Source organism: Henckelia pumila, chromosome 3, assembly GCF_033568475.1.
Source record: "Henckelia pumila isolate YLH828 chromosome 3, ASM3356847v2, whole genome shotgun sequence".
Taxonomy (NCBI): Eukaryota; Viridiplantae; Streptophyta; class Magnoliopsida; order Lamiales; family Gesneriaceae; genus Henckelia; species Henckelia pumila.
The window spans coordinates 171,749,067-171,821,155 of NC_133122.1; the positions used below are offsets into that span (position 1 = coordinate 171,749,067).

General features: G+C 38.4%; 1 protein-coding gene across 1 annotated transcript; it reads right to left on the minus strand.

Annotated features, from left to right (window-relative positions):
- Positions 1-30,104: 30,104 nt before the first annotated feature.
- LOC140890788 (mitochondrial dicarboxylate/tricarboxylate transporter DTC-like) lies at positions 30,105-36,564 on the minus strand. The gene is made up of 6 exons (XM_073298838.1): positions 36,345-36,564; positions 35,815-35,898; positions 33,609-33,670; positions 31,967-32,328; positions 31,652-31,866; positions 30,105-30,992 (listed from the first exon to the last, which is right to left on the minus strand). Exons 1-6 carry the CDS (start codon positions 36,459-36,461, stop codon positions 30,936-30,938), a joined length of 897 nt encoding a protein of 298 aa, XP_073154939.1. The 5' UTR covers positions 36,462-36,564; the 3' UTR covers positions 30,105-30,935.
- Positions 36,565-72,089: the final 35,525 nt, after the last annotated feature.

Here is a 72,089-nt window from a genome sequence, read left to right on the forward strand (position 1 = left end):
TAGTATATTGGGCAACTGAGACTCGGTCAATAGGACTTAATCAGCTTATAATGTAAGGTCTGGCTCATGGCAACAAATAAAGGATAAGAATTCAAAATAAGGAGTAATTTATATTTATGCTCTAATTTCAACTCCTTTCATTCACAAATCTTCAAATCTTCAATCCATTCCATTTTTCAACTCTTCTTCTATCCCTTTTTTTCACAACTCTTTCAACAAATTTTTCACAACTTTTCAACCACATTTTTTTTTTCTACTACCTTTTTATTTTCAATTCATCCACCACACCATTCCATTTTTCACAAATAAAACTAGAAGAATATAACATTTTAGCATTCAAATTACTCCCTTAAAGGTAGGAAATTAGTGTATAGGCTATTCAGGTAGTCAATGTAGGACTTTGAAATAATGACGAATGGGGGTTTAATCACACGTTTACACGCATGCCATTTGATTTTCAATAAATCTCAAACAAGGTACTAGAGATAACATAAATTACTAGGTAGCTTGAAAGGCTCAAACGTATTCAAAAAAATTGCCTAAATCATTCCTCATCACAGTTTTGCCCTTATTTTGCCTCGAAAAGTGTCCGAACTAGTTCTAGACAAGTCTCAATCCACAATCAAATCATACAAATATCAACCAGTGCAGAAAAGATAATCATCAGCAGTAAATGATGATTTTCAACAACAATTTCAGATTTTTCGTACCTCAATGTACAAATATACGTATAGGCTCAAATAGGCAACTAAGGATAAATAAATGCAATAAAAATCAGGCCCAAAAATTCAAACAATGCCTCAATCATATCTATGTCTGTATGTCTCAAAATTCAGATTCAAGTATTAATCACGGAGTATATAGGAAATTGTTCATCTAATTGGTTCTATTTTTTCAAAAATATTTGTCAGATAGGTAGACAATCATGGATTTCAGTTATAGCACAAAATTTTTTTTTCACCATTGGCCATGCATCCAATTATTTCTCAACTTCTTTTAAACTCTCAACTCACTCACTTAAACAACAAATAAACTCAAACAAAAAATTTTATCTATGAAGCACACATAATATTCAACTACAATATCAACCAACCAACTAATTCAAACATTGATTCACCCCCCCCCCAACCTTAATGTAATCATTGTACCTAATGATTAAAAATAAATAAAAAGAACAAGGGACTCATACCTTCGAGACCGAGCATCAGTACTCGATGTGATTAAAATTTCCAGTAAAATAACTTGCAACCGCAACCGCAACCATTGGAGAGGAGATGATAAGCGCAACATGAATATCCAATTTAACCTGAAAAGAAAACATAACACATGTAGATTGTACACCCGTCATATGCACGAGTGGGCAAGGCTGGCACTAAGTGAATGCCCGATTGTGCAAGAAGCGGCAGTAGGGGCTCGACGGCTGGTTGGCTCATGAACTGGTGCGGGATAAGAACGCGATAACATCTCATGATGCATTGTTGAGGAGCTGTTTGTGTAAGGATGAGAACAGCTGTGACACAGGTTAGCGCATGATGGAGGAGATTGGGCTGCGCGATTGCTCTAGGTAGCAGCGCAGATGATGAGTGATGTAAGGCCCGAAAATATTAAATTATTAATTATGAGATTTGAGAATTAAATTTCATATTAAGGGCTAATATTGATTTGAGAAGTTATGGAAATGATAGATTTAATTTTCGAGCCGAAAATATTTAATTTGAGAATTTACGGATTTTGAGAATTAAATTCCGAGAATTCTTAAATTAAAAGAATAAATATTTGATTTGAATATTTATGGAATTTGAGATTAAATTCCATATTTTGGAAATTAAAGAAGATGTATTTTGAAGATGAAACCCGATCAGGGGTTGATTGGAGAATATCGAAGATTCGAGGGCTAAAGTGCAAAAGGCCGGGATTATTGAGTTAATCCAAATTTATTTAATTTTAATCCGATTATATTTAATTTGGGAATATTTAGAGTTTCGATTTTAATTCTAATATTCTTAAATTATTTTGGATTGAAATTGAATTAAAACGAAGGCCGAGGACTGAATTGCAATTACTGAAGACTTGAGGGACTAAATTGAAATTATGCAACACATATCCGATTTTTAGTTTATTACTCAGCATATTAACGTGTTTGAAGCATAAGTATTCAGAAATTTAGAACAGAGTCTCGAAACCTTTCCATTTCTTGTGATTTTCGATTTTCAAATCGCCGTAACTTTTGTTTCGCTCGTCCGATTTCAATTCCGAAAGATGTTCTGGAATCCTTGCGACGAGGGCTTCGATTTGATGTAAGTATTTTGTTATCTTGGCATGTTTTGAAGAACGAAATATGGCAGAAATCAGATTATGAAACTATGTTGTGTTTTTGAGTTCGTATGTCGTTCGATATCGCAGTCGGATTGGAAATGAATTAAGAAACGAACTTGTCATGGTTTCATCATGTTTTTGACTTGTTAAAATGTGATTATAGCTGCTGATATGATGAAATGAATGATGAATTCAGCTGATATAAGTGATACGAATGATTGAGTTGATTAGAAATGAATTTGATACCGAGTCGGTTCCCGATTTTTAATCGCTACGCCGCCGGTTGATGTTTTGACATCGTTTTGATAGCGTATAACTGAGTTAAGATAGTTGTTTAGATGTTATGAATGTTATGGAATTTGTATTTCTCGATTTCAGTTGAGTTTCGAAGGCTAACGATTCAAGACTCCGAGTTATATCGAATAAGAAGGAGTTGAAGTTTGAAATGATGTTGATTGAATCTATATTGATGATTTTGATTCAATTCTGAAATGATTGAATAGAATGAGGTTTGATATACATGTTTTGATGATATGTTTCAGAGTTTAATAGGAGACTATTGACTCAAGAACCTCAACTTGAAACCAAAGAAGAAATGATGATAGTTGAAGTTGTTTCCCTTGAAGATCGAATGGTATTTGAATGAGCAGATTTGCTATGAGTTGTGGTACTTCCTATCCAGATGTGGAACATCGTCAACTCGAGAATGAAAGGTATAATGACGACATCGCGAGTCAGAGACTGTGAAACTCAAGAACGACTATTCTTGAGTTATCCCGAACAAACCACATACTTGTTTAAGTATTTGTTCTTGAGGTAGAACTTATGTTGTTGTCGATCCATCACAGGTAGTGGATCTTTATTGCTTTTGATATGATTGTATATTGAATTGATTTTATGCCAAGGTTGCGGTTAACTTTATTTTCTAGCCCGGAATGGCTATGATAGATGGATATCCATGTCAAGATCGGATACGAATCTTGATGGCAACGAAGTGATAAGAATCAATTCTTAAGATAAGCGCGCTATATAAATTGAGTTTTGATTTGAAGTTTGAGTCGATATATACGTTATCTTTACTCTATTCTTGAGTTGATATGTTTAGAGTTGATATGAATTTATTTAACGCATTTATATGTCGATTATACTGAGAATGATTTCTCACCGGAGTTTATCTGGCAGTTGTTTTGTTTTGTATGTGTGCATCACAACAGATGTGGCAGGAGCTGGTCTGAGATGACATTGACAGCTTGGGAGCGAGACTTAGCACGTGAGGATTTGGGTTTATAGCTGAACGAATATGTATTAGAATACATCAAACCTAGTAGAAGACTTGAGACTTGAAGCTCACTTATGATTTTAGTGTAGCTTATGATTTAATGCCTTTTACGTTATTTGTTTGATGTAAGAATCGCATGATTAGATGCTCAAGTTGTTGTAAATGATTATATGTATGTTCTCAGATTGTATAACATGCTTAGAATTGATTTGGATGAGAATTTATACTTGTACTACAGTTTTGACAGCAATAGATCAGCAGCAGAATTTGAGCAAAAGATGGCTCGCTCGATCGGGTAAAAGTTACCGATCGAGCGAGGCCTGTTTTCTTGGGCAGAAATTGTGAAATTTCTTGCTCGCTTGATCGGCTGCTTTTGCCCGATCGAGCGAGACCAATTTTTGTGCAGACCCGAGAAGTTTGTTTTCTTGCTCGCTCGATCGGCTGATTTTGCCCGATCGAGCGAGGCTCTGAGATTTTAAAAAAAAAAATTTCTGATCTTGGTTTATTACTTTTAATTGTTTGGTTAATTATTTAATTAATCATTAGTTGCCCTAAGACGAGATTAGCAACCCGAGGTCCCCACAACATGTGGTATCAGAGCGTAGGTTCTGGACTGAGATAGAAGCTGAGCGGGGTAGAGTGAGTCACATGCATTTATAGTATTGCATGATTATGCAGTATTTGATTTGATGATTTAATAAATTGCATGTGTTCTTGATCTACCTTTGAAATTGAATTGATTAATTTACTGGTTTGTAAATTTTCAAATTCTTATCGATGTTATTATAAGAATTTCCCCGGGTGATGTAAGCACCCAGAATCGAAGAGAATATTGTTCTTTGGGTGATGTAAGCACCCCAGACTGACAGTATAGTATGGCCAGACTGAACAGAATGGTATGGTCAGATTGAACAGAACTGTATTATTGCTCATCTGAATGAAGTATCTCTGATTGAACAGAACAGAATATCAGCGAATGAATAGATGTATTGCAGGTAGAAGTTGTTCTGAAGAACTTGATCAATCGTTCAGATAACTGAAAGAGACAGATGAATGACCAACTTCGAAACCTAGTGTTGGAGAATGCGGCGATCAGATCAATCAGGATTGATACCCGGTGCAGCGGAAGTTTAAAAGTTTTATATGGAACGATTCCATAATGGGTATCAACCTTACGATTAAATTGTGTGTGTAAAAATTAAATAACAATTATAAATTTTTACCTTTAATCTCAAATCGAGATTTTGGACACCAACAGATTGCTCTGCTCTTGTTGTATATCCCTGGAACTGATGGACGAACTGTTCTTCAATCAGGTCTACGAACGGATATTTAATCCCTCTGATAGATTGCACTAGAAAATCTATCAGAAGTTTCTACGAAGAGATTAACGAATTTGATACGTTAAACCAGACTGCAATTCAAAATTCACAGACTGGATTTTACCGAGCAGAGGGGAGAGGGGGTCGGCCACTTCAGAGAAAATTACTAGGGTTTTTCGAAAACTTTGTGACCTATTGTTTTTAATTTCTGTACTGCAATAACTTATTTATAATGTAGGCCACTAACAGCTTAGGGCCCATTAGTCATAAGTTCAAGCCCGACAAGCAAAGCCCGCATGTTCAGAAATTTATATAAAATTCATCGTGACTCCGATTGATAAACCGATTTCACCAATGTGTACAGAAACCATTTCTGCACCTTTTAAAGTCAAGATAAATTTTTCTGAATCCGAATTCAGTGATTTCCAAAAATGTCCATCCCTATGTTATTTTAGGAAATCTTACTCCTCTACTCATAATTAAGAAGTCCAACTTCTTTGTTCATTAAATTTAACTCTTTAAATTTAACTATCTCAACGGGGATTAAAAATCCATTACTCTGTGTGACCCTCAATGGTTCAGGGATACAGCTAGCCGTGGGCTCACAACTCCTTGTGACTCGGAACAACAATTTTCGACTTGCCCATCGAATCATGGTAAGAGCGCCTAGCAACATCGCCCCATGATTCCCTAGGTATCACTGATAGTGCCTGCAAGAACCAATAGATTTTGGTTAGCGTACAGTACGGTCCCTTCATCCATATATCCCGATCGAATCAACAACCATTGGTATATCGAGAGTCGCTCGAGATTCGATAACTATGCAATACATCTTGAAGATCAAATAGTGACATCGCATGTGCTACTAAGAAACCATTTCTTAAATCACATCATGTACTCTGGCCAGAGATTCGTCACACTAATATCTCCTCAGATCGCATAGGATATCCACACTCGCAAGTATGTGGTGAATCCTTGACAACAAAGCATCGACTCCTATATGTGTTGTAACTGTACCCAATCCCGACACCTGATGACCCTAATAGAGTCGATAAATGAGTCAAAGCACAGTACTAGCATATAGAGTCTCAATGATGTTTCAAGTAGTAAGGACTAATGGTGTACAACCAAAACCGCGGACTTTATCCACTCGATAAGTGATAACCACTTGGAAAGTCCGGATAGGGTAGTTCGATCATTCATCGTATGAATATCCATTTGCATGCTTCGAACATCTCTATGTTCCTTACCAATGAAACGTGGTACTCTGCATCGCAAATGCTAGTCTCAAACTCGAGCGATCCTTATCCTTATTATCGGACGGCTCAATCGACTAGGAACAGTTTAGAATATACAGTGACTATAAGATGTGTTTCATGATAGACATCTCCATGTTCTACCACATCTTACATACACTATAGTATATTCAAGGTCTTTATCAAAACAACAATAGTATATCACAATATAACAATATGAAGAAAGATAAAGTCATTGCCATTAATAAAAGTGTAAATTATATTAAACAAAAGATTGTTTATACAAAGAGTCATCAAAGCCCTTAGCCACAAGTTGGCTCACTGGGCACCCACTCTTTCAATCTCCCACTTGCCCTATAGCCAACTAGTCATACTACGTAGACCCATTGCTTCGCGATGTTTGTCAAATAATGGTCCTGGCAAGGGCTTAGTAAGTGGATCAGCGATATTGTCTGCAGAGGCCACTCTTTCGACAGTGATGTCTCCTCTTTCCACAATCTCTCGGATGATGTGGTATTTCCTCAGTACGTGTTTGGATCTTTGATGAGACCTTGGTTCCTTTGCCTGAGCAACGGCACCCGTGTTGTCACAGTACACCGGGACTGGATCAACAACTTCAGGAATGACGCCCAACTCTTGGACGAAATTCCTCATCCAAACGGCCTCTTTAGCAGCAGCTGATGCTGCAATGTATTCTGCTTCAGTGGTGGAATCCGCTGTGGTGTCCTGCTTGGAACTCTTCCAAGAGACAGCACCGCCATTGAGCATGAACACAAATCCAGAGGTTGACTTCGAGTCATCCACGTCGCTTTGGAAGCTAGAGTCGGTATAGCCTTCCAATTTTAGTTCTCTTCCTCCATATACCATGAACATATTCTTAGTCCTTCGTAAGTACTTAAGAATGTCCTTCACGGCTTTCCAATGCATTTGACCGGGATTAGCTTGATATCTGCTCGTGACACTCAGAGCAAATGCTACATCCGGTCTGGTAGATATCATCCCATACATGATACTACCTATGGCTGACGCATATGGTACATGTGTCATTTTCTCTATCTCTTCATCAGTCTTGGGACACATAGACTTGGATAGAGAAACTCCATGACACATGGGTAGATGTCCTCTCTTGGACCCATCCATTGAAAACCATTTCAATATGGTGTCGATGTAGGTTGATTGAGTGAGTCCTATCATTCTCTTAGATCTATCTCTATAGATCTGTATCCCAAGAAAATAGGATGCCTCACCCAAATCCTTCATCGAGAATCTACCTGATAACCATATCTTTGTTGACTGCAACATCCCTACGTCATTCCCAATGAGTAGGATGTCATCAACATAAAGTACTAAGAATGTCACAGCATCCTTAACTACTTTCTTATACACGCATGGTTCCTCCGGGTTCTTGATGAAACCAAAATCCTTTATTGTTTCATCAAATTTCTGGTTCCAACTTCTTGATGTTTGTTTTAGACCATAAATTGATCTCTGAAGCTTGCATACCTTATGCTCGCTTCCCATGGATGTGTACCCCTCAGGCTGCTTCATATAGATTTCTTCCTTAATGTCTCCATTAAGAAAAGCAGTCTTCACATCCATTTTCCATATCTCATAGTCATACCAAGCAGCTATGGCAATAAGGATTCTTATGGACTTGAACATTGCAACTGGTGAAAAGGTTTCATCATAGTCAACTCCTTGTCTTTGAGTATAACCTTTCGCCACCAATCGCGCCTTGTAGGTCAATACCTTACCATCAGGCCCAAGCTTTCTCTTGTAGATCCATTTACACCCTATTGGAACAATTCCATCGGGAGGATCTACTAAAGACCAAACTTGGTTTGTATGCATCGAATCTATTTCCGACTGCATAGCTTCAAGCCATAAATTTGAATCCGCATCAGAAATTGCTTCCTTGAAGTTTCTTGGATCACATCCAACATCGGGTTCATCTTGATCCCCTTCAAGAAGAAGACCATATCGAATAGGAGGTCTAGAAGTCCTCTCGGATCTTCTAGGTACAGGCGTGTCTATCAATGGTTCCTGAGGTGTAGGATCATTATTTTGTATTTCGGGTTCTTCTCGAATTTCTTCGAGTTCCATCATCTCGCCTTTCTTATCCAATAAGAACTCCTTCTCCAAGAAGGTGGCATTCCTTGAAACAAACACCTTTGTTTCAGCAGGATAATAGAAATAATATCCGATTGAATTCTTCGGATACCCTACAAAATAACATAAGTTGGATCGACTATCCAACTTATCTCCCACTGTCCGCTTCACGTAAGCAGGACATCCCCAAATCCTCAAGTACGAATACTTAGGAGCTTTGCCATTCCATAACTCGTATGGTGTTTTGTCCACTGCTTTAGTGTTGACGTTGTTCAACAACAATACCGCCGTTTCAAGCGCATAGCCCCAAAACGAAGGTGGAAGCTCAGTGAAGCTCATCATGGATCGAACCATGTCCAACAAAGTTCGATTACGACGCTCCGATACACCATTCAGTTGTGGTGTCATAGGAATAGTCCACTGAGAGAGAATCTCATTCTCTTTTAGATAGTCCAAAAACTCGGTACTTAAGTATTCTCCACCTCGATCCGATCGAAGTGCTTTAATACTTTTACCTAGCTTGTTTTCTACTTCAGCCTTGAATTCTTTGAACTTTTCAAACGCTTCAGACTTATATTTCATTAAATATAAATACCCATACCTCGAATAATCATCAGTAAAGGTAATGAAGTAGGTGTGGCCATATTGAGTACCAACTCTAAATGGACCACAAACATATGTATGGATCAAATCCAACAGATTTTGACTACGCTCAGGTTTCCCCTTAAAAGGAGATTTAGTCATTTTTCCTTTCAGGCAGGATTCACAAGTAGGTAGAGAGTTAATATCATACATATCAAACATGCCCTCTCCCACTAGCTTGTTCATCCTCCTTGAGGAAATATGACCTACCTAGCATGCCAAAGGTTTGCCGGGTTTTGGCTATCGATTTTCCTTTTGTTTGTTGTTGCCGGTTTATCAACATAATTTATTGGAACGTCTTTTAGTTTTAAGTTGTATAGATCGTTTTCAAGTTGTCCATTTCCAATCAAACATTCATTCTTGTAAATATTGCAAATCCCATTCACAAAATTGCAAGAATAACCATCTCTATCAAGCATAGAAACAGAAATAATGTTTTTAATCAAATCCGGAACAAATAAAACATCTCTCAAAAGTAACTTAAAACCGTTCTGCAAAAGTAAATAAACATCTCCCACAGCTTTAGCTTCAACTCTGGAACCATTTCCGAGCCTCAGCTGGGTCTCACCTATTCTAAGCCTGCGACTTCTTGTCATCACCTGCAAATCATTGCAAATGTGAGATCCACATCCGGTATCCAATACCCAAGAAGTATTATTAAGTGAAACATTTATTTCAATATAGAACATACCCTTCGCAGTTCGCAACTGCTCTAGATATTCCTTGCAGTTACGCTTCCAATGACCGGGCTTCTTGCAGTAATGGCAAACATCCTTGGATTTTTCCATGTTTGAAGCCTTTGTCTTGTACTTCTTCTCGGGTTCGATTTTCTTGGGTGGGGCAGAACGTTTCTTACCCTTTGTACTTGGCCCCTTCTTAGCAGAAGAAGAGGAGCCCACCAAGAAAGCCGGTTTATCCTTCTTTAATGTGGATTCATATGTCACAAGCATATTGACCATCTCTTCAAGGGAGGCCTCTATCTTGTTCATATTGAAATTCACCACAAATCCGTCAAACGAAGAAGGAAGAGATAGAAGTAGTAAGTCCACGTTGAGTTCATGCTCCAACACCAAATCAAGGGTTACCAACTTCTGTATGAGTCAAATCACTCATACCCCATGATCACGGACCGAAGTCCCTTCACGCATGCGACACGTCATTAGCTCCTTTACAGTAGTGAACCTTTCAGCCCTCGATTGAGCCCCAAAAAGTTCCTTGAGTTGTACGTGAATGTCAGCAGCATTCACGGTGTCCTCAAATTGCCTCTGGAGTTCATCTGACATCGAGGCTTGCATATAGCATTTGGCCTTGATATCATGGTCCCACCATGTATCAAGTTTGTCTAACTCTTCCGGACTTATGTCAGCTGGTGCTTCCTTCGGAGGAGATTTTTCTAACACGTAGAGCATCTTCTCCGAAGTCAAGACAATCTTCAACTTACGGAACCATTCCGTATAGTTTGCGCCAGTCAGTTTATTTTGTTCGAGGATCGAGAAAAGTGGATTACGCGAATTCATCTTTATGAAATACTGAAAAGAAACAGACAAATATCAGTGATTGTTTAAGTAATTTACTAAGACATAAAATTGGCGAAATTTATTTTATGAATCTCACTCCCACTATTTTAACGATTTCACTACCCTCTAGTGAAAACGGGAAACTGTTTTCCTTAGTGAGAACATGGAGTCTAATTGACAAACTATGGTCCCGAATAATATCAGCCAACCATCATTTTCAAAAGGTAGAGCCCAATTGCTTCCAAAGCAACCTCCATGTTTTTACCTCATGTCCAATAAGGGCCCAATAATATGACGCCGTTTATTGTGACATGTCAAGATGACCCATCAATATTAAGTTGTGATGGACGGTCGCCATGTGGATCTCCCAATAATATGAGCCGATCCCATGGGAGTTCCACCCAACTTACAACATGTGTCGATCCAATGTACAGCTTTCCGACGAACGGGCCCCCCCAATAATATGAGCCGGACCGTATCCGCGGGTAGCATCTCATACATTGATCGTTGATGGAAGGTAGGAACATTTAAACAAATTTAAATTTCCTTTATTTATCTTGATATCAATTTTAAATCATATTTAAAATGAGGGATTTTAATTATGAAAATTTGTCTCATCATTTTTTAAAATTTTGTATGCTTGTCGGATTCACACAATTTTGTCTAAAACATGCATACAACAATAATATCACATATTATATAGGATGATCGATTCCATTTCTAATTGATCTGTGGTTGCCAATCACGAGTCTTAGTCCAATCCTAGGTAATATGCAGTATGCAATGCAATCATATTACATTGAGCTTCCAATTTACATTTTTTCTGTCTTTATTGTCTGCTGGGCCCACCTCCATCTTCAAATCTTGATCTCCCACTAAATCTAATGTATTTACAATAAATAACAATGACAAGTAGGGGATACATTTTTAAGGGGTGGGAACGGGCCATAAACCAAGCCCACTTTTATTACATATGACAATTCATATTGGGTCATAAACCAGGCCCATTAATAAATCCAACAACAATAAAAACAAATGTAAATTTCTAACATACACCTACAAAATCGGTCATGACAATCGATCATCCTTATCCAATAACATTTAATTCAAAATTAATTTATTGGATAACATGCAATGGCAATTTAAATTTAAAAGGATAAAATCATATTTCATACATAAAATCTTATTTTACATACAAAATCATATTTTATCTTTTTATCAAATAAAATCATATTTTATCCATAAAATCCAATTTTATACATAAAATCATATTTTACTCAATATATCCATAAGATCATATCTTATCATCAATTGTACCAAAAATAATTTATTTCAAAATTCAATTTAACGGATAAAATATTTAAATTTTCCAAAAATTCAAATTTATCCAAAAATCAATTTTAAAATTTTCGGACTCGAACAATTCGATCCGATGCCTCGTGGACCAATCAAAAACAATTTTCGATCGGACCAAAAATATAATTTTAACATATTAAAATTTAATTTAAAAATTAAAAAATTAATTTTTCCCGCGGGCCGCCCGAGACATTCCCGGGCTGCCCGCGCCCTAATGGGGTCGGGCCGGGAAGCCCGGCTGCCCCTAGGGCAGCGCCCAGCGCTGCGCTGGGCAGCGCCGTGCGCTGCCCGGGGCAGCGACCATCGCTGCCCGGGTTTTTGCCCGAAATTTTTTTTTTATTTTTAAAATATTTATTTTGTTTCAAAAACCGAGGCTCAAAATTTTTTTGTACAATCGATTAATTTAATCGCTTGATCTGAGCAACCTGGCTTTGATACCACTGTTGGAGAACGCGGCGATCAGATCAATCAGGATTGATACCCGATGCAATTGAAGTTTAAAAATTTTATATGGAACGATTCCATAATGGGTATCAACCTTACGATTAAATTGTGTGTGTAAAAATTAAATAACAATTATAAATTTTTACCTTTAATCTCGAATCAAGATTTTGGACACCAACAGATTGCTCTGCTCTTGTTGTATATCCCTGGAACTGATGGACGAACTGTTCTTCAATCAGGTCCACGAACGGATATTTAATATCTCTGATAGATTGCACTAGAAAATCTATCAGAAGTTTCTACGAAGAGATTAACGAATTTGATCCGTTAAACCAGACTGCAATTCAAAATTCACAGACTGGATTTTACCGAGCAGAGGGGAGAGGGGGTCGGCCACTTCAGAGAAAATTACTAGGGTTTTTCGAAAACTTTGTGACCTATTGTTTTTAATTTCTGTACTGCAATAACTTATTTATAATGTAGGCCACTAACAGCTTAGGGCCCATTAGTCATAAGTTCAAGCCCGACAAGCAAAGCCCGCATGTTCAGAAATTAATATAAAATTCATCGTGACTCCGATTGATAAACCGATTTCACCAATGTGTACAGAAACCATTTCTGCACCTTTTAAAGTCAAGATAAATTTTTCTGAATCCGAATTCAGTGATTTCCAAAAATGTCCATCCCTATGTCATTTTAGGAAATCTTACTCCTCTACTCATAATTAAGAAGTCCAACTTCTTTGTTCATTAAATTTAACTCTTTAAATTTAACTATCTCAACGGGGATTAAAAATTCATTACTCTGTGTGACCCTCAATGGTTCAGGGATACAGCTAGCCGTGGGCTCACAACTCCTTGTGACTCGGAACAAAAATTTCTGACTTGCCCATCGAATCATGGTAAGAGCGCCTAGCAACATCGCCCCATGATTCCCTAGGTATCACTGATAGTGCCTGCAAGAACCAATAGATTTTGGTTAGCGTACAGTACGGTCCCTTCATCCATATATCCCAATCGAATCAACAACCATTGGTATATCGAGAGTCGCTCGAGATTCGATAACTATGCAATACATCTTGAAGATCAAATAGTGACATCGCATGTGCTACTAAGAAACCATTTCTTAAATCACATCATGTACTCTGGCCAGAGATTCTTCACACTAATATCTCCTCAGATCGCATAGGATATCCACACTCGCAAGTATGTGGTGAATCCTTGACAACAAAGCATCGACTCCTATATGTGTTGTAACTGTACCCAATCCCGACACCTGATGACCCTAATAGAGTCGGTAAACGAGTCAAAGCACAGTACTAGCATATAGAGTCTCAATGATGTTTCAAGTAGTAAGGACTAATGGTGTACAACCAAAACCGCGGACTTTATCCACTCGATAAGTGATAACCACTTGGAAAGTCCGGATAGGGTAGTTCGATCATTCATCGTATGAATATCCATTTGCATGCTTCGAACATCTCTATGTTCCTTACCAATGAAACGTGGTACTCTGCATCGCAAATGCTAGTCTCAAACTCGAGCGATCCTTATCCTTATTATCGGACGGCTCAATCGACTAGGAACAGTTTAGAATATACAGTGACTATAAGATGTGTTTCATGATAGACATCTCCATGTTTTACCACATCTTACATACACTATATTATATTCAAGGTCTTTATCAAAACAACAATAGTATATCACAATATAACAATATGAAGAAAGATAAAGTCATTGCCATTAATAAAAGTGTAAATTATATTAAACAAAAGATTGTTTATACAAAGAGTCATCAAAGCCCTTAGCCACAAGTTGGCTCACTGGGCACCCACTCTTTCACCTAGCAATCAGCTGATGAATTTTGATGAAAGAACAGAGGTATATTAATTTGTTGGTAAGTGCTTAGAACATGATTTTGGTTTATAGTTCTTTGCCACAACAGATAGAAATAATGAGAAAGAAAAATATACCATCTCGAAGTTGAATATTTTGAATATTGAAGAATGTTTTATTAGACTTTGCAAGCCTACTATGATTCTTTGAATTGTAAATGATCAGAAGCTCAAGATTGAGTTGTTCAATTATGGCTTGAATTCAAAGATTATTTCTAAATAAATGTTGACGACTGAAACATGTTATGAAAGACATAGTCTTGTTTAATAAAACTGAAGCTGAATGATGAAGCAAAAGGACTGAAATTGTACAGATGCTATAGTGCGTGAGAAAAACACATATTTAGCTACAATTTCTATTCCAGAAGTATACAGAGAATCAAAATGAAATTGCACCTGAGAATGAAATTTCAGGTAACAGATTTATTTTGTTTTGACTTGTCTATTATTGGTGCAATAGATTCATGATAGCTGAAAGCTTATTATATGATCACCTCTGTATCAGAAAAGAGATTGTGTGAATTGAACTGAATAATGGAACTATTCTTTCGATAACTGAAACAGAAGATGATTTAGTTTGTATAGAAATATCTGTTTATGTTGCATGATAGATGATGATGCAATAATCGAATACAGATGAGTAGAAGAATTGATGATAAAAAGCGATTAAATTAGATCAGTAAGAACATAATATGCAATTGAATATGATGATATAGAATCTCGAATTAAGATTCCGTGATTTCGGGTTGATATATGATGTTTGATTACAGAAATATGTCGAAATCAGTATATTCAATGCACTAGATATGTTCATGATCTAAACCAGAATTGAAAGATATGCCGATGAGTAGAGATGGCAGATATATTTCAGTAAGATTCTTGACTTTAGTTTAAGTTGTGAACTAGAATTTATCAGAGAATTGATGAGTTTATGAATTGAATACTGCTTTTGCGGTTTACAAAATAGATGATGATATGAAAATCAGTTACAGATGAGTCTTTATTTGATTTTACTGAAGTTATTACATCATAAATCATGATTTTTGAAATTCTTGATATTAAGTTCGAGGTTTTGGTACCGACCTCAATCGATTTTGATGGACTCTTATTCTTTGTTAGGGTCTGATTTGATTTACTTGTCTTAAGTTGAGATGCTAGTGAGTTGTTTTCACTTAGCATATTGTCATTCATATTATTGTTTTGTGGATGACCTTGACTTAAGTGAGTTTTCCTGATTATGAAGTTCAAAAGTTACTGATTGGTTGATGTATACATTCAGTATAGGATAATATATATGACTCATAACTGATAGAATTTCCAATTGAGATTTGGAAAATAGAACGAAGAGAGGAGATGAATGTGCGATTGATTGATCTTTTGAATTTATGTGCTTGAAGTATCGAGGTAGATACGAAAACAGTCCGAATCGCTGTAATCCAAATTAAGTGAGAATTGATTTGGAAGGATTAAAGCACATTGAAACGAGATCAAGTTATTAGAATTCAATTGAGAAATAGAAATGAAGAGTGAAACAGACATTCGATCAATTGATTTCAGATTTTTTGTATTTTGGTTTAAATATTCAGATGAATTTATGACCAATCAGAATGATTTTGATTGAAAGCAATTCAGAACTGTTTAGAAGATGAAAGAAACACCGAAAGTAAACTGAAACGATGAGAATTCAGTACAGAATGCCATATAGAGATATGAATTGAAGCCTCAGATCAGAATAAATGAATTCTATTATGATTGATTATTTGATTGTGCCTGATATTTCCGAAAAGAGATATCAGAATTTGAAGAATTGCACAACAATAAATTCAATATTCATCCATAATTGTTTTATCAGACGATAAAGAAAATAGAAGTAACAGAATTAGTACGTTTTCGAAGTTAAACGTACAGAGAGTTTCCGATGAATTTGAAAATCGTTGACCAGATGAGTTCAGTGATAGTTTAGAAACTCCAAAATTGTTACGAGATTGTGATTTGAAAGAATATTTTCCGAAACTACCAAGATGAAACAGTTTATGTGAAGTAAACAGGTGGTAGTTATGAACAGGTTGATGGAAATTACTAGATACGATAATTTGTCTGTATGATCAATTTACTGAATTGTGATTAGATTCGTTGTAAGACGAACAATAAGCCAAGAAATAATGTTTCAGATTGAAACATTGAGTTTTACTATTACATTGTAATACAGATGATCCGAAGACTTTGAGTATTTTTTGAGGTAGAGGTGCAATTTGATATCTTTGAAGTGGAAGAATAATCAGAAAAGATGAATTGAAATTCGGAAATGAATTTTATCTGATGTGATACCGATTATCAAAATATCTGAATACTTTGAAATATGTGAATACAGCATGTTAAACTCTGATTACGAAATAATTCGAATAGACTAATCAGATTTGTAGAATGCACTGTATGAGATGTGAATAACAGCTATCGATTCAGATCTGTGAAGAAGATAGAGATATGATGAAATTACAAGAATGATAAAAATCTATTGTCAGGATTAAGACTTTAGATTTATTCGATAGAATGTGGCATCAATTGATTGATTGATGTTCTGAGAGTTGGTTATATGTAATTGCATTATACCAATTATCGATTGATGGATTATCTGAGTTGATTTTCCGGATATTGAGAATATTCTCAGAACTTTAATACCTGATTCGGTATTACTTGACTTGATGTATTGCCACTTGATGATTATATTTTCTGTAATAGCTAATGAATCGATTTTGAGATAATGTTATGATGATATGATGAAAAGAAATCCGATTTCTTTGTGTTGAAATGATACTACTGAAGTATATGAAATCAGATCAGACATGATTTGTTGATATTAGATCAGATTTGATTTGAGGAACACAAAGATGATGAATATGAATATGTATGGAATGAAAGCAGAGAAGATGAACTAGAATTAGTAATTGAATGATAGATATAACTTTTGAAGCTGAAATTGATTAGTTAAGCGTAAAAATTATTCCTGAACATCATTCGATTCAGAATTGAGAAAGAACGAAGTTGAGATACAGATTCAGAATATGAATGTGAATATTGATTTTGAAGCGATGAATAGAATAACAGTGTAGACTTGATATATCTTCTATGCAGAGCATAGAATGATATCGAGAAAGAAACAAGTCGTTACTGAAGTTGAATTTCACTGACTAAGATATCAGATGGAATTGATGATTCGATTGAACGATTTAATCTTTTCAGTTTGATATGATGGATCTGATTTGTTCCATGAGAATAAGAGAAGGAAGTATCAGAAGATTCTTCCGATGTACTTTAATTATTTGAGATATATGTCGAAAAGATTCTGAGTTAAGTCGATTATTCGACAAATCCTTGATTGAAGAAAGAAACAGCTCAGATTCAATGACTTAAAGTACAACTGAATAGATACTGATTACAAGAGAATAGAAGCAGATTCGAAGTAATAATCTGACAAGAGATTGAAAGATGAAGTGAGATACGAAATGCAGAGTGGATGACTGAAGTGAGAATCACTTCAGATAATCATTCAGTCTATTAGATTTGATATTCTGGATGAATACGATTTCGAGGACGAAATCATTTCTTAGAGGGGAGGAATTGTAATGCCCAAAAATATTAAATTATTAATTATAAGATTTGAGAATTAAATTTCATATTAAGGGCTAATATTGATTTGAGAAGTTATGGAAATGATAGATTTAATTTTCGAGCCGAAAATATTTAATTTGAGAATTTACGGATTTTGAGAATTAAATTCCGAGAATTCTTAAATTAAAAGAATAAATATTTGATTTGAATATTTATGGAATTTGAGATTAAATTCCATATTTTGGAAATTAAAGAAGATGTATTTTGAAGATGAAACCCGATCAGGGGTTGATTGGAGAATATCGAAGATTCGAGGGCTAAAGTGCAAAAGGCCGGGATTATTGAGTTAATCCAAATTTATTTAATTTTAATCCGAGTATATTTAATTTGGGAATATTTAGAGTTTTGATTTTAATTCTAATATTCTTAAATTATTTTGGATTGAAATTGAATTAAAACGAAGGTCGAGGACTGAATTGCAATTACTGAAGACTTGAGGGACTAAATTGAAATTATGCAACACATATCCGATTTTAGTTGATTACTCAGCATATTAACGTGTTTGAAGCATAAGTATTCAGAAATTTAGAACAGAGTCTCGAAACCTTTCCATTTCTTGTGATTTTCGATTTTCAAATCGCCGTAACTTTTGTTTCGCTCGTCCGATTTCAATTTCGAAAGATGTTCTGGAATCCTTTCGACGAGGGCTTCGATTTGATGTAAGTATTTTGTTATCTTGGCATGTTTTGAAGAACGAAATATGGCAGAGATCAGATTATGAAACTATGTTGTGTTTTTGAGTTCGTATGCCGTTCGATATCGCAGTCGGATTGGAAATGAATTAAGAAACGAATTTGTCATGGTTTCAGCATGTTTTTGACTTGTTAAAATGTGATTATAGCTGCTGATATGATTAATTGAATGATGAATTCAGCTGATATAAGTGATACGAATGATTGAGTTGATTTGAAATGAATTCGATACCGAGTCGGTTCTCGATTTTTAATCGCTACGCCACCGGTTGATGTTTTGACATCGTTTTGATAGCCTATAACTGAGTTGATATAGTTGTTTAGATGTTATGAATGTTATGGCATTTGTATTTCTCGATTTCAGTTGAGTTTCGAAGGCTAACGATTCAAGACTCCGAGTTATATCGAATAAGAAGGAGTTGAAGTTTGAAATGATGTTGATTGAATCTATATTGATGATTTTGATTCAATTCTGAAATGATTGAATAGAATGAGGTTTGATATACATGTTTTGATGATATGTTTCAGAGTTTAATAGGAGACTCTTGACTCAAGAACCTCAACTTGAAACCGAAGAAGAAATGATGATAGTTGAAGTTGTTTCCTTTGAAGATCGAATGGTATTTGAATGAGCAGATTTGCTATGAGTTGTGGTAATTTTTATCCAGATGTGGAACATCGTCAACTCGAGAATGAAAGGTATAATGACGAAATCGCGAGTCAGGGACTGTGAAACTCAAGAACGACTATTCTTGAGTTATCCCGAACAAACCACATACTTGTTTAAGTATTTGTTCTTGAGGTAGAACTTATGTTGTTGTCGATCCATCACAGGTAGTGGATCTTTATTGCTTTTGATATGATTGTATATTGAATTGATTCTATGCCAAGGTTGCGGTTAACCTTATTTTCTAGCCCGAAATGGCTACGATAGATGGATATCCATGTCAAGATCGGATACGAATCTTGATGGCAACGAAGTGATAAGAATCAATTCTTGAGATAAGCGCGCTATATAAATTGAGTTTTGATTTGAAGTTTGAGTCGATATATGCGTTATCTTTACTCTATTCTTGAGTTGATATGTTTAGAGTTGATATGAATTTATTTAACGCATTTATATGTCGATTATACTGAGAATGATTTCTCACCGATGTTTATCCGGCTGTTGTTTTGTTTTGTATGTGTGCATCACAACAGATGGGGCAGGAGCTGGTTTGAGATGACATTGACAGCTTGGGAGCGAGACTTAGCACGTGATGACTCGGGTTTATAGCTGAACGAATATGTATTAGAATACATCAAACCTTGTAGAAGACTTGAGACTTGAAGCTCACTTATGATTTTAGTGTAGCTTATGATTTAATGTCTTTTATGTTATTTGTTTGATGTAAGAATCGCATGATTAGATGCTCAAGTTGTTGGAAATGATTATATGTATGTTCTCAGATTGTATAACATGCTTAGAATTGATTTGGATGAGAATTTATACTTGTACTACAGTTTTGACAGCAATAAATCAGCAGCAGAATTTGAGCAAAAGATGGCTCGCTCGATCGGGTAAAAGTTACCGATCGAGCGAGGCCTGTTTTCTTGGGCAGAAAATGTGAAATTTCTTGCTCGCTTGATCGGCTGCTTTTGCCCGATCGAGCGAGACCAATTTTTGTGCAGACCCGAGAAGTTTGTTTTCTTGCTCGCTCGATCGGCTGATTTTGCCCGATTGAGCGAGGCTCTGAGATTTAAAAAAAAAAAAAAAAATTCTACTCTTGGTTTATTACTTTTAATTGTTTGATTAATTGTTTAATTAATCATTAGTTTCCCTAAGACAAAATTAGCAACCCGAGGTCTCCACAAGTGAAGAGCGCTACTGGCTGTTGGAAGTTGCGCGTTTGCGCTTACACAGGTGCTGATGGGGATGATTGTTGCACGCTTACTCTAAGTATGGAGCATATGAGCTGCTGAACTGCGCATGAAAGGAAGTGCTGATGGGTTATTGGCGCAAGTAGGAGAACAGATGTAACGCGCAATCGCGCTGAAGGTGGCTGCTGTTGGCGCTTGGATTGCGCGGATAACAAGAGCATTTGCGCTAGTAGCTGCGCTAATGGAGAGGCTAGGAGCGCGATTGCGCTGTGGTGTGGCACAGACGGGAATCGTTGGCGCAGGGTGGTGGGCGCGATAGCGCTTAGGAAGGAGCTATTGGTGGTTGCGCGTTAGCGCTTCATGGAGCGCAGATTAGTAGCACGATTGCGCGTGTTGGAGCGCTCTACGTGCATCAGTGAAACGAATGGGAGGCGCGGGCGCGCCTATTGCTCGCAAATTTCTTCAGGTATGGCGCGAGCGCTCAATTTAATGGGGCGGGCACGCCGTATGCTCGAAAATGAGAAGAATTAGGCTTCAAAAATTGAAAATAAAATACTAAAAAAAAATAAAAAAACAAAAATTAAATAAACTGAAAATAAAAGCAAATAAAATAAAATAACAGAAAATGCTTGGGTTGCCTCCCAAGTAGCGCTTGGTTTAAAGTCCTCAGCCCAACTTTCACCGTTGTTAGGTCTTTACTTTCTCTTTCACGCGCCAAATAAATTCCACGAACCGCCTTTTAAATTTTGCTTTCCTGTTCTTCGTGGTTTTTTTTGTTGATGAACTTGGCGCTTTACTCTTTGACGATTCAACCGCAAACTTAGCTCTTGGAAATCCCACCGGCTTCACAACTGGCTCAATCAAGCACAATTCTTCAATGGGTGGCCTAGGTGTCTTCATGAATATGTTAAAAATTACTCTTTCACCTTCCACACCCATCGACAATTCACCCTTCTTGACATCTATTTTGGCATCAGCAGTAGCCAAAAACGGGCGTCCAAAAATCAGCGGAGCACCATGATCTGCTTCAATATCCAATATCACAAAATCCGCTGGGAAGATGAATTTATCCACCTTAACTAGAGCATCTTCAACAATTCCTAGTGGATATTTAATGCTCATATCCGCCAATTGCAATGAAATCTTAGTCGATTTCATGTCTCCCAACTCCAAGGCCCTGTAAATAGATAATGACATTAAATTAATACTGGCCCCTAAATCACAAAGTGCATTATTAAAATGAAAACCACCAATAGAACAAGGAATAGTAAAACTCCCTGGATCCTTAAGCTTTTGTGGCATTTTCTTTTGTAGCAGCGCACTGCACTCTTCAGTTAGATTTACCACCTCGTTCTCTAGCAGTCTCCTTTTCTTGGACATCATCTCCTTGATGAATTTTGCGTAGTTTGGCATTTGTTCCAAAGCATCAGCAAAGGGGATGTTGATGTGAATTTTCTTGAAAATCTCCAAGAATTTGGAGAACTACTCGTCCAAAACTTTCTTCTTGAACCTCTGCGGGTAGGGGAGTGGAGGCTTATACATCGGTTTCGGCTCAGTTTTAAACTCCTTCTCTTCGACTTTTTCCTCAAATTTCTTCTCTTCAACAACAGGTTCTTGGACTCCAACTTCTTTTCCACTTCTCAACTCTATGGCATTGCACTGCTCCTTGGGATTTACCTCAGTAATTCTTGGAAACTGGCCTCTGTTATTATCCTTTAGTGCGTTCGCCAACTGCCCAATGCTAGTCTCCATAGATTGAAGTACAACACCCATGTTGGCCATGTGCGTCTCTAAGCTGTCAAGGCGAGACTCAGTTCTCGCCATCCTCTTACCTGATTCCTGCACAAAGTTACTAACAACATCCTCCAAAGATGGCTTACCCTCACCCTTAATTGTGTTGTATCCCAGAGGAGGATTCAACACATTGTTATTGTTAGCATAAGAAAGGGTGATAAGTATTAGGAACAGGATTACCTCTGTAAGCTACATAACCTCGGTAGCCATTAGGATTGATATAATTCACTTCTTCTGGGGTATATGATCCTTCAACTCCAGTTGAATCTGCAACATGAATCTTATTCAAAGAAGCTACCTGTGTAGTCAGTGCAGATAATTGAGCGGTGATTGATGTGATAGGATCCACGACATACACTCCAGCTGGCAACTGGACTCCTATACGCTCAGATGGCCATTGGAAACTATTGAACGTCATCTGCTCCAGCATATCATAGGCCTGCACATGGTCCTTAGCAAAAATGGTACCTCCAACCGCAGAATCCACATTCATCCTCGTAGGCGCATTCAGTCCATTGTAAAACCACTCGATCTGTTCCCAATCTGCAAAATTGTGGTTAGGACAATGTCTTAATAATTCTTTATACATTTCCCACGCCTTGTATAGCTGTTCAGAATCCATCTGCCTGAATGTGCTGATCTCGATCTTGAGTTGGGTGGTTTTGGCAGGTGGAAAATATTTCGCAAGAAATTTTTCTACCATCCCCTCCCAAGTAGTGATGCTTCCAAGCGGCAGCAATTGCAACCAACTTCTGGCTTGATCCATGAGAGAAAACGAAAACAAGCGTAAATGAATAATATCCTCAGACACACCATTAATTTTTACCGTATCGGTTATCCCCAAGAAAGTGCGTAGGTGTAGGTGAGGATCAGCAGTGGCGCTCCCATTAAATTGGTTCTATTGAACCATGTTGATCAAGGCCGGCTTTAGCTCAAAATTGTTTACATTGATGGTTTCTCGAGCGATTCCAGAATAGTTAGCTTGGATCGTCGGCCTAAAGTGATCTTTGATTGGAACCAAGGGAGCTTGATTGAAATTCTCTTCAACCATTCTCTCAATTTATTCTCTTCTGATTCTTCTTAAAGCACCTGCAGTGCGCTCGATCTCCGAATCAAATAGTAAAGAATTCGCACTTTGAGATCGTCGCATAGACTGCAATTAAAATTAAGAAGAAATTAATTAGTAAATTAAAATAAAAAAAAAACTCTAAATTAAAATCTATACTAATTGGTAACAAGCCTAAAAAATAATCAAAATTTACTCCCCGGCAACGGCGCCAAAAACTTGTTGTGAAAATTCCTCGCAAGCGTACGAGTGTCAAGTTTTAATATAGTGATAAAATCAGATATCGATCCCACAGGGAGTAAAGTGAAAATATTCAGTGCTTGTAATTAAAATAGTCCAAACTTTATCTAGAAAATCAAACTTTCAGAATTTTGCATAAAAAATAAAATAGCAATGAAGTTTTGATAAGCACGCACACAACTTTAAAAAAAAAATCAATCAGATAATAATGGTCTAGAAGTATAGATTTCACCTAGTTTCAACAACGATCAATCCTAATCAATTTAGTTTCATGAATTCCATTCAATTAATAGCCAAGAACACTTAAGTTTAATATTTTCCTCTCCCGAGCAACAAATAATTTTTATCAACTATAATTCAATTCCAATATCCCTATTAAGATTTATCGCAGTGATCTATCACAACACAATGTTCTTTTTAAAAACTCTGTTAAAATTATACACTCTCCTGAGCTATATAAATAATTACAGTGTATTTTCTATTGGTCCTATTCAAAATCTCCTCTCTCGAGTGCCAAATTTCAAATAAATATTACAAATCAATTATTCATCAGATAATTGAAAAAACAATCAATTCTATAAAAAATAATTAATCTGGAAGAAACTCAATTCAATAAAATCAAAAATTCATGAAAGCATCTACACCAGGTTCCATCCGACCTCTAGACTCTAAAAATTTAGTTCATAATAAAATTCTGAATAAAACAAAATATGTTCAGAAAATTCAACATATTCAGAATTAAATAAAAGATAAAGGAAACAAACCCGTCGTCTACGCTGTGTTCGGTCGATCGAACTCCGTCTTCGTTCTTCAAGTAAAAGCTCAGAATACTTCAAAAGATTCACACAGAAAGTCACGATCTCTGATGTGTGTATTGTGTGTGTGGCGGCCTTTCTCCTAATTCTGATAAGAAAATCCCTTATATATATCGCGTAAGAAAAGCCCAAGAATAAAGCCGATAAAAATTTCCTAAAATAATAAAAATATGAGATGGCAGCGATCGGGGCGGGCGCTTAGTACACGGCGTGGGCGCGCCTTAAGTTCGATGATAAACTTCCACTCCTCTCCAATAACAAGCGCGATTGCTCTTCCTTTTCTCTCTTCAGCGCTTGTTTTAGCGCTAAACTTGAGGCCCATTAACAAAAGCCCACTTCAATTCTGTCCTTTCTTCTCTGATCATTCCTTTTCTACTTCTTTTCTTTTAATGTCTTTTCCTTTAATTCTTCTTTTCTTTTCTAAATTCTTATTTTTCTTCTTCTTCCCAAATAAATTCAATAATTCTCTGTAAGCACAAAAACAACAAAACACCACATAAATCTGCTCGAAACAAATATTTAACAATTAAAATCATATATAAATTAAGTGTATAAAATACACTTATCACCCACGATCTTGAGTTGGCAGCAGTTGTGTTTGCCTTGAAGTTGTGAAGACATTATCTATATGGAGAGAAGTGTCAAATCTTCACCGACCATAAGAGCCTAAAGTACTTCTTCACTCAGAAGGAGTTGAATATGAGACAAAGGAAATGGTTGGAGTTAATGAAAGAATACGACTGCGACATTAGTTACCATCCGTGTAAGGATAATGTAGTAACAGATATCTTGAGTCGCAAGTCTGCAACTTTTAATCAGTTGACAACTCAATAGGAGTTGATTGCACATTTTGAGAGATTGAATTTGGAAGTGGTCGAACCGAAAGAAGCATGCATTTTATCATCTTTAACATTGGTGTCGAGTTTTCTTGATAGAATTCGAGCAGGCCATGCTTCAGATCAGCAGTTGGTTGTGTGGAAGCAAAGGGATGAAGCCAAAGGTGGTACCTTGTATACAGTGAAATATGGGATTGTGCATTACAAAAGCAGAATATGGGTGCCAGCAGTTGACTCACAGAGATTATATGTGATGACAGAAGCACATACTACACCATATTCCGTTCATTCAGGTATGAAGAAGGACATCGTCAGGTTTGTGAACGAGTGTCTGACATGCCAACAATTGAAAGATGAACATCAGAGGCCAGTAGGGCTTCTGAAACCATTACCGATTCCCACGTGAAAGTTGGAAGATGTCACCATGGATTTCGTGGTAGTATTGACAGTTACCCCACGAAGGATGAATTCTATTTGGGTGATAGTTGATAGATTGACGAAGTCAGCTCATTTCATACCAGTTAGGACTAACTTCTCGATGAATCAGTATGCAGAAATGTACATTCGAGAAATACTCAGACTGCATGGAGTTCCAGCAAGAATAGTGTCTGATAGAGATCCTAGGTTTACCTCGAATTTTTGGGTAAGTTTACACCATGGATTATGTAAAAAAATTAGCTTTCAGTACAGCATTCCATCCTCAGACAGATGGCCTATCAGAGCGAGTGATCCAAATTCTGGAGGATATGCTCAGGGCTTGTATAATAGACTTTGCAAGAAGCTGGGAGTCGAAGTTGTCTTTAGCGGAGTTCACTTACAACAATAGTTATCAAACTACTATTGGTATGACTCATTAGGAGGCATTGTATAGGAGAAAGTGTAGGACTCCCTTACATTGGGATGAAATTGAGAAAGAGCTATGTTGGGACCCGAAATAGTGACTCAGACAGTGAGCTTGATAGCAAAAATCAGAGACAGAATGTTGATAGCTCAAAGTTGACAGAAAAGCTATGCCGACCAGTAGTGTAGAGAATTGGAGTTTGAGGTAGGTGACCATGTATTCTTGAAGGTGTCACCTTGGAAATGAGTGATGAGGTTTAGAAAGAATGGAAAGCTTAGTCCAATGGTACATAGGACCTTTTGAGATCCTAGAGAAAGTTGGGGCTCGAGCTTATCGTGTAGCATTGCGTCCAAACTTGGCAGGCGTACACAACATTTTTCACATCTCCATGCTGAGGAAGTATGTTACAAAACCTTCCCATGTGATTTGCCCCGATCCAGTGCAATGGGATCTAGAATTGTCTTACAAGGAGATGCTAGTTTAAATTTTGGATAGAAAAGTTAGGAAGTTAAGGAACCGAGAAATTGGGATGGTGAAATTATTGCAACGTAACCAACTGGTAGAAGAAGCTACGCGGGAGACTGAGCAGGATATGCGTGGTTGCTATCCTGAGCTATTTGGTAAGTTGAATTTCGAGGACGAAATTCTTTTAAATATGGTAGATTTGTAAGGTCCAAAAGTCCACTAACTCGATCATAAAAATTTTAAATGATTTATATGATTTTATGCATGATATTTAATTGATATGTTTAATTTATATGATGTTATGTTATGCATGATATTTAATGTATTGCAAGTTATTTTAATGTTTCAGGTTTGGAATTTAATTCTGAACTCAAGAAACAAGTCTAGCCTTCGAACAAGTTAAGAGAAAAATGTTTCATGTTTATATTTAAATTTTGAATTTATGTAGTGTTATTTTATTAGTTGGTGCAAGAAAACTTTAAAAGTTAGTGTTTGAGACCAACGGGCCGACTTTAAGCTCATTAGTCACAAACTATTCAAGCGTCAAAAAGATTTCACTCTTTTCTCTCCCATGAACTCCGCCATTCCCCTTCTCACTTTCATGTTCAAAATCTGAATTCAAAAACTATGGCAATTTCTTCAGAGATTCCAGGCTAGATCGCTCCCAAGGTGCAGGTTAAATCCAAACTACCATGATCAGGTAAGTTTTTAACATTTTGAAATCATCATTCAAGAGTATAGGTATTTTGATATGAACCCTGTGTATATATGATGTTTGATGCATGATTTACGAAGATTTCATGATTATGATATAGAATTGTGAAGCATGATGCGTGCCTGATGTCTTTGGTTAAATTTTATGGAGATTTATGGAATTAGACGTGTAAAAATCAGAAATTTTGGTGTGAGTGTTGATATTTGTATATTTTTGAATCAAATGGTTGATGTTGGTCGTTTTTTGGAAAATTATTTTCGAGTTTTTAGGTTTTTGAATGCCCAAAATCATTAATTTTCAATGGTTAAATGTTTTTGTGTGAAAGGGATTCAAAAAAGACTGAAAAGGGCCGAGGAAGTCGCGAGGAGCACCTGCGCAGACCAGGCAGCGGGCCGCATGCTCGACCCGCCAGTTTTGGGCGCTCGAGCGTAGGTGCGCGCTAGGGCGTGCATAAACGCGCGCTCGAGCGCATTTTATTCTGTCCCAAACTTTTCAGGTTTCTGTTTTGAGTTTTAAATACATGTTTATGTTCTTTTGAGATGTTTAGAGTATTTTAAGAGTTTCTATGCAAAAAGTTTCAAGTTTTGATGTCAGAGACGAATGAAACAACTCACGCGGATCGGTTAAGTTATGTAATGCAACTTTATGTGATTTTTCTTCATGAAAGCTATTTTACTATGAATTTCATAAATGTTATAAAGTATTATATGCATGATTGGATTTTATGTCAGTTTTAGCATGCATTACATTTATCACGAAGGTTTTAACAGTATGAAATGATGAAGTTATGAGATATATGATGAAGTTATGATGTTGATGATGCATGAAAATATTTTGATTGTGTATGTGTTTTCGTGGTGGCAATACGGGACTGGTACTCCGGATTGAGCGAGGGGCATTTCTAAATATGTGCTCACGAGACGAAATGTTAGAAATAGCGCCCTGGAATGAGCCCCAGGGAGGACCTTTCCAAATAATGAAAGTTTAAATGATCGATGTCATATGGTAGTTGTACAACGAATCCGTGATCACGGAAACCAATTATGTGCTCATAATGATGGTTGCCACAACTGCATGTATTTCATCACCCATAAATGTCAAGTTTTTACTAAATGTTCATGTTATGCCATTATTCTAAGTTTCAAGTTTATACACAATTTTTGTATGCATTTTTTTTGCAGAGTTTTTAGACTCACTATACTTGAATGATGCAGGTAATGAATTTCTTGATGATTTTATTGATGAGTACGGAGTTGGACTTGAAGAGGAGCAGACAGTCAGACCGGTGAAAAATGTATGAGCGCTATGTCGGATGAACAGTTTTATTGTGAACAATTTATTTTATTTTAGAAGGAAGAAAAACAAGTTTCACTCATTTCAAATGTTGGTTTTTGTTGAAAACTATTTCTTTTAGGTGTTGGTGCACAAGTACTCTTTTTAAATAAAGATTTTTATTCCGCAAATTTTTCCCAAACTTTAAGTTATGTATGTTTAGTAGTGTTCATGAGTTTTGGGACATTAAACGAAAGTTGGCTCGATAACTTAAAATACTCACAACTCTCTCTAAACTTTTAAAATTAAATGGCAAGCCCAACTTTAAAATAAAATCTGTACAAATAACATATTTTAAACTTTAAAATAAAAATCTATGTAATTAAACACACTTGACTTAAAATTACTTAAACTTCATTCATAGGCTAGTTTCGATTTTCTTGGTCACCGGAATTAAACATATACTTGAAAAACATCAAAACTAACATTATGCATAAAATCGCATAATCTAACATTTAAACACATAACTTTTTATAACAATTTACAAAAATATCCCATGATTAGATTTGTGAATTTTCGGACATTATAATTTGAGTTAAATTAGATTATCTTTAATCAGTGTTTGCATTATAAAAATATGGAGAAAATAACCGGGAAACGCAAGTATAGAAATGTAGTAATTTTGAACTGAAAAAAATAGTTATAAAGAATAAAAATTTGGGTTCCGTTTAAACACGTACTTATAAAACGTTTTTATAAAAGTGTTTTTTAAAAATTTTTTATAAAATGTTTTAAAAGTTGTTTTAAAACTAAATATGTGTTCAGACAACTATTCTATAAAAACATTTTAACATTTCAAAAGTAATTTTGTTCATCTTTGTCTTCCATAGTTCCATTCTAAAACATTTTAAAATATTTTTCAAGTTTTTTTTTAAAACTATATTTGGAAAACAATTTTTAAAAAATATTTTTGAAAAACATTTTATAAAATTTTTATCCAAACACATACTTTAATTTTTTTTTACTTATAAAACACTAAAAACGTTTTTAAAATGTTCTTCAAGTATGGTTTTTAAAAACACTTGAGAGGTGTTTTTAGATGTTTTTAGAATGAAACTATAGAAGACAAAGATAAACATTACTTTTGAAATGATAAAATATTTTTAGAGAATAGTTGTCCAAATATATATTTATTCTTAAAAAAAATTTTAAAACATTGTATAAAAAATTTAAAATTTTTTTTTTAAAAAAAACATTTTATAAGTATACGTCCTAAAGGAAACTGAAGTTAAGATGAACCATTAAATGTTCTAATGTAGGGAGAATCAAGAAAATTTACCGATAAATCAATTATCTACTAACAATTCCACTTAGTGATTTAGGGTGTGTTTGCAAAAGATTATAATTTTGTAGAAGTAATTAAATTTATAGATATAAAAAAGTTAATAAAAATAAAAAAATTGATAATGTTTGAAAACAAATGTGAAATCTAAAAATCAAAGTTAAGTAATTTTTTTATAAATAAGTAATTATTAAAATCACTTTTGGAAAATCATAATCATCATATGACTAGCTTTTGGATTTCAATTAAATTAAGAATAAACTAACACAAAATTTGAGTTTAAGAAATACACAAAAATGATTTTTTTAAGCCAAAATCTAACAATTACTTTTTTTAGTGATTGCAAACACTCTTATATCGTGTAATTCGATTAAACTGCAAGAACTTAAATGTTTTAACTTCTCCAATCATGTGATTAAAGCATAAAGTTAATTTCAAGTACCACAACGGTAAGAAGGGTCCTTGGAAGGAAGGCGAGCTGGTTGCTAACGACCCGACCAATCCTATAAGGAAGCCAAGCAAGCAGCTAATGAAAAGAAGTTGAAGCCGTTACAACGAAAAGGGAGTTAAACCTAGAACGATACCACTCCGAGAACAAGACATCCTGGACAGAAGTCCTGCCTCAAGGCATCCTGGACAGAAGTCTGGCATGAGTGCTACATCCGAGCTCCCTTACAGGAAGGAGGGAACATGAACTACACGGCCTCGGCAAAACTTGGATAAAGTTGAGCCAAACCTTCCACTTCTGGGAGATCAAACGTAGCTCAATTAGTTTCTGCTACGTGGAATTCAGCATCAATTCTTGAAAAAGTACGAGTACAATTCCATTCATCAGCTCTAGTTAGGGATTTCAATGTTCACAGCTACTAAATGATGCACACCAAGTGCGCTTATCAATAAAGGACTTCCAGTCCATTCTCTCATCTGTAATTCAGAGTACACATTATTTTTTGCCCAAAATAATAATCCGATTTCGCAAACAGAGAAACCTCCTCCCACAAATAACCTGAGAAATTATCAGATCCCTATGCTACTCTGATTCAAATCAGTACAAAAATTCATTCAGTCGCGCTATAAGATTACCCAACGATATTTGGAGATGTGAATTTGACCAAAAAAGAAGAAACTAATACAACATAGTGAAATTTCATTATTTGATAGAAAGCCAACTTCAATGGTGATCCTCTTCGGGTTTACAACCCAACAGACTTTTCAATCTTCTGAATCTGGTTCAAGAATATCCAGGTCATCTGCATGAACATAAACAGTAGAAGAAATTCTAAATCGATATTTTATTTTAAATATCAGAACTCGGTGGGTATTTTTTTTATTACAAACATCCATTTCATTGACGATGCAACAGATCATTAGTTACAGCATGTTCCAAAAGCATAGAGATAGCATCCAACACTAAATTAAATCCAATATTGAGGCTTATGAGCAAGGTCATGAGGGCAAAAGTTGCATTCCCGGGGAAATGACTCGGTGGATGATTTAATAATGATAAAATATATTAAGATATCGTTTGGTTTGATTATTATTAATCTATGTATAATTTATCTTATCCAATCTCAAGTTCATTTTGTCATATTATTTATCCATCTACTAATTATTTATCTTACATCAATGAAATCATTAATTTTTATCTTACATCAATGAAAACATTAAATTTAAATTACTATATTACCCTTTATAAATAATATTATTCATATTTTATTGATTATTAAAAAGACAATGGTAATTTATCATTTTATCTAAAATTTAATTAATTAAATCAAACAAGCTATAATCTATCAATCAAACCAACTAATATTTTAACTATCATTGTTTATTTATTTTTTATTATATTATATTATTTATCTCTATAATATTTATCTTATCTGCTAGTATATAGGGACAAAAAGAGTACCATAACATGAGGCGCAATTCTAACACAGTATACTGGGAATCCAGTGTAGAACTTGAAGGGTCCGCCTGACTTCAATGTTTTCGCGACACAATCTAGAGAACCAGTGTATGGATATTTCCCTTCAGCATCCGGCTGCATTTTCTGTATTTGGGTTTTGACATAATCAAATGGTAAACTACAGGCTGAAGCAAAGAATCCTGACACGGTACTAGCCCCTGAAAAAAATGGTAAACAAATTTTAACTTAAAAAGCATAAAAAAATGCTCTCAGTAGATGAGATAACGGTACTGCCAGTATAGAATCAGATCATCTCACCTACAACTGTAGCAGCCTCACCAAAACCAAGAGAGTCCTTGAAAAACTCCACACTTTGATCATAAGAAGCAAGCATACCCATGTTAAGTGCCATAGCCCTTACCACAGTAGGTCCAGCACCTTTCCAGAGGGCTAACACCCCTTCATCAGCAACAATACGATAAAGTGCATGAAAGGCATTTGTGTAATTCCGCCGCTGGGCAACGGGTAATGTTGCATCTGCCTGCATGCGTATGAGGGCTAGATCTGCAGGACTACCAACTGTTGCTCCAATGGCTCCTGCAGTCAACCCACAAAGTGCTTTTTGATACAGTGGAAGGGGCTTTCCATCATTGGCTTCTAGTGCTTTGTTTGTCAAAATCCTATATCAGAAAAGTCGAGAAGTGGAAATGATATATCACATGATAAATATTAGAAAGATTACAAGGATTTCCAGTATTTCATTCATCATAAAGGAGTTCCATGTATTATCATTAGCTTCAAGACAACTCACATGGTGAGAATTGAATAAGTACTGTGGTATTCAAAACTTCCAGATAAAGGAAATATATGTTTCAGATATCTGATTCAGATGAAGCACAAATGCACAAATATATGATGGTCTACAGTCTATTAACGCCAGTCTACCCTCTCATTCAATAAAAACACCAACACGCCTTCCCCCAACAAAGCCTCTTCATTCAAGGATGTAACTAATTAAAAAAGGCACAAGAGCTAGTTCTGAGAAGCAATTCTGAAGTTAAGCTTTCACATCAGTGTATCAGTTTAGGCAATTCAACTACTTGGCTACAAACGATTCAAACAGCAAGATACAAATCCCGTGCTTAACAATGAGTTGCCATATCAGTTAACTGCTTCACCCATTTGACTTACTTGCTACAACCACTTAAAAATTGATCAGCTTGCACTTAAAAATTGATCAGCTTGCAGAACTAATGAAGGTTAGGAAAATTATGATTGTGAAGAAGTTTATCCTTTCCCGTGTTTCGCTTCATTTTCCATTTGATGCTCCTTTACATCAAAGAAATATAGATACCTTGGGATGAAATGTAACATCTTATGGCCGAGTTTCTTAATCTGTCAGATTTTATTCAATCCTCGCAATGACCATAAAAGCACGCAGAAAAGTGACAAAAATCTTAAACTCTGAACCCAAAAAATGACAAATCAACCTACATCCGCTAAGACTGAGCTAATATGCTTGCCATATTCTAGTAGACAGATTGCACTAGTAGGGCCGGCAAATAACAAACTCTAGTGTGTCCATTCTTCTTCGTCAATAAGCCATAAAGATTTTTAAAAAAAAAGATAAAAAAAATAGGATGGCAGAGATGGAACTCTATTCGGTTAACAAATTGTCTTCTCTTTTGATAAGCTACAAATGACAAAATTTGGACAGGAAAATAAAATTCCCATTTGAATGGTTGTGTTCTTAAAACAGAAACATTGGTGTCCATGCCAGGAACAATACGGTGAATGCTAGTATCAGATGTATAAAAATTAGTAACAAAAGACTAAGCCATCAAAAGCACAATCAACATAACTGATCAACAACATTCTAGTATATCCGAAACATCATGTCAACCAACCATAAACAAGGAAATATAGCCTGAGAGCTGCATTGTTCATAACAAATACTCACTTAAATGACCCGAGCCTCGCAGTTGTATATGTAGCTTGTCTAAGAAGCCCAGCAGACAAGCCCTGTAGAAACAATAAAAATACAATTAAGATATGGCCAACAAAAAAAAAGCATGTGGCTCATATCTCAAGTTGAATCCAGACAACGCCAGCGTCGTTTCAAATTTGAATCCCATATTACAAATTCATAGGAGTATCCAAGTATACATATCGACGAGAGGGACTATCCATTTCATGGAACTTACAACGAATATACTCCACATTTCTGAACTATATGCTATCATGAAAAAAATCAAATTTGATGATGGAAAACTGAGGCTGAAAATGCAAAGCAAACCTAAACTGTGAATTAAAATCAAAACCCATATAAATAGGCAGCAGAAACTAAAGAGGATAAATCTCAGGTTGTTCTCATGTCCCACATTGCCAATAGGTATATTCAACATCTCTAACCATTTTGAGACTTTTGATAAGGGAGTATTTCTGTAGAGTAAAAGCAATACTCAGAAACATGTTAATTAATGAACTACATTGTTTTAAGGCAGGAAGTCACATGTCATCCATAAATTCAATCGATAGAGTCTCATAATTTCGAGCTGTAACTTGTAAGATCTATTAATTTACCCAAGAAACCCACTTCAAAATGCCGCAACACAAGAAATTTATTTGTTTTGATACCAAATAGAACACTCACAGACAGTGACGGAGCCACTTTTTTTGCCCACACTGGGCCCAAAAAATAATGTACATATATATGTATATACATATGTATGTATATAATTTTTTTAACTAAATTTAAAATTTTTAATTTTACCTACTATAATTACATGCTTAGATGTCGGATCTAAAAAACAATAATTTTTTTTTTTAATAATTTTTATACCCAAATTTTAGGCTCAAATTTTTACAACCTTTTTTACAATGTTTTCTCCTCACAAGTCACAAACTTCGCACACTTTGATTAATAATTATTTTAATTCATACTTCTTACTGTTTCACCTTCCATATTGTTTATAAAATCCAAAATTTCACCAAAAATTAGGTTCGGTTTTTTTTCCATTGTTAGTCAATCATTCAATTGTTTTAAAATTATGTGTTGTTTTGCAATCGAGAATGTATTCTAGCATATTTTCGAATGTAGAGTTCATATTTTCTATCAAAAAATTTTTATTGCAAATTTTGTACGCTCTGTACTTCGTCATATTTCAGGCGTTTTAACATCAGTTAACATGCGTTTTAACATCAATTAACAGGTGCTACTAGTTATGTGTAGATTGTGTTCAAACCTTAGAAAATATTATTTTTGTATGTCGATTAATCGGTGCTCTTTTTTATTTATTAATTTATTAATTATAGTATATTGATGCCTACACTGAATAAAAATTCTAGCTCCGCCCCTGCTCACAGATGACAGTCTCACTTTGTGGAGAAGAACAACACTGACAGGTCACAGAAACATTAAGAGACTGAAGTGAGATGATTACTACTTTCAGAAAAAAGAAACCTTCGAACAAGTTATATGCATCAGTTTCAAATTTGCCTGCCTTCTATGTTTTTTTTTTCTGTGTCATATTAAGTCGTCAATTTAAATTGTGAAGGACAAATTCACCTTGAACTTCAACTGCCTACTGCATCTTTAGCTAAGCTTATGGAAAAGAGGTATACGCATGCGAGTATATGAGACAAGATCTATAAAACCTAGACCTTGTGCATGAATGGATAGATTTAAAATCTGCTGATTTCAAATTCTTTGACTTGCTTGGACAGACAAAATTCAAGTGGATTTCAAATCAACTCTATATCGAGTTATGTAATTTCAATAGTAATTGGAATGGATTTCAAATACACTCAAATTGGGTGTCATTTGAAAGTCATCCCTCAAATCATTCCACAAATCAAATCTCTCCATGCAAATAAAATCCATCAATCGAAGAGCAACCTCAGTTTTGTTCCACATTGTGTATTTTTAATGAATTCGGTTCAGGGATGGGCATTATCAGGGTGATAATTAAATCCTTGTAAAAGCAAAAATGATGCAACTTGGTAATTTAATTAGTCAATATTTTTTATGCATAGTCAACAGATTGACATGCATAAATTTGACGACGCCAGTAATCTCATTAACCCAAGCGATCAAAGTCTCATCTTTTAGAATTTAGCACACTGATAGAAAATAAATATCAAATGACTGCTCATGCCAAACAAACCTTATAAAAGGCGCCTACGCCATCATTCTTAAGCATGTTCTTAGTAACCTCCCCAGCTGATCCCTGGCCCAATTGAATTCTCACCTGAAATCAGGGCAAACGACTTAATAAAGATCCGTGACCTTCAGCACACACAAACACCATAGCAGTTCAAGTTCATCACCATCAACGTTCAAAAATTTAATACAAAGCCATAGAAATAACAGATCTACAGACCCTCAAATCAATCTTCCAACAAGATCATGGATGAAATAACATTTACATCAACACATATTGAACTAAAATTCCAAATCTATTACGATGTGAAAGAGGATCTAAAACTTATTCGAGAGTCTTTCAAAACTATAACCGTATTTAGAATTTCGAAGAGCCCATTTTGACTAAAATCTGAAACAAAGCAAGAAGCCAACATTCATCCAGTTCCGACAAAACTTCAACTCTCAAAACTCAAAGAAATTACAAACAACCGGGTGAAATGCGACCGCTCGTATAAACCACCAAAAACAAAAACAAAAAAAAACACAAAGTACCTTGACCATATCGATTGGCTGGATGACACAGGTAGCAAGCATACCAGAGCAACCGCCATTAACAAAGGGCTTCACCGTGGGCCAAACTCCAGCTGATTTCGGCTTCTCCTCTCCCATTTTTCTCCTTTTTCTTCTCTGCAGTTTTCAAACAAAGGGAGAGGTGTAACAAAGAAAAAACGAGCACTCCTCGTCAGTGAAGAATACGAGGGTTTTGTGTGAACTTTTATTGGACAGCATTTTTTGGGGGAAGAAAATATATATAATAATAAAGCAGTTAAGTGAATTTAAAACGCGACCCTTAACTATAAATTTTATAGCATTTAGCTCCCTTCAACTTTGAAATATACACTTAACTGCCATTTAATTTTTATGTTGAACATGTAGTTAAATCTAAAGAATTGTGCGGCTAACATAATACTTGCTTCTAATGAATTCTCTTGAATTTAAACTCTAGTGCCGATAGATTATGATTATGAGACACATTTTTATTTGATTTAAGATAACCCTATGAAAGATGACCCAACTTGGAGCACCAATCCTATTAGTTTTTGGGCTTGAATCTAACTTAAAAAAAGCTCCTATATAAGTCATTATACTTCATAGCAATTTTATTAATTTAAATCAGCAAAACTAAAGATAATATTTATTACTGTACAATATTTCTATTATAACTAAACAGTAAACGAATGCTTAGTAGAGGCAATCGATTCAACTATAACTAAAACTAGCGGCATGAATATCGGCCCCAAAATAAATATTGATAAATGTTATACAACCCAATCGAAGATAATGCTAAACTCCAGAAAGAAAAACCTGGTACAATACAATTCACCATGATGCTACTCAACGACTGCTACCACCCGGTCTGTCCAACCTAAGTCCTGCCCCGTAGAATGGAGTGTCGAGAACAAAAATCGAGGATATGAGCTAACAACGTTCAACACGAAAGTATGAGTATACATATGCTAGGAATTCTAAATGCAAGTGAACGGGTACCGAAAACCTATCACGGTAGAAAATCTTGCTCAAAAATTTGTGCCATGGTATGTGTAGTGACCGCACCGTGATCACCTACTAATCAAGAGCTTAAGAATTCATTTAAGTTAATTAAATAATAATCAAAATTAAAACAACGAAAAACATAAACAAATACAATTTCAAAGAAAAGAATCTATAAAATACTTAAGTTATACAACCATATCGAAATAAAACTGAGTTCAACAATCCAACTGGGGAACAAAAAAACAACATCAGAACATATCTCCACCACTGCTACTGTGGGGCCTCGGGTTGCTAATCTCATTCTTAGGGCAATTAGTAATTAAACATCATTAATTAACAAAGGAAGGAAGAAGATCAAACAATTTTTTTTTAAAGAGGGGTGCGCGGGGTTGGTCAAAAAGAGCAGACCGTTCTCCCCCCCCCCCCCTAACCCAACTCTCGGGTTGGGGAAAAATAGGCTGCGCTTGGTCTGCTCTTTTCTGCAGACCGGGCGCTGCCCTGAGCAGAACATTCTCTGGTTTTTGCAGCTCAAATTTGATCCTTCCTTTCCCTCAAATCCAACATATTGAAGTCCCAAAAAATGTATACATACATAGAACAAGATCTAAACATGTTCATAAGAAAATCGATACATCAACTAGAAGATTAAAGTCTAGAAAAAATTACAATTTACATATGTTGTCCACTCACAACTCAATACCAACTACTTCAAGTTTTTCCAACATTCATGCTAGAACTTAAACACCTCAATTCAGCTAGAAACAACCCGAGTCCACATCTAATCTTCACTCATGAGCTACCCTCGTCGACTTTGGCCAACTCCTACCCCATCTGTTGTCATGCACACATACAAAATAAGACAACAGCCGGAAACGTCAGGTGAGAATACAATCTCAGTATAATCAACATATATACGCGTTAAATAAAAACATATCGACTCTAAACATTTCAACTCGAGAATAGAGTAAACGCATATATAAAGAATTGATTCCTATCACACTCTTTGCCATCAAGATTCGTATACGATCTTGACATGGATATCCATCTATCGTCGTCTCATCAGACTCGAAAATAAGGTCGCCTCCGACCTTGGCATAATAATCAATTCATATCTCATATCATATCATATCATAATCATATAGAAACAAAGATCCACTACCTGAAATGAATCGACAACATCATAACAAAATCAAAACAATAAACAAGTATTTGATTTTGGTGGGACAACTCAAGAAGCTTCATTCTCGAGTTACAAATCACTGACTTGCGATGTCGGCTTATACCTTTCGTTTTCTTCTCGATTCTTGAAATACTTCAAATTTGAAATAGAATATCAAGAACTCATATATCAACATTATTCGACTTCACAACTCAAATTTCATTCAATCTGCACAAACAAATCAACCTCAACCTAGCTCACTTCTTCTTTAATTTGACATCAAACTTCTTGACGTCGTCACTCTCTTGACAGGCTGAAACAATGTGAACATAAGCTCAATATATCAGCAAAACATTATATCAAACTCAGCAAAAGTAACAAGATATCAAAACGGCTTAAAATCATCAACCGACGGCGTAGCGACTGAAAATCGGTAACCGAAACAATATCGAATTCGATTCAACAATCATACACCACATATATCAGCATATTAACATCAAAAATCAGCATACCAGCAGCTATATAGGTCGAACCACTAGCTGAAAATCATAAGAAATCAAAACAATAACCGTTCGTCGAGCCGGTGTCGATACGATACAACAAATAATCTCAAACACATGCATACATAAAAAAATTCTGATCTGTAGCATATCTCAATCTTCAAACATGCTGGAAATGTAAGAAAACTTACACCAAATAGAAGCCCTTGTTGCAAGGATTCCGGAACTATGCTCGAAATTAAATTCGGACAACCGGATCAAAAGTTACGAGGATTTGAAAAAATAAATTTCAAGAGAAAATGAGGTCTCAGTGTTTTGCTCTGAATTTCTGAAGTAACTAAGCAAAGTACACGTGAACATGTTGACTATTCAATTCAAATTCAGATATATTCAAGCCAAATTGCATTTTAGTCCCTCAATTCTTCAATATTTTCAATTCGGTCCTCAGCCCTTATTGTAATTCAATTTCAATCCGATATAATTTTAGAATATTAGAATTTAAATCAAAATTCTAAATATTCTCAAATTAAATATACTCGAATTAAAATTAAATAATCTCGGATTAAATCCAATAATCCCGGGCCTTACATTTCTCCCCCACTAAGACATGAATTCGTCCTCAAATTCATAAGCAATCTATGTTGGAGAACGGTGATCAGATCAATCAGAATTGATACCCGGTGCAGCGGAAGTTTTAAAATTTTACATGGAACGATTCCATATCATGGGTATCAAAACTTTACGATTAAATTGTGCGTGTAAGAATTAAATAACAATTAAATTTTTACCTTGAATCTCGAAACGAGATTATGGACACCAACAGATTACTCTGCTCTTGTTGTATATCCCAGGAACTGATGGACGAACAATTCTTCAATCAGGTCCACGAACAGAAGTTTCTACGAAGAGAATTAACGAATTTGATCCGTTAAACCAGACTGCAAATTCAAAATTCACAGGCTGGAATTTTTCGAACAGAGAGGGAGAGGGGCGGCGGCCACAGTAGGGAAAAACTAGGGTTTTTGAAAAATTTTGTGACCTCTGTTATATAATTTCTGTACTGCAATAACTTATTTATAATGTGGGCTGCTAACAGCTTAGGGCCCATTAGTCATAAGTTCAAGCCTGACAAGCAAAGCCCGCATGTTCAGAAATTAATATAAAATTCATCGTGACTCAGATTGATAAACCAATTTCACCAATGTGCACAGAAACCATTTCTGCATCTTTTAAAGTCAAGATAAATTTTCTGAATCCGAATTCAGTGGTTTCCAAAAATGTCCATCACTATGTCATTTTTAGGAAATCTTACTCCCTCTACTCTTAAATAAGAAGTCCCAATTCTTTATTCACTAAATTTAACTCTTTAAATTTAATTATCTCAACGGGGATTAAAAATCCATTACTTGTGTGACCCTCAATGGTTCAGGGATACAGCTAGCCGTGGGCTCACAACTCCTTGTGACTCGGAACAACAATTTCCGACTTGCCCATCGAATCATGGTAAGAGCGCCTAGCAACATCGCCCTATGATTACCTAGGTATCACTGATAGTGCCTGCAAGAACCAATAGATTTTGGTTAGCATACAGTACGGTCCCTTCATCCATATATCCCGATCGAATCAACAACCATTGGTAAATCGAGAGTCGTTCGAGATTCGATAACTATGCAATGCATCTTGAAGATCAAATAGTGACATCGCATGTGCTACTAAGAAACCATTTCTTAAAACACATCATGTACTCTGGCCAGAGATTCGTCACACTAATATCTCCTCAGATTGCATAGGATATCCACACTAGCAAGTATGTGGTGAATCCTTGACAACAAAGCATCGACTCCTATATGTGTCGTAACTGCACCCAATCCCGACACCTGATGATCCCAATAGAGTCGATAAACGAGTCAAAGTACAATACTAGAATATAGAGTCTCAATGATGTTTCAAGTAGTAAGGACTAATGGTGTACAACCAAAACCGCGGACTTTATCCACTCGATAAGTGATAACCACTTGAAAAGTTCGGATAGGGTAGTTCGATCATTCATCGAATGAATATACATTTGCATGCTTTGAACATCTCTATGTTCCATACCAATGAAACGTGGTACTCGGCATCGCAAATGCTAGTCTCAATCTCGAGCGATCCTTATCCTTATTAACGGACGGCTCAATCGACTAGGAACTGTTTAGAATATACAGTGACTATAAGATGTGTTTCATGATAGCCATCCCCATGTGCCACCACATCTTATGTAGTGACCCTTACCCGGATCACCTACTAAACAGAACTTATGCATGCAATTAACTTAATTAAACAGATATCAGAATAAAACTGCGGAATCCAATAACATTATACAATCCCAAGTAAAGGAATCTGTAATTATCCAATATTATACAACCAAATCGAATAGCTGTATAAACCCAAACAACAGTAATAAAACCTAAGCAAAGCTCCAGCTGGCCAACCACTGACTAGCTCCTCCTGGATCCACCCTCCTCGTCCAATCGCAAACCTGCCCCATGGAATAGGGTGTCCAGAAAATACAGAGTACGAGACGTGAGCATAAAACGCTCAATGCGAGAGTATGAGTATACATGCATGCAAAGTGAACTCCCTATAGACTCGAGGTCAAGGATCAGATAACAGAGACAGACCGGGCCCTGGTATGTAGCACGCTGTGCCGTCGCTTCAGGAGGTGGCTCCCATACCGAGATAACCGTGGAAACGCCGGACCCAAATCGATGGAAGTCCAACCACTAACAGGATAGGGTACAACCCTACTAACAGACATCTCGAAGGAGATACAGCAAGATGCAAATGAATGCAGCATAATATCATGGCATATAAATCATGCGGTCACATAATACATGCATAATCAGTCAGGATATCTCGAACAGTACTTTCGTACCTCAATACAGTGCAAGCTCTACCAACTCTAGGTCCACGCCTATAGTCTGCTCTACACTGCCAAATGATACTACTATCATTATAGTGCTCTAAAAGCCTTAACTAAGCTATTGCATACTCCTAAATATTTATAGGAAGCAAAAGCTATACCTTCGTCCGTCGTTAGCCCTTTGATGTCGATGCCTCCAGAACTTGGGCACAACTCCGCTACGACTACCGAACGCCTCGACGACCGTCGGATCAAGCCTAGGAAGGCTAGAACAACTCGAATAGACTAGAAAGGAGAGAGAAACACTCGGAATTGGCAAATGAAAGTGAAGTCTCGGCCTTTTATTTATAGACAACGATCGGAACTTCCGATCCTTGATCGGAACATCCGAACCTCGATCGGAACGTCCGATCCTGCCATCGGAGCTTCCGAAGATCCTGATCTGCCACATGTCAAAATATCACTTGATGACTCCGGATAGGGGTGATCGGAGCTTCCGGTCCTGATCGGAGCTTCCGATCCAACCACACGTCATGCTTGACGTAATAACATCGGTGCCTCCGATCGCTCATCGGAGCTTCCGATCCTGTTCGGAGCTTCCGATCGTGTCTTCGGAGCTTCCGATCCGTCCGATACCTAATTCAATTAATTAGCATTAGTCCTTTAATTACTCAATTAGGGCACGGGCTACTACATTCTCCCCCACTTAAGATATTTCGTCCTCGAAATCAGATCTTAAGTACCGAATGCAAATACAGAAATCAGAAACATTCTTTATTCAAATCAAACGTTTACAGGGTTTGCAACTGAATACAACTTAAAGAATGAAATCAAAACAACTCAGGATGGTCTTTACGCATCCTGTCCTCAAGCTCCCAAGTAGCTTCCTCAGTGCCTCGGCGCTGCCACTGAACTAAAACCAAAGGAATGACTTTGTTCCGTAAAACCTTATCCTTATAATCCAGGATACGAAGAGGTTTCTCAACATAAGTCAAATCCTTGTCTACCTGAACCTCAGACCGCTGCAGAATATGAGATTCATCCGCCACATACCGTCGCAACAGAGATACATGAAACACATCGTGAATACTAGATAGATGCGGTGGCAAAGCTAGTCGATAAGCCAAATCGCCAATGCTCTCCAAGATCTCAAACGGACCGATAAATCTGGGAGACAACTTGCCCTTAAGGCCAAATCTGAGAATCTTACGGAAAGGTGACACTCTCAGAAACACTTTCTCCCCGACCTCGAACTGCAAGGGCCTACGCCTGATATTAGCATAGCTGGCCTGACGATCCTGTGCAGTCTTAATCCGTTTCTTGATCTGATCAACAATGTCTATCGCCTGCTGGATAAACTCCGGTCCTTCAGCCTGTCTCTCCCCCACTTCTTCCCAGAAGAGTGGTGTACGACAACGTCGCCCATACAACGCTTCAAAAGGTGTCATCCCAATACTAGTGTGATAGCTGTTGTTGTAAGCGAACTCGATCAACGGCAAATGATCCTGCCAGGCTGAACCAAAATCCAAGACGCACGCTCTAAGCATATCCTCTAACGTACGGATAGTGCGCTCTGACTGACCATCAGTCTCCGGATGATAGGCTGTACTCAAACTGAGAGTAGTACCCATCGCACGCTGAACACTCCCCCAGAATCTAGAAGTAAACCTGGGGTCCCGATCGCTGACAATGCTCACAGGCACTCCATGAAGTCGGACGATCTCCTGAATGTACATCCGTGCCATGCGATCCACAGAGTACTCTCGGCTATAGGCAATGAAATGCGCTGACTTGGTGAGTCGGTCCACCACAACCCAGATAGCATCACAGTTCTTCGGGGATACCGGCAAATGGGTCACAAAGTCCATAGTGATAAACTCCCATTTCCATTCAGGAATAGGCAGACTGTGAAGCAATCCTCCAGGTCGTCGGTGCTCTGCCTTGACCTGTTGACACACCAAACATCTCAAAACAAACTGATAAACATTGCGTTTCATTCCTTTCCACCAGAAACGAGTACGTAGATCCTTGTACATCTTGTTTCTCCCAGGATGAATACTCAACTTAGTGCGATGTGCCTGAGACAAAATCTCGTCTCGCAACTCTTCATCCTGCGGAATCACAAGCCTACCAGACAAACACAGAAAATCATCTGACTGATAATGAAATCCAGACGAGCTACCCTCGTTAGCTAGACGAGCTAAACACTGGGTCTTCAAATCAGTCATCTGAGCATCTCGGATCCGCAAATACAAAGCTGGCTCAGATAATATCGCAAACATCTGGATACTCTACATACCTTTCTTATGCTTGAAGGTAAAACCTGAAGTACAACAGTCACTGATCGCACTAGACATCGAACAAGTCTGAAGTGCGGATAGTCGCACCTTGCGACTCAAAGCATCAGCGGTGAGATTAGCAGCTCCCGGATGGTACTTAATCTCGCAATCATAGTCCTTAAGCAAGTCCATCCAACGTCTCTGTCTCATGTTCAATTCTGCCTGAGTGAACAAATACTTGAGACTCTTATGGTCGGTGAAGATTTCAAATTTCTCGCCATACAGATAATGACGCCAGATCTTCAAAGCGAACACAATGGCTGCTAATTCCAAATCGTGGACTGGGTAGTTGTCCTCGTGAAGCTTCAGCTGTCTAGAAGCGTATGCGATCACATGCCCATTCTGAGTCAGGACACAACCTAACCCCTGAAGAGAAGCATCCGTGTAAACTACATACCCTCCAGATCCTGACGGAAATGCTAACACCGGCGCAGAAGTCAACCGCCGTCGAAGCTCACGGAAATTCTCCTCACACTCGGAGGACCACTCAAAATCCACACCCTTGCGGGTAAGCTGCGTCAACGGTCGAGCTAACTGAGAGAAGTTCAGAATGAAGCGACGATAATACCCTGCTAGACCCAGAAAACTACGGATCTCAGTAACTGTTGTCGGACGCGACCAATTAAGTACCGCTTCAATCTTGCTTGGATCCACAGAAATCCCCTCCCTGGATATGATATGGCCAAGAAAGACCACTCTATCCATCCAGAACTCACACTTGCTCAGCTTGGCGTACAACTGCTCATCTCGAAGAGTCTGTAGTACCAACCGCAAGTGAGAAACATGCTCTTCCGTATTACGCGAATAAACCAGGATGTCGTCAATGAAGACCACGACAAACTTGTCCAAATACTCCCTGAAGACACGGTTCATCAGATCCATGAATATAGCCGGCGCATTAGTCAAACCAAATGGCATCACTAGGAACTCCTAATGCCCATAGCGAGTACGGAATGCAGTCTTGGCTACGTCCTGATCACGGACTCTCAACTGATGATAACCAGATCTCAAGTCAATCTTGGAGTAAATTGATGTGCCCTTCAGCTGGTCAAACAAGTCATCAACACGAGGCAACGGATACTTGTTCTTCACAGTCACTCGATTCAGCTGCCGATAGTCAATGCACAGCCGCATCGACCCATCCTTCTTCTTTACGAAGAGAATAGGAGCTCCCCAAGGAGATACACTAGGACGAATGTACCCCTTGTCCAAAAGATCCTGTAGCTGATTCTTTAACCCACGCATCTCTGACAGAGCCAGACGATACGGTGCTCTAGAAATAGGCGAAGTACCCGGCATCAACTCTATGCCAAACTTGACTTCCCTAGCAGGAGGAAAACCCGGAATCTCATCAGGAAACACATCTGGAAATTCATCCACAACAGGAATGTTCTCTATCCCAATACTCTCAGCGGACAAATCAACTGCATAGATAAGGTAGCCTTCCCCGCCAGACTCTAGAACTCGACAGGCTCTCAAAGCTGATACCAAAGGCATCGGGGGTCGCGCTCCCTCACCATAGAAAAACCAACTCTCACTCCCTTCTGGATGAAAGCGTACTAATCTCTGATAGCAGTCCACTGAAGCTCGATAGGTAGTCAACACATCTATTCCCAGAATGCAATCAAAGTCGTCCATCGCCAGGACCATGAGATTCGCCAACAGAACGTTCCCTTCGAACTCTAAAGGGCAACCCATCACTAGACGCTTAGCCAAAGCAGATTGGCCCGTCGGAGTAGAAACAGACATCACTACGTCTAGTGCAATGCATGGTAACTTATGACTCTTAACAAAACATGCAGAAATGAAGGAATGAGATGCACCAGTGTCAATAAGTACAAGAGCAGGTATACCATAAAACATAAATGTACCTGCGATGACTTTCTCATTCTCCTCCACAGCCTGATCATGTCTCAGGGCAAACACCTGGCCAGAAGCTCGTGGCCTCAAATGAGAACTCCCAGCAGACTGTCCCTGCGACCTCTGCTGTACGGTAGCCTGAGAACCCGATCCTGAACCAGAACCAGAACCACCTCCCCCAGACATTGGGCAATCTCTCCGGATATGACCAGTCTCTCCACAACGGAAACAAGCTCCAGAAGCTCTACGGCACTTGTCGGATGGATGGTTCTTCCCACAGTGATCACACTTCTCCTTCTTACCATAACGGAAAATACCTCCAGAACCAGAGGAAGAAGAAGATCCAGACTTCTTGAAAGTTTGGGCACGGGGACCCAAAGAACTAGCAGGCCTCGACTGAGAGAAAGACCTGTTCCGCCGAATGCTGTCCTCCGCCTGGTGACAACGGCTCACCAAACCCTCGTAGGACATGTCGTCGCCAACCGCCACACGGTCATGGATCTCAGGGTTAAGTCCCTGAAAGAACAGATTATACTTCATCTCTGAGCTATCAGCAATCTCGGGGCAATAGGATAGCAGATCAAAGAACTTCTACTGATACTCATCGATAGACATGGCTCCCTGTCGCAGACTAAGAAGCTCGCCTGCCTTCGACTGACGGAGTGCAGGAGGAAAATACCGCTTTTGGAAAGCTGTGCGGAACTCGGCCCAGGTGGCCACTCCTCTCGCCGTAACAAAAGGTGCAGAAGTAAACCTCCACCACCTACGCGCACGCCCATCCAGAAGATAGCCAAGGGTCTCCACCTTCTGCTCATCGGTGCATTGGAAAGTCTGAAAAGTCGTCTCCATGCGGTCTAACCAGTTCTCCGCATCCTCCGGAGACTCACCTCCAACTAAGGGCTTAGGACCCATAGCTAAGAATCGACGCACAGTGAAACGCTCGTCGTCATGATGACGATGACGCCGCTCTCGACGAGGCTCCCGGTCGGCATCACCCCAACGCCCACCAACACTGCCATGAGAACTCTGGTCGTCATGATTTGACATCTACAAAAATACCTCAAGATGAGACTAAATCCCAAGAAATCTTTTGCATGCTCTGATACCATAAATGTAGTGACCCTTACCCGGATCACCTACTAAACAGAACTTATGCATGCAATTAACTTAATTAAACAGATATCAGAATAAAACTGCGGAATCCAATAACATTATACAATCCCAAGTAAAGGAATCTGTAATTATCCAATATTATACAACCAAATCGAATAGCTGTATAAACCCAAACAACAGTAATAAAACCTAAGCAAAGCTCCAGCTGGCCAACCACTGACTAGCTTCTCCTGGATCCACCCTCCTCGTCCAATCGCAAACCTGCCCCATGGAATAGGATGTCCAGAAAATACAGAGTACGAGACGTGAGCATAAAATGCTCAGTGCGAGAGTATGAGTATACATGCATGCAAAGTGAACTCCCTATAGACTCGAGGTCAAGGATCAGATAACAGAGACAGACCGGGCCCTGGTATGTAGCACGCTGTGCCGTCGCTTCAGGAGGTGGCTCCCATATCGAGATAACCGTGGAAACGCCGGACCCAAATCAATGGAAGTCCAACCACTAATAGGATAGGGTACAACCCTACTAACAGACATCTCGAAGGAGATACAGCAAGATGCAAATGAATGCAGCATAATATCATGGCATATAAATTATGCGGTCACATAATACATGCATACTCAGTCAGGATATCTCGAACAGTACTTTCGTACCTCAATACAGTGCAAGCTCTACCAACTCTAGGTCCACGCCTATAGTCTGCTCTACACTGCCAAATGATACTACTATCATTATAGTGCTCTAAAAGCCTTAACTAAGCTATTGCATACTCCTAAATATTTATAGGAAGCAAAAGCTATACCTTCGTCCGTCGTTAGCCCTTTGATGTCGATGCCTCCAGAACTTGGGCACAACTCCGCTACGACTATCGAACGCCTTGACGACCGTCGGATCAAGCCTAGGAAGGCTAGAACAACTCGAATAGACTAGAAAGGAGAGAGAAACACTCGGAATTGGCAAATGAAAGTGAAGTCTCGGCCTTCTATTTATAGACAACGATCGGAACTTCCGATCCTTGATCGGAACATCCGAACCTCGATCGGAACGTCCGATCCTGCCATCGGAGCTTCCGAAGATCCTGATCTGCCACGTGTCAAAATATCACTTGATGACTCCGGATAGGGGTGATCGGAGCTTCCGGTCCTGATCGGAGCTTCCGATCCAACCACACGTCATGCCTGACGTAATAACATCGGTGCCTCCGATCTTTCATCGGAGCTTCCAATCCTGTTCGGAGCTTCCGATCGTGCCTTCGGAGCTTCCGATCCGTCCGATACCTAATTCAATTAATTAGCATTAATCCTTTAATTAATCAATTAGGGCACGGGCTACTACATCTTACATATACTATAGTATATTCAAGGTCTTCATCTAAACATCTTATAGTATGTCACAACATAATAATATGATAAAAGATAAAGTAAATGCCATTATAAAAGTGTAAATTATATTAAACAAAAGATTGTTTATACATAGAGTCATAAAAGCCCTTAGCCACAAATTGGCTCACCGGGCACCCACTCTTTCAATCTCCCACTTGCCCTAAAGCCAACTAGTCATACTACGCAGTCCCATTGCTTCGCGATGTTTGTCAAATAATGGTCCTGGCAAGGGCTTAGTAAGTGGATCAGCGATATTGTCTGCAGAGGCCACTCTCTCGACAGTGATGTCTCCTCTTTCCACGATCTCCCGGATGATGTGGTATTTCCTCAGTACGTGTTTGGATCTTTGATGAGACCTTGGTTCCTTTGCCTGAGCAACGACACCCGTGTTTTCACAGTACACCGGGACTGGACCAACAACTTCAGGAATAACGCCCAACTCTTGGACGAAATTCCTCATCCAAACGGCCTCTTTAGCAGCAGCTGATGCCGCAATGTATTCTGCCTCAGTGGTGGAATCCGCTGTGGTGTCCTGCTTGAAACTCTTCCAAGAGACAGCACTGCCATTGAGCATGAACACAAATCCAGAGGTTGACTTCGAGTCATCCACGTCACTTTGGAAGCTAGAGTCGGTATAGCCTTCCAATTTCAATTTTCTTCCTCCATATACCATGAACATATTCTTAGTCCTTCGTAAGTATTTAAGAATGTCCTTCACGGCTTTCCAATGCATTTGACCGGGATTGGCTTGATATCTGCTCGTGACACTCAGAGCAAATGCTACATCCGATCTGGTAGATATCATCCCATACATGATACTACCTATGGCTGATGCATATGGTACATGTGTCATTTTCTCTATCTCTTCATCAGTCTTGGGACACATGGACTTGGATAGAGAAACTCCATGACACATAGGTAGATGTCCTCTCTTGGACCCATCCATTGAAAACCTTTTCAATATGGTGTCGATGTAGGTTGATTGAGTGAGTCCTATCATTCTTTTAGATCTATCTCTATAGATTTGAATTCCTAGAATATAGGATGCCTCACCTAAATCCTTCATCGAGAATCTACCTGATAACCATATCTTTGTTGACTGCAACATCCCTACGTCATTCCCAATGAGTAGGATGTCATCAACATAAAGTACTAAGAATGTCACAGCATCCTTAACTACTTTCTTGTACACGCACGGTTCCTCCGGGTTCTTGATGAAACCAAAATCCTTTATTGTTTCATCAAATTTCTGGTTCCAACTTCTTGATGCTTGTTTGAGACCATAGATCGATCTCTGAAGCTTGCATACCTTATGCTCGCTTTCCATGGATGTGTATCCCTCAGGCTGCGTCATATAGATCTCTTCCTTAATGTTTCCATTAAGAAATGCAGTCTTCACATCCATTTGTCATATCTCATAGTCATACCAAGCAGGTATGGAAATAAGGATTCTTATGGACTTGAACATTGCAACTGGTGAAAAGGTTTCATCATAGTCAACTCCTTGTCTTTGAGTATAACCTTTTGCCACCAATCGTGCCTTGTAGGTCAATACCTTACCATCAGGCCCAAGCTTTCTCTTGTAGATCCATTTACACCCTATTGGAACAATTCCATCGGGAGGATCTACTAAAGACCAAACTTGGTTTGTACGCATCGAATCTATTTCCGACTACATAGCTTCAAGCCATAAATTTGAATCCGCATCAGAAATTGCTTCCTTGAAGTTTCTTGGATCACATCCAACATCGGGTTCATCTTGATCCCCTTCAAGAAGAAGACCATATCGAATAGGAGGTCTAGAAGTCCTCTCGGATCTTCTAGGTATAGGCGTGTCCTCTGAAGATTCTTGAGGTATGGGATCATTATTTTGTATTTCGGGTTCTTCTCGAATTTCTTCGAGTTCCATCATCTCGCCTTTCTTATCCAATAAGAACTCCTTCTCCAAGAAGGTGGCATTCCTTGAAACAAACACTTTTGTTTCAGTAGGATGATAGAAATAATATCCGATTGAATTCTTCGGATACCCTACAAAATAACATAAGGTGGATCGACTATCCAACTTATCTCCCACTGTCTGCTTCACGTAAGCAGGACATCCCCAAATCCTCAAGTACGAATACTTAGGAGCTTTGCCATTCCATAACTCATATGGTGTTTTGTTCACTGCTTTAGTATGGACGTTGTTCAACAACAACACCGCTGTTTCAAGCGCGTAGCCCCAAAACGAAGGTGGAAGCTCAGTGAAGCTCATCATGGATCGAACCATGTCCAACAAAGTTCGATTACGACGCTCCGATACACCATTCAGCTGAGGTGTCATAGGAGGAGTCCACTGAGAGAGAATCCCATTCTCTTTCAGATAGTCCAAAAACTCGGTACTTAAGTATTCTCCACCTCGATCCGATCAAAGTGCTTTAATACTTTTACCTAGCTTGTTTTCTACTTCAGCCTTGAATTCTTTGAACTTTTCAAATGCTTCAGACTTATATTTCATTAAATATAAATACCCATACCTAGAACAATCATCAGTAAAGGTAATGAAGTAGGTGTGGCCAAATTGAGTACCAATTCTAAATGGACCACAAACATCTGTATGGATCAAATCCAACAGATTTTGACTACGCTCAGGTTTCCCCTTAAAAGGAGATTTAGTCATTTTTCCTTTCAGGCAGGACTCACAAGTAGGTAGAGAGTTAATATCAGACATATCAAACATGCCCTCTCCCACTAGCTTGTTCATCCTCCTTGAGGAAATATGACCTAGCCTAGCATGCCAAAGGTTTGCCGAGTTTTGACTATCGATTTTCCTTTTGTTCGTTGTTACCGGTTTATCAACATAATTTATTGGAACGTCTTTTAATTTTAAGTTATATAAATCGTTTTCAAGTTGTCCATTTCCAATCAAACATTCATTCTTGTAAATATTGCAAATCCCATTCACAAAATTGCAAGAAAAACCATATCTATCAAGCATAGAAACAGAAATAATGTTTTTAATCAAATCAAGAACAAATAAAACATCTCTCAAAAGTAACTTAAAATCGTTCTGCAAAATTAAATAAACGTCTCCCACAGCTTTGGCTTCAACTCTAGAACCATTTCCGAGCCTCAGCTGGGTCTCACCCATTCTAAGCTTGCGACTTCTTGTCATCACCTGCAAATCATTGCAAATGTGAGATCCACATCCGGTATCCAATACCCAAGAAGTAGTATTAAGTGAAACGTTTATTTCAATATAGAACATACCCTTCGCAGTTCGCAACTGCTCTAGATATTCCTTGCAGTTACGTTTCCAATGACCGGGTTTCTTGCAGTGATGGCAAACATCCTTGGACTTTTCCATGTTTGAAGCCTTTGTCTTGTTCTTTTTCTCGGGTCCGGTTTTCTTGGATGGGGCAGAACGTTTCTTACCCTTTGTACTTGGCCCCTTCTTAGCAGAAGAAGAGGAGCCCACCAAGAGAGCCGGTTTATCCTTCTTTAAAGTGGCTTCATATGTTACAAGCATATTGACCATCTCTTCAAGGGAGGCCTCTATCTTGTTCATATTGAAATTCACCACAAAACCGTCAAACGATGAAGGAAGAGAGAGAAGTAATAAGTCCACGTTGAGTTCATGCTCCAATACCAAATCAAGCGTTACCAACTTCTGAATGAGCCAAATCACTCGTACCCCATGATCACGGACCGAAGTCCCTTCACGCATGCGACACGTCATTAGCTCTTTTACAGTAGCGAACCTTTCAGCTCTCGATTGAGCCCCAAAAAGTTCCTTGAGTTGTACGTGAATGTCAGCAGCATTCACGGTATCCTCAAATCGCCTCTGGAGTTCATCATACATCGAAGCTTGCATATAGCATTTGGCCTTGATATCATGGTCCCACCATACATCAAGTTTGGCCAACTCTTCTGGACTTGTATCAGCTGGTGCTTCCTTCGAAGGAGATTTTTCTAACACGTAGAGCATCTTCTCCGAGGTCAAGACAATCTTCAACTTACGGAACCATTCCGTATAGTTTGCGCCAGTCAGTTTATTTTGTTCGAGAATAGAGAATAGTGGATTGCGCGAATTCATCTTAATGAAATACTGAAAAGAAACAGACAATAATCAGTGATTGTTTAATTAATTTACTAAGACATAAAATAGGCGCAATTTATTTTATGAATCTCACTCCCACTATTTTAACGATTTCACTACCCTCTAGTGAAAACGGGAAACTGTTTTCCTTAGTGGGAACATGGAGTCCAATTGACAAACTATGGTCCCGAATAATATCAGCCAACCATAATTTTCAAAAGGTAGAGCTCAATTGCTTCCAAAGCAACCTCCACGTTTTTACCTCATGTCCAATAAGGGCCCAATAATATGACGCCGTTTATTGTGACATGTCAAGATGACCCATCAATATTAAGTTGTGATGAACGGTCGCCATGTGGATCCCCCAATAATATGAGCCGATCCCATGGGAGTTCCACCCAACTTACAACATTTGTCGATCCAATGTACAGCTTTCCGACGAACGGGCCCCCCCAATAATATGAGCCGGACCGTATCCGCGGGTAGCATCTCATACATTGATCGTTGATGGAAGGTAGGAACATTTAAACAATATTTAAATTTCCTTTTAATCTTGATATCAATTTTAAATCATATTTAAAATGAGAGATTTTAATTTTGAAAATTTGTCTCATCATTTAAAATTTGTATGCTTGCGGGATTCATACAATTTAGTCTAAACATGCATACAACGATAATATCATATATTATATAGGATGATCGATTTCATTTCTAATCGACCCGTGGTTGCCAATCACGAGTCTAAGTCCAATCCTAGATAATATGCAGGTATGCAATGCAATCATATTACATTGAGCTTCCAATTTACATTTCTTCAGTCTTTATTGTCTGCTGGGCCCACCTCCGTCTTCAAATCTTCATCTCCCACTAAGTCTAATGTATTTACAATAAATAACTATGACAAGTAGGGGATACATTTTAAGGGGTGGGAATGGGCCATAAACCAGACCCACTTTTATTACATATGACAATTCATATTGGGCCATAAACCAGGCCCATTAATAAATCCAACAACAATAAAAACAAATGTAAATTCCCTAACATATACCTACAAAATTGGTCATGGCAATCGATCATCCTTATCCAATAATATTTAATTCAAAATTAATTTATTGGATAACATGCAATGACAATTAAATTTAAAAAGGATAAAATCATATTCAATATATAAAATCTCATTTTACATACAAAATCATATTTTATCTTTTTATCAAATAAAATCATATTTTACATATAAAATCCAATTTTATACATAAAATCATATTTTACTCAATATATCCATAAGATCATATCTTATCATCAATTGTACCAAAAATAATTAATTTCATAAAATCTGATTTAACGGATAAAATCTATAAATTTTCCAAAAATTCAAATTTATCCAAAAATCAATTTTAAAATTTTCGGACTCGAACAATTCGATCCGACGCCTCATGGACCAATCAAAAACAATTTTCGATCGGACCAAAAATAGAATTTTAACATATTAAAATTTTAATTAAAAAAAAAATTAAAAATTAAATTTTCCCGGGCCGCCCGGGACGATCCCGGGCAGCCCGCGTCGCTGCCCAACGCAGCGCTGGCCATCGCTGCCCGTGTTTTGCCCGTAAAAAATTTTAAATTTTTATTTTGTTTCAAAAACCGAGGCTTAAAAAATTTTTTGTACAATTGATTAATTTAATCGCTTGATCTGAGCAACCTGGCTCTGATACCACTGTTGGAGAACGGTGATCAGATCAATCAGAATTGATACCCGGTGCAGCGAAAGTTTTAAAATTTTACATGGAACGATTCCATATCATGGGTATCAAAATTTTACGATTAAATTGTGCGTGTAAAAATTAAATAACAATTAAATTTTTACCTTGAATCTCGAAACGAGATTATGGACACCAACAGATTACTCTGCTCTTGTTGTATATCCCAAGAACTGATGGACGAACAATTCTTCAATCAGGTCCACGAACAGAAGTTTAATCCCTCTGATAGATTGCACTAGAAAATCTATCAGAATTTTCTACGAAGAGAATTAACGAATTTGATCCGTTAAACCAGACTGCAAATTCAAAATTCACAGGCTGGAATTTTTCGAGCAGAGAGGGAGAGGGGCGGCGGCCACAGTAGGGAAAAACTAGGGTTTTCGAAATATTTTGTGACCTCTGTTATATAATTTCTGTACTGCAATAACTTATTTATAATGTGGGCTGCTAACAGCTTAGGGCCCATTAGTCATAAGTTCAAGCCTGACAAGCAAAGCCCGCATGTTCAGAAATTAATATAAAATTCATCGTGACTCAGATTGATAAACCAATTTCACCAATGTGCACAGAAACCATTTCTGCATCTTTTAAAGTCATGATAAATTTTCTGAATCCGAATTCAGTGGTTTCCAAAAATGTCCATCACTATGTCATTTTTAGGAAATCTTACTCCTTCTACTCTTAAATAAGAAGTCCCACTTCTTTATTCACTAAATTTAACTCTTTAAATTTAATTATCTCAATAGGGATTAAAAATCCATTACTTGTGTAACCCTCAATGGTTCAGGGATACAGCTAGCCGTGGGCTCACAACTCCTTGTGACTCGGAACAACAATTTCCGACTTGCCCATCGAATCATGGTAAGAGCACCTAGCAACATCGCCCCATGATTCCCTAGGTATCACTGATAGTGCCTGCAAGAACCAATAGATTTTGGTTAGCGTACAGTACGGTCCCTTCATCCATATATCCCGATCGAATCAACAACCATTGGTAAATCGAGAGTCGTTCGAGATTCGATAACTATGCAATGCATCTTGAAGATCAAATAGTGACATCGCATGTGCTACTAAGAAACCATTTCTTAAAACACATCATGTACTCTGGCCAGAGATTCGTCACACTAATATCTCCTCAGATTGCATAGGATATCCACACCAGCAAGTATGTGGTGAATCCTTGACAACAAAGCATCGACTCCTATATGTGTCGTAACTGCACCCAATCCCGACACCTGATGATCCCAATAGAGTCGGTAAACGAGTCAAAGTACAGTACTAGCATATAGAGTCTCAATGATGTTTCAAGTAGTAAGGACTAATGGTGTACAACCAAAACCGCGGACTTTATCCACTCGATAAGTGATAACCACTTGGAAAGTCCGGATAGGGTAGTTCGATCATTCATCGTATGAATATCCATTTGCATGCTTTGAACATCTCTATGTTCCATACCAATGAAACGTGGTACTCTGCATCGCAAATGCTAGTCTCAATCTCGAGCGATCCTTATCCTTATTAACGGACGGCTCAATCGACTAGGAACTGTTTAGAATATACAGTGACTATAAGATGTGTTTCATGATAGCCATCCCCATGTGACACCACATCTTACATACACTATAGTATATTCAAGGTCTTCATCTAAACATCTTATAGTATGTCACAACATAATAATATGATAAAAGATAAAGTAAATGCCATTATAAAAGTGTAAATTATATTAAAAAAAAGATTGTTTATACATAGAGTCATAAAAGCCCTTAGCCACAAGTTGGCTCACCGGGCACCCACTCTTTCAATCTAAACATGTAGTCTGTATACACATAAGATAAAAAATAACAGAAAACTCAATAAGAACTCACATCAATGAAAGAAATAGGGAAATCGTTGTCTCATGTCGTCTTCAGCTTCCCATGTCGCTTCTTCAACTCCGTGCCGACTCCATTGAATCTTCACCAATGAAATGGTCTTCGTTCGGAGTTGCTTTTCTTTTCTATCGAGTATCTGAATCGATTGTTCAAAGTAGCTAAGAGTTTCATCTAATTCAGTTTCATCAGGTTGCAAGATATGAGACTCGTCAGGTTGATACTTTCGAAGCATCGAGACATGAAAGACATCATGTATTCCAGATAAAGACATAGATAATGCGAGTCGATAAGCAAGATTTCCTATCTTCTCGAGTATCTCATACGGCCCAATAAAACATGGAGATAACTTTTCTCGCTTGCCAAATCTGACTGTGCCACTGAACGGTGAAATTTTCAAGAATACTCTATCTCCCTGTTCAAAAGATAATGGTCGTCGTCTGATATTCGCATATCTGGTCTATCTATGCTGCGCTGTTCTCATTCTCTGCTAAATCAACTTCACCTTCTCAGTCATATGTCTGATCATATCCGGTCCCAACTCAGGTACCTCTGACACATCATCCCAGTACAATGGAGATCGACATTTCTTTCCATACAATGCTTCGAATGGAGCCATCTCAATACTCGTCTGATAACTGTTATTGTATGAAAACTCTACAAGTGGTATTGAATCTTGCCATGTAGTACCAAAATCAATTACTACAGCTCTAAGCATATCCTCAAGAGTTTGAATAGTTCGTTCAGATTGTCCGTCGGTTTGAGGATGATAAGCGGTACTCAAATGTAAATGCGTACCTAGAGCTTGCTGTAGACTATGCCAAAAGTGCGACATAAATCTAGGATCTCGATCAGATACAATCGACTTTGGCACACCATGTAATTGTACCACTTCTCGAACATATAAATATGCCATTTGATCATGACGATATGTCATTCGATATGAAATAAAACATGCAGATTTTGTCAACCTGTCAATGATCACCCAAATAGCATCACATCCTCGGGATGATTGGGGTAACTTCGTCACAAAATTCATGAAAATGTGATCCCATTTCCATTCAGGAATAGACAAACTCTGAAATAGACCTCAAGGCTTCTTTCTCTTAGCCTTCACCTGTTGGCAATTCAAACATTTAAATACAAATTCAGTCACATCAGACTTAATTTGTTTCCACCAGTACTGATTCTTTAATTCATTGTACAATTTTCTGCCTCTAGGTTGGATACTGAATCGACTACAATGAGCTTCTTTCAAGATATTTTGTCTCAAATCTGAAAGACCAGGAACAACAATTCGGTTATTCACATATAGAATATCATCATCACTAACCTTATACTCAGATTGATGTCCTGATCTGATCATTTCAATTGATTTTTGAACATTCAAATCAGATTTCTGTGCTTCTTTGATTCGAATCAACGGTTCTGGCTCAGCACTGATAGCACAAACTCTCATTGGTCTTCTATCTGTCTCAAATATTAATCCAGAAATACTGCAATCTTCAATCAAATTAGATACACCTATAGTAGACAAGGACAAAGCACATATCTTTTTACTTAGGGCATCTGCTGCTGCATTTGACTTCCCTGGATAATATTTGATTTCACAATCGAAGTCTTTCAGTAAATAAAGTCATCTTCTTTGTCTCATATTCAGTTTAGATTGTGAAAACAGATACTTCAAACTCTTATAATCAGAAAATATTTCAAATTTCTCACCATACAGATAATGTCGCCAGATCTTCAATGCAAAAAAAAATAGCTGCCAATTCAAGATCATGAATTGGATATCTTACTTCATGCGGTTTCAGTTGTCATGAGGCATACGCAACAACATGTCCCCTCTGCATCAAAACACATCTCAAACCTTGATGAGAAGCATCACAATACAGAACAAAATCACCAGTACCTGAAGGGATTGTCAAGACTGGTGCTGTAGTCAATCTTTTCTTCAGCTCAAGGAAACTAACTTCACAAACTTCAGACCAAACAAATGGTGCATTCTTCTGTGTAAGCTGAGTAATAGGCTTTGCAATAGACAAGAAGTTTTTGATAAATCGACGGTAATACCCTGCTAAGCCCATAAAACTTCGAATTTCTGGCACAGATGTCGGTCTTTGCCAACTGATCACTGCTTCAACTTTGCTCGGATCAACTGAAATACCATCTCCTGAAATAATATGACCAAGAAAAGCAACTTTTCGCAATCAAAACTCACATTTTGACAACTTGGCATACAATTTTTCTTCTCGTAAATTTTTCAATACAGTTCTCAAATGATCAGCATGATCAAACAGATTCTTAGAGTATATCAAAATATCATCGATAAATATAATCACGAAGTCATCTAAGTACTTTTGAAATACTCTATACATCAATCCCATGAATACTGTCGGGGCATTGGTCAAACCAAAAGGCATAACAATGAATTCATAATGACCATACCTCATTCGAAAAGCAGTGTTAGGGATATCTTCATCTCTTACCCTCAATTGATGATAACCGGATCTCAAATCAATCTTCGAATATACTGACGAACCCTGCAATTGATCAAACAAGTCATCGATTCTAGGTAAGGGATAGCGATTCTTTACCGTTGCTTTATTCAATTGCCGGTAGTCAATACATAACCTCATCGGTCCGTCTTTCTTTCTGACAAACAATACCGGAGTGCCCCAAGGAGAGACACTCGGTCTAATGTATACTTTGGCTAAAAGATCTTCCAGTTGTTCTTTCAGTTCTTTCAATTCAATTGGTGCCATACGGTAGGTACTTTTGATATTGGTTGCGTACCTGACATCAATTCTATACTGAAGTCTACCTCTCGAAACGGAGGAAATCCTGGAATCTTGTCAGGAAAGACAACAACACATTCACTAACAACTGGTAAATCGGCTAATTGCGGGCTAGTTTTCATCATATCTACTTCATAAATCAAAAATCCTTCTGCTCCTTTCTGCAGTAAATCAGTCATAGCAAGAACAGATATCAAAGGAATTCTGGCTCGTGATCCCTTACCATAAAATTTCCACTCGTCAGCCATCTCCGGTCTGAACCTCACAATCTTCTGAAAACAGTCCACTGTCGCTCTATACTTGGTTAATATATCGATACCGATTATACAATCAAAATTAGATAAACCAAGAACAATACAATCTAGCTCAATCTCATGACCCTCATACTGTAGCATACAACTTCTAACAGATTTCACTTATACAATACCTCGTCCCAAAGGTGAAGAAATGGATACGACAGTAACTAAGGGTTCAACAGGCAATTCATGTAATGCAACAAATTGCTCAGAAATAAATGTGTGTGATGCACCAGTATCAAATAAGACATAGGCAGGATAACCATAAATAGAGCAGTTACCTGAAATCACATCATCAGGTGCAGCTTTTGCTTGCTCTTCAGTCAAAGCAAACACTCGAGCTTGCTGTCTTGGAGGTTGACTCACTGTAGCGACCCTACCCGGATCCGCTACCTAATAAGAGTTAAGAGCATAATTAAACATGCATTAAAATAAATCGCTGCGGAAGACTTAAATAAAAACAGACCGGCAGAATACAACCGGTTTAAATAAATTCGATTTATACAACCAAATCAAATAAATAACCTAAAGGCAAAACCTACAGCTAATCCTGCTGTCTTCAGTGATCACTGGCTACTCCAAGCTCCTGGTGCTCCATCCTGCACCTACACCTGCCCCGTCGGATGGGGTGTCCAGATACACAGAAAAGACTGGACGTGAGCTCTAAGCTCAATACGAAAGCACTGGGTAAAACATACAAATATGATGCGTGCAAATGATAGGGTATCCATATCTGGGATAACTGTATATAGCTGCTCAGTAATGGCGCCTATGATATGAGTGGTACAACCCGGGGAGCAAACCCCGTCGATACTGCTCATTCCTATAGGACGTGGACTGTGTCTCCAGATGCTAACTACCCATGACCCGTCAGTCACTGGGCACTAGACATCACCCGTACAGACAGGGCTGAGCGGCCCTACATGGCTCATCTCACAAGATGGACAGGCACAATATGATATGCACATGCTGCATAATAATATGACACACAAATGCAACATATAAGAATGCAAAACCCGCTGGCTATCTCTGTCTGTACTTGCGTACCTTACTATAGGCAGTCCTAGCAGCCCCACTCTAGGTTCCAAGCCTATCATCAACTCTACAATGCAAGTATTCATGCATCATTATTTAAGCTCTAAAAGCCTTAACTAAGCTATTGCATACTCCTAAATATTTTAAGGAGACCATAGCTATACCTGCGTCCGTCGTCAGTCCGCTGATGACAATTGCCTCAAAACTAGGCCACAGCTCCGCCTCGATGCCTGGATCACTATGCCACTTCCGGATTCCCAATAGGATGCCTAGAACTCCCTAGATCTGAGTTTGAAGGCTTAGGAATCAGAGAGAAGAGAGGGAAAGGTGCACTTAAAAATGAAATTTCGGCACCGCACCCTATTTATAGACGGAGTTCGGAGCCTCCGAACCCGATTCGGATTGTCCGAACATGATCGGAACCTCCGATCCCATCTTCGGAGCGTCCGATCGCCCAATATTACGTCAGCAATGATGTCACTTTGCTGACGTCAGCAATGACACGTGCCTTGGTCCCGATCGGAACGTCCGATCTTACCGACGGAGCTTCCGATCCCCTTCGGAGCCTCCGATCCTGAGTTCGGATCCTCCGATCCAGTTCGGAGCCTCCTGACTTGGTTCAGAGCTTCCGAACCCTCCGGACCTTCAGAACCTTCCCGGCTATTTTGAGTGTCCTGAATCCATTTCTTGACTCCGTTAACCTATTTGGGATTTCCTTAATCATGTTTTACATGATCTAAACATGATTACACGATTAAAATACTCATTTACGGCTAATTCTGGATTCGGGTTACTACATTCTCCCCCCCTTAAAAGATTTCGTCCTCGAAATCTAGGGTAAAACCTCGAGAACGTACAAGAAACCCTTGCTTGAGTGTCTGGTCAAAATATCCTCCGACACACTCAGACTCTCGTCGAATTCTCTGCAAGCTTCATAAATGCTGAACCGCATTAACATTTTCCGAGCTGAAAATTACTGCGCTACTGGTCGACAATCGAACTCCTCTAGCACTCGCATATCACAACATTGATACGTCTTCCAAACTGACCCCGATCTCTCTAGTCACGAAAGATACCAACACCCACTTGATCGAGATCATCGTCCCAAAAGAAATCTTATACTGACGAAGAACAAGTCATGAACTGACTGGTTTACGACATTCGTCGAATTACTTATCGAATCTAACCATCTAATGGTTCCAAATGTTCCGGGTGCTCAACACCTCTAGTTAGGGAAACACTAATCCCCAACATTGTGCTGACACATTCTAACATGAATCTCGCTTTAAGATAATCCAGTTGACTCAAGTCTATACTTCAACGTAACTGCTCACAATGTTCCCTAGACTGGTTACCCTCCCCACTCTCCTTGAAGCACAACTGGCTTCCCAAGGAATACTGGGAACTTAAACCATCATGTCTAGTACATTCTGCTGTCAACGTTTCTTAGTATAAACTCAACACTGTGCTCTGATGAAACTATCATCGATCACTAATAATGACACTAAGTCATCTTTTAGCCATTGGCCTGCGAAGTCACGCATACATTGCAATAGAAGTTATTAAACCTCTGATGATCTGCATCATTTCAACCATAGGTTATTCACCCATGAATCTCAATCGTTGGACATCCTCCTGATAGTTATACATACTCGCAATCACTGTGCGCTCATCAAGACTAAGACAAGCTCCCACCAATATGCTCGACTGGAACATTCCACAGTGCACAGACATATGGAAATGCTTCCTATTTTATCTCGAAACTCGACAGTCATTGCACCTGGTATAACTCAACTCAGAGTCTCTGATAGTACCATCAGCTCATACCAACCTCCCAAAGTTGAACATACTGATCCTGGAACTAAATCCCAATGGATTCTCAATAGTCAAACCGCTCCCTTGCCGAATGCATCAGTCTCAGCACTGAACGATCTAATTCGTCGATTCCCTAGTCAATCCTGGGAAATACTTGTGCTCGAAGTAACTTGCCACCCGACGCACATTCGAATATCGTCCATTGCTAATGCACAATATCCTTGACGAATGGTCCGCACTGATGTGGCTTGTCGACTAGAAAGAACAAAGTTGCTTCATCGCTATCTTGCAAAATCTTCAATTCCCACAACACTCTTGTTGGCTACTAAGTTGAAATTTTACTATCTCGGTCATTTCAGAGACATCGTTCATCACACGCTAGAAGACTAGTGACATATCCTGCTAGATCTCGAGGATCAGATCCTAGCTAATGTCACACAGATCAGACAACTGATGTTTCCTTGCTAATGTTCATTAGCATTCCCAACTACTCGTCGGATCCAACCACAACGGTACACATAGATCCCCTCACTTAACCAAAATGTCCGGTCAACAATCTTCACTATTGTTGTTCAATGGAAAACTCTCACATGAAACAACAACATGATCCTTTCCTGACCTATTGCTATCACTAAGCAATTGATTGGATCAATATCAGCTTCCTTCTTAACAATAATGCACTATACTGGAAACTACCAACTCCCTTGCTTGTCTCCACTGTCAAGTTAGCACCTAACTTGATCATACAAGTCCTCTTGCAATCGTTCCCAATTACAGCAATCCCAGAAGATTCATCTCTGGCGATCATTGAGACTAAATAACTCAAATCTCCGATTTATCTGAGATGGTATTCAGTACTCATCCCATAAGCATTACTCGACAAAATACTATCCCAAGTATTTCTTAATTGCTACATCCTGATCAACCCTGATTGGCTCAACCAATCGAATTTGTCGATTTACTTAAGCTCGCACTTATCAGATCAGACCACCACTGATCATCTAACCTACATGGCTCGGTCAATAACCATGACTCAGCTGCCACAAAGAACTATTTCCAACCGGTGTTAGATCACAGTACATAAGTAGTTTACTTGGCACAAGTCCTGCGCCTTTTCAGCACTACTAACCGCTGCTTCGTATTCTGAACTTAACCATCCTAACTCTGACAGAGTTAGCCAATAACCACTAGTAGTCACTAGCACAGATCTCTTGCCACCTTAGCACTGCCAATCGTTGTCTTGTTCACCCAAGGCAAACATCAAGATAAACTAAGCCCATTCCATCCCATGGAAAATCTTACGCTCAACCTCTGAATATCAGACAGTACTTAGCGCAACCACTGGACTCACTATCCTTACCTCGTTCATTCAGAATGAACACCACGGCTCGTCAAGTCCAAGAAGAATAACTAAAGAATCTCCAAGATTTTTACAATCTTTGAACACTCTCCTAATTATATCCCTCGCTAAGATTGTGCAACAGTTCAAGACTAAGGTAGCTTACCATGTTAACCCACCTGGACACCCACCAAGGCTTCACGGGTATAGGCCACGCTTACCTCATATCTCAAATAGTCATGTACAATCCTCAACATCTGATATAATCCCTCGCAGATGAAGTCATTCATCATGGAGTAGTCCTTACATTCGAGTCGAAGTCTTAGAACAACATCCTATCCAAGTTCTTGAATAATTCCTATCACAAGGAAATTTTAACCACAACTCTGATGACAACCCATAGCCATCGCTGGTAGAATCCATCCGCCTACTAGATCCGCACGTCTTGCAGTAACTCAAAGGTCAATACCTATCTACTCAAGGTACACACTCGTCAAGAAAATCCCTCCATGACTGGTTCCCATAGCAGAATACTCAAACTATATCTCTGGCACACCAGACGATATCGTACCATCGATATCAAACTTGATATCTAATCCAATGTCATACCTCGTCGTGACGGTCACCAAATCCCTAGACTGAACAGCCTTCCCACCGCCATATCCTGAAGCACAAAGGCTCCCAGGTAACCTCTGAAGTACAAGGACTCCCAGAGTAATACTGGCATAGGGTCGCGCCCCATCACGTCTAATCATGGTCATAGTCCACAACTCTCGGCATATACTGGACCTGGTATCCTGATGAAAACCCATCATCACAAGCCTCATCCTAACAAAGGTCAGACAGTCTGTTCTAAGAAAACAACCTAGAACAAAGTTCTAAATATTCTAAACCGAACAATAACTTTAATGCCTCTAGATGAGTCCACTCATCGTTGGCACTACCATAGTCCACTGACTAACTAGGTCAATCCTAGGAAAACGCCTAGACTAACCGCAAGTCACACTGTCACAGTCGGCCCACTCAAATCCCATGAGCTGCAATAGTTGAACACTAATCAACTAAAACAATGCCAATCCTAGCAAAATTACTTGCAATCATCCACGAATTGATGGATAAATAAAACATGTATCATTGCTTCCATTTATGTACAATTTCTCAATTACAATCCCATGTAATACATACAGTATTCAAAATACAATGAAATGTATAATCGAACTTGAAATGATACAACCAAAGTATGATGATTCATTATAACTGAAATACTGTTTACAACTACAACGATACAGTATTTAAATCATCGTACTAGTCTTCGTTTCTTGAGCATGAAGCTTCTAATCGACACACGCATCGATACAAGCATACTCCCAACCAAGTCTCTCTACATGTCCTCCTACGAAGAACTCCGGAGAAATGGCTCGTGATAGCTAACCAGCTATGCTCTGCGTCAGTGCATGTCAGTCGACCTCTTCTGCTCACGATCTACCATCAGCGTTCTTCTTGTAACCAAATCATGCTTCTGAACATGAAGTTTCCCGTGTGCCTACCGAAAGTATCGATACAAGCATACCGGAAAAACCATGTACTGCATGAGGTTAAAGACCTCACGCTCGAAACCTGTCATGCTTTAGGCACTCGAGGCATTCTTTGGTGAAGGTCTATCTGACAATCTCTCCAACTATGACTGGAGAATCTTCAGAGTAGTGTCATCATGGTATGAATGATACAGATGCAAGCATCAAGTGCGTCCCATCCAATGTTCTGCCACTGCCTCTGGCATCCAGTACTCGATCCAATGCTAGGATCCAAATGAGTAGAAGTCTTGAAAACTCGGACACGATCCATCACTCCTGTCCGCACTTGTTGGAATCCCATAAGCCAAATTCTCAGAAATCCTGCCGATGATGATAGTCTCTGGGCAAACTAATTGCCGCATCATCACTTCCTCCAAGGTCTCATCAATCCTATAAGGATAACCCAAAGTCTCATTACTATATCCCAAGTCTCTTGCATGCATATGCTCTAATACCAATAAATGTAGCGACCCTACCCGGATCCGCTACCTAATCAGAGTTAAGAGCATAATTAAACATGCATTAAAATAAATCGTTGCGGAAGACTTAAATAAAAACAGACCGGCATAATACAACCGGTTTAAATAAATTCGATTTATACAACAAAATCGAATAAATAACCTAAAGGCAAAACCTACAGCTAATCCTACTGTCTTCACTGATCACTGGCTACTCCAAGCTCCTGGTGCTCCATCCTGCACCTACACCTGCCCCGTCGGATGGGGTGTCCAGATACATAGAAAAGACTGGACGTGAGCTCTAAGCTCAATACGAAAGCACTGGGTAAAACATACAAATATGATGCATGCAAATGATAGGATATCCATATCTGGGATAACTGTATATAACTGCTCAGTAATGGCACCTAGGATATGAGTGGTACAACCCGGGGAGCAAACCCTGTCGACACTGCTCATTCCTATAGGACGTGGACTGTGTCCCCAGATGCTAACTATCCATGACCCGTCAGTCACTGGGCACTAGACATCACCCGTCCAGACAGGGCTGAGGGGCCCTACATGACTCATCTCACAAGATGGACAAGCACAATATGATATGCACATGTTGAATAATAATATGACACACAAATACAACATATAAGCATGCAAAACCCGCTGGCTATCTCATTCTGTACTTGCGTACCTTACTATAGGCAGTCCTAGCAGTCTCACTCTAGGTTCCAAGCCTATCATCAACTCTACAATGCAAGTATCCATGCATCATTATTTAAGCTCTAAAAGCCTTAACTAAGCTATTGCATACTCCTAAATATTTTAAGGAGACCATAGCTATACCTGCGTCCATCGTCAGTCCGCTGATAATAATTGCCTCAAAACTAGGCCACAGCTCCGCCTCGACGCTTGGATCGCTATGCCACTTCTGGATTCCCAATAGGATGCCTAGAACTCCCTAGATCTGAGTTAGAAGGCTTAGGAATAAGAGAGAAGAGAGGGAAAGGTGCACTTGAAAATAAAATTTCGGCACCGCACCCTATTTATAGACGGAGTTTGGAGCCTCCGAACCCGGTTCGGATCGTCCGAACATGATCGGAACCTCCGATCCCATCTTCGGAGCGTCCGATCGCCCAATATTACGTCAGCCATGACGTCACTTTGCTGACGTCAGCGATGACACGTGCCCTGGTCCCGATCGGAACGTCCGATCTTACCGACGAAGCTTCCAATCCACTTCGGAGCCTCCGATCCTGAGTTCGGATCCTCCGATCCAGTTCGGAGCCTCCTGACTTGGTTCGGAGCTTTCGAACCCTCCGGACCTTCGGAACCTTCCCGGCTATTTTGAGTGTCCTGAATCCATTTCTTGACCGTGTTAACCCATTTGGGATTTCCTTAATCATGTTTTATTTGATCTAAACATGATTACATGATTAAAATACTCATTTACCGCTAATTCTGGATTCGGGTTACTACACTCACATTCTGACTTCCTCCTCCTCTACCTTGCTGCTGAGTTTGTGGTTGGAACGAATGAACAGAAGATGCAGATTGAGCCACTGGTCTCGATGATCCCGCACCTTGTGAACCTCCAACACCCCGCTGTGGGCAGACCCTCACAAAATGTCCAGTCTGATTACAGATATGACAACTGACAAACACTCCTCAACACTGGTCGCTGGCATGACGACCTCCACACTTTGTACAGTACACCTCAGAACCACTAGACTTCTGTCCAGCTTTGAACGGTTTAGATCCACTCGAGCTTGAAGAACTACCTCCAAACCGCTTAAATTGTTTTTATTTTCCTTTAAAGAAATTCTTCTTACCACTGTTAGAACCTCCTCCTTCAAATCGAGGCGGTGGTGGAATCTATGGCTGATCAACAATTGGTACATGTATAGCTGGTGCTGGCACAAACGATACTCCTCGTTGCCTCAACAACCCAGCTTCAGCCCCCTTTGCACGATCAAGAGCATCGGAAAAATTATTCGGTCGTCCCGCATTCACGAGAGTAAAAACATCTGGATTCAACCCGTTAATGAATTGGTCAGCTTGAGCTTCATCACTGTTTGCTATATGGGGAGCAAATTTCAGCAGACTCGTAAATTTGGCAACATATTGTTCAATGATCAATTGTCCTTGCCGTAAGCTAGCAAATTCCGCTCCTTTCTCCTTCCTATAAGATACTGGGAAGAATTGTTGATAGAAAGCAGTTTTAAAAACAGCCCATGTAATGACCGTACCTCGATGCTCTAGTGCTCTTCGTGTTGCTATCCACCAACCTTTGGCAACTTCATGTAGTTGGTGTATAACAAGTTTGACTCGACGATCGTCTGCATAATCAAGGGATTCAAACAATTCTTCAATATCCTCGAGACAACTCTCACATTCAACAGAGTTCTCAGTTCCTTTCAGTGTTGAAAGTTTAAACGACTGAAAGCGTTTCAACAGAGTTTCCATCGGAGTAGCAGTCATATCCCCCATATCTCTCGAAGTACTACCCTGTTCAGTTCTAGGAATTTCTGTTGTCGGTCACACTATCGTCTCTACTCTCGACGCTTCAGTTACTGTGGCACTGTAGGTTCCATCACTGCATGTTCTGGAAACGGAGTTGGGCCAGTCTGTCTAGTCACTGGTCTTCGAGGCATATCTGATTAAGAAACAGATTAGTACACAATTCAATCTCAGATATAATAACTCTGTTTCTGTCCTCCTCTGATTAGCACGATAATGCCTTCTCAAAAGATTGAGTTCTTATTCAGTTTCAGTCAAGACATGCTTCCATCCAAATCATATAAGCAGGTAGCATGCAATTCTCAAAGATGTAAATCAGTTCAGATAATAAACATGCTTCAAGAATAGATACACAAACAGATAGAAAACTCAATCTACCCCGCTCACTCACTACAGTTCAATCAAGGTCCAAGAGCAACGTCAGCTCTGATACCACCTGTTGTGGTGCCTTGGGTTGCTAATCTAATTCTTAGGGCAATTAGTAATTAAACATAATTAATTAACACAGGAAGGAAGAAGATCAAACAAATTTTTTTTTTCAAAGGGGGGTGCGCGGGGTCGGTCAAAAAGAGCAGACCGTTCGCCCCCCTAACCCAACTCTCGGGTTGGGGAAAAATAGGCTGCGCTCGGTCTGCTCTTTTCTGCAGACCGGGTGCTGCCCTGAGCAGAACATGCTCTGGTTTTTGCAGCTCAAATTTGATCCTTCCTTTCCCTCAAATCCAACATATTGAAGTCCCAAAACATTTATACATACATAGAACAAGATCTAAACATGTTCATAAGAAAATCGATACATCAACTAGAAGATTAAAGTCTAGCAAAAGTTACAAATTACATATGTTGTCTACTCACAACTCAATACCAACTACTTCAAGTTTTTCCAACATTCATGCTAGAACTTAAACACCTCGATTCAGCTAGAAACAACCCGAGTCCACATCTAATCTTCACTCATGAGCTACCCTCGCCGACTTTGGCCAGCTCCTGCTCCATCTGTTGTCATGCACACATACAAAATAAGACAACAGCCGGAAACGTCCGGTGAGAATACAATCTCAGTATAATCAACATATATACGCGTTAAATAAAAACATATCGACTCTAAACATTTCAACTCGATAATAGAGTAAACGCATAAATAAATAATTGATTCCTATCACACTCTTTGCCATCAAGATTCGTATACGATCTTGACATGGATATCCATCTATCGTCGTCTCATCAGACTCAAAAATAAGGTCGCCTCCGACCTTGGCATAAGAATCAATTCATATATCATATCATATCATATCATAATCATATAGAAACAAAGATCCACTACCTGAAATGTATCGACAACATCATAACAAAAGCAAAACAATAAACAAGTATGTGATTTTGGCGGGACAACTCAAGAAGCTTCATTCTCGAGTTACAAATCTCTGACTTGCGATGTCGGTTTATACATTTTGTTTTCTTCTCGGTTATTGAAATATTTCAAATCTGAAATAGAATATCAAGAACTCATATGTCAACTTTATTCGACTTCACAACTCAAATTTCATTCAAACTGCACAAACAAATCAACCTCAACCTAGCTCACTTCTTCTTTAATTTGACATTAAACTTCTTGACGTCGTCACTCTCTTGATAGGCTCAAAAAATGTGAACATAAGCTCAATATATCAGCAAAACATCATATCAAATATCAAAATGGCTTAAAATCATCAACCGATGATGTAGCGACTGAAAATCGGTAACCGAAACGATATCGACTTCGATCCAACAATCATATACCACATATATCAGCATATTAACATACAAAATCAGCATACCAGCAGCTATATAGGTTGAACCACCAGTTGGAAATCATAAGAACTAAAAACAATAACCGTTCGTCGAGCCGGTGTCGATACGATACAACAAATAATCTCAAACACATGCATACATAAACGAATTATGATCTGTAGCATATCTCAATATTCAAAATTGCTGGAAAGGTAAGAAAACTTACACCAAATCGAAGCCCTTGTTGCAAGGATTCCGGAACTATGCTTGAAATTAAATTCAGACAACCGGATCAAAAGTTACGAGGATTTGAAAAATCAAATTTCAAGAGAAAATGAGGTCTCGGTGTTTTGCTCTAAATTTCTGAAGTAACTAAGCAAAGTACACGTGAACATGCTGACTATTCAATTCAAATTCAGATATATTCAAGCCAAATAGCATTTTAGTCCCTCAATTCTTCAATATTTGCAATTTGGTCCTCAGCCCTTATTTTAATTCAATTTCAATCCGATATAATTTAAAAATATTAGACTTTAAATCAAAATTTTAAATATTCCCAAATTAAATGTACTCGGATTAAAATTAAATAATCTCGGATTAAATCCAATAATCTCGGGCCTTACAGCTACAAACCCGTAACTACGGTCTCCCTAAGCCTCCAGCTCCATCTAGTCTGAGACCTACCTTGTGGAATAGAGTGTCCAATTTCCCAGTCTTGTATAGGAAGGACAAAGGTGCCGAGTTTGCTACCTTGAAACAAGGGAATCTCAACATTGAGGAGTATGTTACGAAATTTGATAGCTTATTGCGTTTTGCGCCGCATATCACCGATAATGAGGAAGCTAAAGCCGATCAGTTCATCAATGACTTGAACCCTGAGATCTTTACTTTGGTTAACACCGGTAGTCCATAAAATTTTGCGGACGCAATGTATTAGGCTAAGGGAGCAGAGGCAGGACTGACGAGACAGAGGGCTAATCAGTCCGTACCTCAGCAGCAGCAGAGACAGTTCCAGAATCAACCGTTCCAATATTAGAGTCAACCACCAAGATCTGAGGGTGGTAGCAATGGAGGTAATCGGAAGGATTACTATCGTCCTAAGGGGAAACAGTTCAAGAAGACAGGAAGCAGTTCATCAAGCTCTTGTGGCTTGAAGCAGTTTGGATCAGGGCAGAGTTCTAGTAGGTCAGGTACTTCTTGTACCAAATGCGGAGGTCATCAATCCAGTGATCAGTGTAGAGGTATCTTTGGAAACTGCTACATCTGTGGCCAGACGAGACACTTTGCCAGAGCTTGTCCTCAGAGTCGATCAGAACAAGCTCAGAGTGGAAATTCTTCGAGGAAGTCAGCTCAGCCTCAGAGGAAAGCTTCTGCAGTCCATTCCTTCCAGCCTCAGCAGCAAACACGTCAGGGAGGAAACCAGAGTTCGAATCAGCCTCCTAGGCAACAGGCGAGAGTGTTTGCTTTGATAGAGGATCGGGCTCAGGCAGCATCTGGGGATTTCATAGCAGGTAATTGTTTGATTTTTGGTTATCCTGCTCATGTTTTGATAGATACAGGTGCTTCCCATTCCTTTATTTCTGAATGATGTTGTGATGCATTCTTTATCTGCTGAGCCTTTTCCTGGTTTAGTTGTCGTTACTTCACCTTTGGGTGGGGGAATTATATCTGTTAAATTTGTTCGGGATTGTGAATTGAGGTCGGAGGGGAATCTGATTGAATTTGATTGTGTTGTACTTGGTTTATCCGATTTTGACTGGATATTTGGTATAGATGCTTTAACCAAGTACAAGGCTATGGTCGATTATTTTCAAAAGGTAGTTCGATTCCGACCCAAGATGGTAAAGGAGTGGAAATTCTTTGGTAAGGGTTCTCGATCTAGAATTCCTTTGATTTTTGTTTTATCTATGACTAAATTGTTACAGAGAGGAGCGGAGGGATTCTTGATTTATGATATTAATGTCTTGAAGTCTAGCTGTAATGCCCCAAAATTATCTTAATTGACTTTATTTGAGATAATCAGTGATTTCGGAATTCGAGAGCCGACTTTTTATTGATCAGGGTCTATTTTGCAATTTTTAGAATTTTTAGGGACTAAAACGCGAAATTGGACTTTGTTTTATATATATATATATATATATATGAGTTTTGCTATCCTGCCCACCCATCGTGCCCACCTAATGTG

Excerpts from the sequence above, each read along its gene's own strand:
- LOC140890788 (XM_073298838.1), bottom strand. The coding sequence starts at position 36,461 with ATGGGAGAGGAGAAGCCGAAATCAGCTGGAGTTTGGCCCACGGTGAAG. Across the intron at positions 35,899-36,344 it reads AGCCAATCGATATGGTCAAG|GTGAGAATTCAATTGGGCCA; the intron begins GTACTTTGTGTT and ends CCCTGATTTCAG. Across the intron at positions 30,993-31,651 it reads GAATTGCGCCTCATGTTATG|ATGACCTGGATATTCTTGAA; the intron begins GTACTCTTTTTG and ends ATGTTCATGCAG.